Source organism: Thunnus albacares, chromosome 15, assembly GCF_914725855.1.
Source record: "Thunnus albacares chromosome 15, fThuAlb1.1, whole genome shotgun sequence".
NCBI lineage: Eukaryota > Metazoa > Chordata > Actinopteri > Scombriformes > Scombridae > Thunnus > Thunnus albacares.
The window spans coordinates 16,284,055-16,348,351 of NC_058120.1; the positions used below are offsets into that span (position 1 = coordinate 16,284,055).

The 64,297-nt window shown below is 39.0% G+C and overlaps 1 protein-coding gene and 3 long non-coding RNA genes across 16 annotated transcripts; 3 read left to right on the top strand and 1 right to left on the bottom strand.

Annotated features, from left to right (window-relative positions):
* The first annotated feature begins 655 nt into the window (after window positions 1–655).
* On the top strand, window positions 656–23,301 carry ppp2r5ca (protein phosphatase 2, regulatory subunit B', gamma a). 6 transcript variants are annotated; one of them, XM_044374722.1, is made up of 17 exons: window positions 656–750; window positions 846–1,172; window positions 1,274–1,339; window positions 2,558–2,708; window positions 13,304–13,503; window positions 15,882–15,992; window positions 16,221–16,313; window positions 16,431–16,561; window positions 16,681–16,740; window positions 16,962–17,070; window positions 17,415–17,468; window positions 17,651–17,821; window positions 17,905–18,032; window positions 18,610–18,711; window positions 18,863–18,935; window positions 19,750–19,866; window positions 20,439–23,301. In XM_044374722.1, exons 2-17 carry the CDS (start codon window positions 1,146–1,148, stop codon window positions 20,571–20,573), a joined length of 1,728 nt encoding a protein of 575 aa, XP_044230657.1. In that variant the 5' UTR covers window positions 656–750; window positions 846–1,145; the 3' UTR covers window positions 20,574–23,301. The 6 variants fall into 6 exon arrangements, with proteins under 6 accessions (XP_044230657.1, XP_044230659.1, XP_044230661.1 ...); XM_044374726.1 differs by having other exon boundaries at window positions 657–750; window positions 19,785–19,866; window positions 20,439–20,728; XM_044374723.1 differs by having other exon boundaries at window positions 672–750; window positions 1,032–1,172.
* On the bottom strand, window positions 7,004–45,926 carry LOC122998110. 6 transcript variants are annotated; one of them, XR_006407343.1, is made up of 9 exons: window positions 44,992–45,926; window positions 40,901–41,694; window positions 40,208–40,424; window positions 39,995–40,049; window positions 38,859–39,861; window positions 38,452–38,681; window positions 30,303–30,409; window positions 14,968–15,077; window positions 7,004–7,206 (listed from the first exon to the last, which is right to left on the bottom strand). It is a non-coding gene; the product is annotated as an uncharacterized LOC122998110 (long non-coding RNA). The 6 variants fall into 6 exon arrangements; XR_006407344.1 differs by lacking the exon at window positions 7,004–7,206 and adding an exon at window positions 13,508–13,588; XR_006407346.1 differs by lacking the exon at window positions 7,004–7,206 and having other exon boundaries at window positions 14,422–15,077; window positions 38,859–39,386; window positions 39,756–39,861.
* Window positions 30,569–37,889, top strand: LOC122998108. Of its 3 annotated transcripts, none has more exons than XR_006407340.1 (4): window positions 30,569–30,647; window positions 34,732–34,852; window positions 36,307–36,917; window positions 37,086–37,889. It is a non-coding gene; the product is annotated as an uncharacterized LOC122998108 (long non-coding RNA). The 3 variants fall into 3 exon arrangements; XR_006407341.1 differs by lacking the exon at window positions 30,569–30,647 and adding an exon at window positions 34,356–34,481; XR_006407339.1 differs by lacking the exon at window positions 30,569–30,647 and having other exon boundaries at window positions 34,488–34,852.
* A 1,847-nt stretch (window positions 45,927–47,773) lies between the features above and the next one.
* On the top strand, window positions 47,774–55,265 carry LOC122998111. Its single transcript, XR_006407348.1, has 3 exons — window positions 47,774–47,896; window positions 50,984–50,987; window positions 55,255–55,265. It is a non-coding gene; the product is annotated as an uncharacterized LOC122998111 (long non-coding RNA).
* The last annotated feature ends 9,032 nt before the right edge of the window (window positions 55,266–64,297 follow it).

Consider the following 64,297-nt stretch of genomic DNA (forward strand, 5'->3'; position numbering starts at 1 on the left):
TTTCAACTACTTTATATACAGTTAGTACTTAAGTCCAGTGGTTCCCAACCTAGGGGGTGGGCCCCTCCAAAGGGTCACCAGATAAATCTGAGGGGTCGTGATGATTAATGGGAGAGGAAAGAAGGAAAAACAAAGTTCTGATACACAAATCTATTTTCAGTTTTTGGAATTTTTCTCTAATCTTTGTCATTCTCTTGTCTTTCTCATTTTTGGTGAAATATTGGATCATTTGAACATTTATTGAACTGAAACCATGTGAGAAGTTTAGAGGGAAAAATCACTATTTGGTGGAGCTGTTAACAACTCATAGACATCTGAAATGACGTCACAAGCCTAACAGGTTGGAAACCACCAGGTTAATCTTTGCGTTACATTTTAAAAAGCTTGTTATATTATCCATTATATAAAATCTGCACCTGAAAAGTAAATAAAGCTGTCAAATAAATGTAGTGGAGTAGAGAGTACAATATTTCCCTCTGAAATGTAGTAGAGTGGAAGTACAAAGTAGCATCAAATGGAAATACTCAAGTAAAGTACAAAATTGTACTTTGAGTAAATACTTTTCACTAACATCAATATTGGTTGTAAGTCTGTCTAACACCCTCACAATAACGCTGCCTCCTCTTTTTTCCAGGTACAACACTGCCCTCCTGCGGTAATTAGGACATACTACAGCCGGGAAAGGACACACGTCTGTCGCTGCCAGGCTAGAGGCTATCGCAGGCAGCAGAAAGTGCATCCACGGCAGCAGTAAGTTGGACGTTTACATCGAAAATAATCGTTTTCAAATATGAACTTCATCTTTCTTTTTTTTTCTTTTTTTTTCTTTTTTTTTTTTTTTTTAGCAAAGCATGAGTTGTGGTATGCAGCCGCTGCGGACATATTATGACAGCTTGTTGTGGCTCGGACTCAGTCACATGGTGTGTGTGTGTGTGTGTGTGTGTGTGTGTGTGTGTGTGTGTGTGTGTGTGTGTGTGTGTATGTGTGTGTGCGTGCGTGCGTGTATGTGTGTGTGGCGTGTGGATGGTCAGTCGTGAAAGCCACATCAGTGTGTACAGACCGCTACAGGCGTGTTAACCAGACATCTACAGTGTGTGGCCACAGTTTCAACGAGACCTGCCAACATTGGAGATCCCAGTCTCACTATGCCTCATAAGAGCAAAAAAGAAAAGGTAAAGTAGCTTATTTTAGTGGAAGTATTTATTTCATAACAGACAGATCATATAATTTATGTTGCATTTAACTTTTGTTTTACTAATTCATCCCTCTGTAGGAATCCTCCAAAACTGGAAGATCTAAAAAATCTGGAAGTAAAAATGGGCCTGCAGATGACCAAGATGTAAGTATTTTTGAACTTTTCACTGTCCAGAGAGGACTTCACCATTGGCTCTATAAAAAATCATAATACATATAAGAGAGACATTATACACAAGTACATAAAAACATAAACAAAGATGCACTGAATGTGACTACTATGATTATTGTTAGGATACCACAATAAAAATACCATAAAGTAAGGTCAGTGTAAACTACATTATTAAGTTATTATATATATTTTTATTGAAGCTATCTTCACTGTTATGCTGTTTTAGAGAGTGTGTTTATTTTGGATTTATTGATGTTGTTGTTTTTAGTGTTAGTCAGTGACAAGCTTATTAGCCTGGGGATTGAAGTTCACTGGAAACTTCTTTTCAGAAACTGTGATGTTAAGTACAAATGCTTCTCCTGTCCTCTACAGCTCCAACACACATTAAACACATCACATGCACATGCAAGGATATTCCACAAATTTGCATTAATCCTTAAATTTGTTGCGCTACCTTAACTTTAACAATTGCTTTTGCTCATGCTTTCTATGACCAGTTATTGACAAATTCAGTAGAAACATATTATTTATCCATTTGTTTTTAAATTTAATAACCTTTTGTCCTCATGAAATGCAGGCAAAGTTTCTCATGTGACATTACAGCATGATCTTATGACTTTATTCTCTCTGAAAATACTTGCATTCAACCCCTAGTTTTCCCACTTCTGAGTATAATACTAGACATTGTAGCTGCTATTTTTGTCCTCATTATTTCTGACGTACATCAGTGATGTTGAGTATGGCAGTGCACTGAGGTTGGAAGAGGTCTGATTGATTGACTGCTGGACCTGCTGTTTGTCCCTATTGACAGCTTTATCAGCTCCATCTAAGCTCAATTATTCTGTCCACTGAGGTCCATCACAAACTCTGTCAACAGATGTAATAACAGTACACCATTGTCTGTGATCAGGTTCCCGCACTGAGAATCACCTGATCTGATTCGGAAAGGAACTTAACCCTTAACCACAACACCCTCACCCCCTCTCCTCACCTCTCGTCTCCTCTCCTCTCGTCATGTCTCGTCTCCTCTCAACTCGTCTCCTCTCCTCTCGTCTCCTCTCCTCTCCTCTAGACTCCATACTGACACTTGAGTAGAATGATTCCTATACCATTTCCTTTGAGGCAGGAACTACCTTGTCCTACCCTGCTCCAGTAACGGGAGCCCTTCCTCTGCAATTCTTGTTTCTGCAGGGCTCCAATAAGAAAGTGCCTCCCGCAACTCAGCTGATGAGGGTAAAGCAGCCGGGGTCACACTCGGCTGTGAAGAGGGAGAAGAGGTTCAGCACTTCCTCTTTCCCCCTCAATGCTAACAGAGAGCTACAGAAACTACCTGCACTAGCAGGTATGCCTCCCTCAGTGTACAGTGTCTCTATTTGGAGCTTTCTCTCTTTTCTTCTCAGCTTTCTTACTCCGCTTCACTTTCCTCTTCTGTAATACCTCATATACATAGATAGGCTTTTGCTCTTCTCCTGGAAAATGCTAGATGACCTTTATCTAAGATTGCATGTTTGGCCTATATGGATGAAGGGAATCATATTAACAATTCATAGCCTTGGTGGATCCTCATACCCACCTTTTTAACCTTGAGGTCTTTGCACACTACATAATTTATAGCTAAGCAGACTGCCCATCAGCTTTATCTGTAATGCAAATGATGTGCAATCAGCTGCATCTCCAGCCTTACCTGGAAGAAACAGATATTTCCCCTGGAGGGCTCGCTCATGTAAGATAACTCTGACTCAGACTGAATGGACAGGAACGGCCAGTGAATCTGGGCCATCCAATAATACCTTGAAACATAAGGCCAAATCGAATATAAACTTTAACGTCTGACATATTTTTGAGCATTCATGAGCAACACTTCAACCTGTACTGCACTTAGCGGAACATAACATTCTGACTGAATGATATGGATGACTATGATGGGAGAGTCTGACTTGTTTCCGAGTTATTTTAGTAATCACCAATCAGCAAACTATAATTATAGTTAGCAAGCTGGTCCCACTGTCAGTGTTTTAATTTACTGTATTGATTCACTCTATTAGTACATAACACACTGATGCTGATTCTGAGACAAGACAGCAAGGTTGAGGTTTGAACATTTACATCAATCTTTCATGGCTTCTTTGTTTACACACAGCATTACAGGCAGGATCTGGCCTAAGTGGTTTCCTGTAAACTATACCCAGCTATGCTTTGTTCTCATACCTGGATGACACTATGGAGAAACAATAGAGGCGTACAGCCCCAAGAATTTGCATGTTTGAGGGAGACATGGCTACAGTTGGCAATGTGTGACAATTAATAATGAAAAGTTTTTGCTTGTCTGTTTATTTTTTCTTCTTGTATGTTAAAAAAATGTTCTATTTATGTGAGTGTTAGGACAAAGCTCGGAGGGATAAGATAATAATCTCCTTGACCCTTCAGTTGACAGTAGTGACCTGAGGAAACATGCATGAGCAGGCAGAGACTTAAATATAATCACACATTACACTCTTGACAGTTCAAGAACTGCTCTGTGATTTTAGGTCTAACAGCTTGCTCAGACAGCCACATACTCATTACAGGTTAATGACGGACGTAGTATGTTGCAGTTAATATCTTTCTAATCTTTTTTTGTAACATATGTGAACAGCAGCTCATCAGAAAGATCTTTAATCGGGACATTTTGCATGTGCATCCTGGGACTAGTGACATTAAATCTTTATTTTATATAATTTAATCATTTTTAAATTTTCAAAACAGGTTACAGTGTAATATCCATGACACTTGTTATGTTTGTGGAAAGATGGTCTGTTGATATATGATAAAAACCTCAATTAAAAACATATTATCTCATAAAAAAACAACTGTAGTTTAGGGCCAAGTGTAAGAGTCACAGTTATATTCAGTTATAGAACCCTTAGCTTTAGAAACAGGTAGATTTAATGTTCTCCCTGCAGAAGAAATGCTGTGTTTGTTATGTAGTTTAGGCAAGATCATTTTATCTTTTATCGCACATTATATGATAATTTAATGGCTATACGTTGTAATCAAATTACTATCTCTGCTGATTTCTTCTGGCTTGGTGATTATGAAAGACTTGATTTGTGTTTTAGGGAACCTGTTTTGTGGCATAATTTATTTGAAGAGCTTGGGAGAGGAGAGAAATGTCTGCAATGTAATGTTATAAATGACAAATATTGTTTCACCCTTTATCCACAGTATATATGGAGTCCATGTGGGCTTGAAACGTGTGTGTGTACGACACAAATAAGCAATTGCAACTACGCTAGTTCATCAAAATATATAAACAACATCTCACTTAATACCACTGGAATCTCAAATCAGGGTGTAGACAGAAAAAAGGGAAACACAACAATATTTATGACTGGATTTTATGTGTAGTTACAAGAGCCATCCATTTTTACACAGGCTTTAAAGTATCTTTCTCTCTGTATCACTGTGGGTATGTGTGTGTACAAGGGAGAGGAGGAATCATACGTCTATAAATGTTGGTTTAACAGTATAAAGAAATGTTACTAATGTCTTGATTAGGGAGCACATGTAGGACATTTTAGTTCTCTTTTTTGTCTTTAATAACAAGTGATCAAAGCTTATTTGTAACCTGTCGGTGAGGACAAAATTTTGTCAGTAGGTCAACTCTGTATGTCTGGTGGAAGAAGAAGTAAACAGTATTTTATTCCAAGTGTTAGTAAAACATTTAGTGATGGTCTTATGTTACAGCTATCTGTCACAGATGTCACTGCCTGTGCTGCCATCTTCTGGTTGAAAATGGGAAGTGCTGTTGTTTCCTTTGCTGTTGCAGTCATCTTTAAACTTTTTTTTTAATATGATGTCTAGCTTTTTTATGTGATTAACAGTGTTGCATAAGACAGACATTATGTAAAGCATAAGGCTGGTGTTATTTTATATTTTGTCTTGTTGTGAACAAACCCCATGAAATGACCAAAACCAGCAATGTAGACTATTGATCTGTCTCTTCTGTCTCCCCTACCCTGTCTGTGGCACTCAGCCCATTGATTTCTATTGTAGACATGTTTTTTGATTTTTTTTAAAGCTGGTAATTTCCTAAAACAGGTTGGCACTTTTACCAAAGTTTTATTCAAACAGAAGGATGTAGTGCATTTTGTTGAGGACTATTTTCAGCTGCTCATTAATAGGTACGCTAATAAGTACTTGCAGGAGCAGGTTGTTGTATGTGGAACAGACTCAAATTAACTACAAAGCCTGTGTTCATGGAAATAAAGGCGCATGTCTCCTAGTGCAATGTAATAGTTTTAGGACAGTGAAGCTCTACAGCACAGAGGAAAAAATTGCCTTTGGCTACTATGCAAGCAATACTTAGTAGGATCATTTAATTGTTGCTTTTGGTTTTTTCATGGGATTTGTTTACATTAAGGAAAATACAGAATATTGCCAGCCTTATCCTTAACCAGGGATTCTTCTTTTGGTATTTGTTAGCATATAATAATGAACATCTAGAGGGAGTCCAGGGGCATTTTTGAAGCTGTACACACTCCTACTTAGTCTGTTCAACCAGTAAGCAGTAAGTGGCAGCTTTCAGAAAATACCGCCGCCCGTTGTCATGGCTGTGGAATGTAATGGCACCTCTTGGAGAAGCTTTGGCCCCTCAGTGAGATAATGCAAAGAGTGAGAACTGCTTAGTGGTACACTTGGCCTTCCTCTCCTCTCCTCTCCTCTCCTTTCCTTTCCTCTCTCCTTGATGCACCTCTGAGGCAGTCAGACCAGGATGTGGTGCTTATTTAGAAGTAATTTCATGTGCAGGACAACAGTAACATAACATACTTTAGATCCTTTTTGGTGGACTCTTAATTAATTAATCAGAAAACAGAATTCGTAAACTGCACAGTCCCTTTGTTACAAAATAACTGTGAAATTACTGTGAAAATGGAGCTATAAACCCCACTGTTATGAAAAATCTGGTCAGCCTCGCGGTGTAAATGTGGTTTCACTTTGTGTCTAAATCACATGAAATGGGAGAAAGCTACTTCATTATGTAAAGATGAAATGCAGATTATTCATTTTTCAGCATGGAGTATTAGATATGCTGGTGTACAAAGTCGCAAAATAATTATTCAGCGCAGAGTTAGTCACAATTTAGTTGACAATCACTAACTTTTAGGATTTAAAATGTGATGAAGTATGATATTCCTCTTGTATGATACCTAAATTCTTAAATATTTTTTAAACAGATGTTGGAGTCAGTAGATTAACACTTTGAGAGGCAATGAATGCTGCTTGGAGCTGCAGCAGCTTCCTGCGTTGTGTGCCCATGCATTTGATTTTCTGCCCTCTCGCTTTCATTTCCTGTTTACAGCTAATTTTGCTAAGCACACATACATTACTCAGAAGAACATAATGCAGAAAAATCTGCCATTGCTCCGAATAGTATGTGAGTCATTAAACCCGCTTACAGGATACATGTGAAGTCACTGAAGGTGGTGGATTTTGTTTTTCATTGAAAAATACAAAGTGTGCAACTATCTATTGTATGTGTTTTTCATTTCATTTTCTGCATAGTATTAGTGTGAGTAAACAACTGAAAAGGAAATTCTGGCACTGCATTTGATTTCACATTTGTTTTTTTTTTTTAATATTAACTATGACACGACATGTTAGATTGGCATGTTTCTTTCATCTTGTGTTGTGAACAATCTCAACACAGCTTCCACTGAATTTCTTTGACTTCTCTTGCTGGAGAGAGCATTGGAGTTTGAGTCCTGTCCTCAGCCCCTCGTGTGGTTTCTTCTTGTCTCCTTCTGTTCGTCATTGAATCCAAAGATTTGAGGCCCCCTCTGACCCTCTGCTCCACATCCCTTTGATAAAGAACCAAGCAGAGATGACAGGAGGAAACAATGAAAGACTTTGAAGATTCAGCCAGGGCATCTCTCTAGGCACACTCAGAGTAAGTTATTTCCAGCTGCTTATTCTAAATCAGATTATGCTGAAAACCCTGCTAATGGTTAAACTGTGGAATAGACTTAAGTCAATCTGATCTAAGATCTGTAGCCTCGCAGAGCGTCACCAGAGACTAGTGAGTGGGGAGGAGGAGCCGGACCAAAATTCCAATGGATGTCCCTCCCCCTTGCATCATCTCAGCCAATCGGCTTCCCCCTCTCTCAGCAGCCTTTGCCCCTATTGCGCCAGAGTGGTCTGAGCTCAGCCAATCAACTGGCTCCTTCACTGCTTACATCACTAACTAGCCAGTTCCCTCCAGCAGCAGAGAGCTTCATTTTCTGATCTGCTTTTGTGCTAAAATGGAGGCTGGCCTCTCGCCCTGAGTGGATCGCCTTCCTGGTTGAGGTTTAGATGTTGACATGCAATAAAGCTGGAGACAGGATGGTTGTGGATGCACCTAATTCCAATGGGCCTTTTCAGCCGGTGGCTCTTATGCACTTCAGAGGTACGTAAGGACAAATTATTCTTCCTGTATTGTCCTAGGGAATTAAGGGAGAGAGAGAGGGAGAGAGAGAGAGAGAGCTGTATGTTGCTGTGCTCCTGTTCCCCTCCACTGGTTACTGCTTGGTTAGTCAGCATTCATACGTTTGAGAGGAAGATCATTGTTTCTGCAGATTGGGAAGCAGCTCTATTGTATTTGAAAGGGAACTGAGCAATGGTTATTTATAAGGCTTGTGTGCATTGCTGTGAGACACGGGAGCTACATAAAAATCTGGTTTTACTAGCTAGCTGCTCTCTCTGCCCATCCCCCCGCCAACCTAGTGATGTCAAAGGAAGTGAGGTCATAGCCTAGGGAAGGGTCTTCTCCTCAGTTTTTCATGTGTTTGACTGTAATTTAGTGTATATTTATTTGTGCATACTGTTATTCATTGTAATCCTTGAGGAAAAGCTTAAGAGACATCAAATATTGTCTTTTTTTTAACCTCCTCCTTGCTGTGCTCAACTGTTCTACCCGGCACAGCATTTTTGTCACAGTCTAGTTCATCTGGGCACAAAGTGGTGTGTAAGCTGTAGACAGCCACTGCTCTGCAGCAGGCAGCAGACCCCTTCTTCCACCTCCCCACCCTGTTGCCCACATGTGAGCGACATGCTAAGGCACCTTCAGGAGACGACTAACAAGACGTTTCTCAAAACCTTAGATATAAATATATACACCGTTCACAAGGGCATATCTTTCTCAACAAAGCAGTCAATATGACCAGAGCCATCTTTGTCAGAGCAGAGCAGCAATGTTTTCGGATTACAACATCGGGCTCTGCCTCTTAATGTGTGTACAATGTACTCAGTCATGTTTGAAAGGCCCAGCCTGTTACCACTGTACTCCGTTGCAGCCCAGCGTTAGATGAAGCCTCGGGCAATTATTGATTACACTCTATTGAGCCACACAAGCGACTGCCTTGAATGACAACTCAGTGTTGGGGAACAATCAGACTCTCTCTGCCTCTTTCTCTTTCCTCTCTTTGTGTGTCTCTATCATTACGACCCAGTTCATAATAAAAAAATATATATATATTTATATATATAATTATATAATGAAGCTTCAGATCTCACTGTGTCCTCAGTATGTTTTAGGTGCATTCTTGCCTGTGTTTAGAGCTGCTTACATGTAACCAGAAGTCTTTGGGAGACAAAATGTGTCACCAAAGATGCATTTTAAGTGTGAGCATGGGCCTCTGATTCTGTCTGTGTCCTTTAGATGCAAGACATGAGCTTAATAACAAGCACCGCAAAGCATTTCTCGCCATTATTACTCACACGGGAGCCTCCAGCTATGAATGTTTCTCAAGTGTGGTAATGATGCATACAATTTGAAAACAACACAGATTATGATTCAGGAACTGTACTCTACAGTACTGTGTATATCCTGGATGCATTCACAGGTGTTGCTTACAGTCCAACACTGTTTTTTGTTTTTTTTTTCTTTACAGAATGTGGCCAAACTAGTTACAGTTTCTCATATGCCATTAAAACTGAAACACACTGTCCCTCCACATAACTATAAATAGTATCAGTCGATGTTTACATTGATCATAACATTCTGTCAATACAGCAGATTGCCAAACCAGTCCTAACTCCAGACTAGCAGCTGCTCATCTGACCCATTTACAGAGGAAAAAGTAGATACTGTGGTTCCAATGTGACTCCAGTTATTTATTATTTTCGTTTTTAACATTGGGCATTAAGATAAATCTTTCTCTGTTCTCCAGAAGAGACGATACTTGTGTGTGTGCGCGCGCATGCTTGTTCATTTCCTAAGGCGTCGATGAGTTACATTAATAGAAGTCACATTGTGGTTAACATCAATTTTGGGATCACAACACTGGGCCTTTATCTGTTACACAACAACCCGCTGGGTATTTTAGGACTGTACAGAAACTTTATAACACAGGCAGACAGACTTATGTAATAGGAGCAACGCAAGTCTGACACGGTCAGGGGTGCAAGGCATGGCAACACATTCCAGTGCAGCTTCACGTCCCACTGCAACCAGCACAAATTAGAAAATGTGTTAAACCTTACGCCAAGGAGAGCGATAGTTCACTGAAAGAGTTTGGTGTTGAAAGATGATTTAAATGAACATCTAATCAATCAATCTAATCTTTCTTCTGACTGTTTCTGTCTCTTCCAGTCTTCTGGGTTTACACTGGTGCACCTCAGTTGACCCGGGGTGTTTCTCTGCGTGCTCTGTCGGCTTCGGAAAACAATTCTCAGCTGTTTTGAGTTTTTAGACTACATAATATAATGATAAATGTCTTGGATGACAATCTCTCTCTTATGTGTTTTTAATCAGGAGCGCTGGCACTTGTAGTGTTTTTATGTTGTGACAGCGCTGTTGGCCGCCAAATCTTTATGGAAATGGCCAATAATGGCGGCTCACACTTACCCTCTCTCCCTTGGAATTCCCAACCTCTCACTGTCATCAAGATAAATTGGCCGACTTGAAACTGACACTGCAGAAGTGTGTGAGTGTGTGCGTGTCCCAGCCAAGCCTCCATTATGTCTGAATAGGATATCTCTCTTCTTACCTAGAATCTGCCTATTTTGCAAGAATGTCGTGTGTGTGTGTGTGTGTGTGTGTGTGTGTGTGTGTGTGTGTGTGCGCGCTCTCCTCTAGTCTATCCCATGGCCTTTGTCACACTTTGTGGACATTCACAGAAATTAGGGCATGAGCGAATAGGACCAGCCGCCTATTATTTCCCTAACATTGTCTGTTTTTTCCTTACTGCACACCTGCACGACTGAATTGGTTGATGTATTTGCGTCCAGTTTTTTATTTGTTCATTATTTTCATTCTGATAACACAAGGCAGAAGGCAGCAACATAACGCAACGACTTTATACAGCTTTATATACTTTTTTTTAAAAATTCATACAGCATGTTAGTGATGCTTTGTTTTTCCTTAATAAATTGTCTATTATTTTTGCTTTTTCCACATTTGAATTATGCCACATTCATAAAACACTTTGTCTTACAGCCTGATTTGGTTATCTCAGTAATCAGAATCGTACTGCCCAAAGGTTACAGCAGTCATGGAAGTGGAATGGGATTCCTTTAATTTTTTTCCCCTTTGACGTATATGTCACATAAATATCTGATCTAATTCGGTTCACCCATGGCGTCAACGTCCTCATCATGTGTAGACAGGCTCCGGGCCTCAGTGCCAGCACATTGTTAATGCCACACCCTATACTGAGATTAGTAATTACAGGGTATAGGAAACACAGCTTTTGCTGCACTGGTATGATTTGTTGAGGTTTAACACCGTAGATGGTGGATATGCTGCTGTACATGTTTTTCATGTAAGGATGTGAATTTGCTTACTGCATGACCTCACGTCCTTCTATTGTAACTATGAATATCCATCCTATTCTTTATATAGAGGAGAATTACATTTCAAACGTTACCTGTTCATAGGAGGCGGTTCTGGTTACATAAATACAGCAAAATCTAAATAAAAGACTGCTGTTGGCGTCATCTATATGCATGTGTGTAGGCAGTGATTGCTAGAAAATCTGACCCTCATCATACACAGGACTCACCAAGAGAGACACTAATGAAAGCCTGAACATCTAAATAACCACATTTAAGTCTGTTTTATTGGTGCATTGTAAATCACGAGCGAGAGCATCTTGATCTGACAGACCTCTTATCTATGACGCACGCAGCTGCTTTTGTCAGTTAAATTAACCCACACGTGAATTTAGTGAAGGAATATTTTGACTGATTAGGAATTTGCCTAACTTATTACAGCCCCAGCAGAGAATCAAATGCTGGTCAGTCAGTCAGTGATGGTAGAAGCAATTCTACCTGAAGGTTATCAAAAGTTTCATAAAGGTGTAGAGCTTTTCAGATAATCTTTAAAAAACATGTCTGTTCTTTTATCGAGGATTACCTAATCTGTAATATTATATGTGTAAAGGGAGGGAGAGGCTACTGTGAAATGCATTTTTAATAATGAATGTTAAAGCATGCTTTCTGTGATTTTCTGTCACGTATATACCGTTATGTCAGATGTCACATCTATGTTAAAAATAGCCAAAGTTGCAAAACTCCAGGTGAATGTATGTAAAATGCTCACTGCAAGTCACAAGCTCAGTCCTGCTCTGAACATTTACAAAGTTACTTCTACTTCCCTTATGAACTGACACCAGATTGTTTGTGCGTTCCCACAAACCGTCCTTTGATAGCCTTTGTTGCTAAGGTTGTTCTACATTCTGTTCGCGTTGTCCACTCGCATATTTCAGACTAGGTTTTGGCTCGAACAGATATATTTGAGAAGTTGACATTTTGAGTAAAGAATGTGAAAAGTGAAAAGTGAAATTCTCCTGTTATTGTTTGTTTACGTAGTGTCAGGAGCCGGCAGAAGCTGGCCAATCAGAACAGGGTGGGCTCATCAGGAAGGGGGGAGCTTAAACAGGCCTAAAACAGCCTGTTTCAGACAGGCTGAACTGAGGGGCTGCATAAAGGGCCAGTATAAGATAAATAAGGAGTTTTTTGAACTGTAAATCATGCCAAGATGTACCAGTTGAGCCCCAGAATAAAAATATAGACCTGGAAATGCGCTATCTCATGTTTTTTAGATGTCACAGATGTTTATGTCCTGATTTAATTTCTATTAAATGTAAGTGTGCCATAACAGCCATTTCCAGTGAAGTTAAGGGACATATGTACAATTCTCCTCAAATACGACTGGCAAAGACAACACTCAACATCACAAGAGAAAGAGAAACAAGCTACATCAAAGTTGTGTGACATAACTACATAATTATGGTGTCACTATGTGTTATTACTGCAACACAAGAGCAGGTAGGAATTCAGAGTAACCGAAACAGTTGTGTCCTCTTTGTGTTGTCATGTGTGAAGTGTTGACTCTGGCAAAAGCTGTTTGTTTACAAGCCTGTGCTCGTGAGTGCTCGGGTGGAAATGAGGCGAAACAGGAAGTCCTCAAACCGCCATGGACAAATATAATGACAGACTTAAATAGCTAGGCTTCCTTTAAAAATATACTTTTTTTTTTCTCAGGGTGCGTGTGTGTGTCAAATAGCTAGACTGTGACCGTTCACCTAGTTCCCAAATCCCTCATCCTCCTCTCCTTCTCCATGCTGTCGTTTCTCCTCCACTCCGCTTTGTTGTTATCCTCCCCCTGGGCTCTAACTATCTCAGCCTTTCTCTCAATGCACTTTAGTCGTCGTGACTCATTTTGCCAGTCTTCATCACTCTCTTGATGCCTTGTATCTCTTTTTCTATTGCATTGCTGTTTTAACTGTCATCCTTGACAGTTAAACCGCCCCCATCCTTTCTCTTGTGACCCCCTCGCTCTTTATTTGATCACCACTATGTAGCCTTGTTCCGCCCTCAACCACCTTTAAGTTGTCCCTGGACTCTCTTATCTCCTTTTCTTCCCTTCACCCAACTCATCTCACTTTGTCCCTCTCTTTCTCTCTCCTTCCTCAGATGTGGCCCCCGCAGAGCAGGAGAAGCTCTTCATCCAGAAGCTACGGCAGTGCTGCGTTCTTTTCGACTTCCTGTCTGACCCGCTGAGTGACCTGAAATGGAAGGAGGTGAAGCGGGCGGCGCTGAGCGAAATGGTGGAGTACATCACCCACAACAGGAATGTCATCACAGAGCCCATCTACCCGGAGGTGGTGCACATGGTCAGTGGGAGCTGGAGGGGTTAAGTTTGCGGTTAAAGCTGGAGATGAGGGTGAAACTTGGGCCGAGAATAGGGGCAGGCTGTAGCTGCGAGACAGAGGTGGTAGGAGGGGAAAAGACAAAGAGAGTTGAGCATGTATTATGGGATTGAGCAGTTAGTTGCTGTCCTAGCTAGTGTTTGTGATCAGGTTTTGATGGGTTTATTTGCTCACAGCAGAAGAAGTGGCCATTCTTGAGTGTTAACGTGGCCTTTTTAAAAAAGCTGTTCGGCAATAAGTAATTTTGCTGATGTCATTCAAGTTATTTGTCAAGAATTAAGAGCATAGAGGGGAAAAACATATGAGAGATTTTCCTTCAGTTAGTGAGACCACTCTCCCATTCAAGTGAACTACTACTGTATCTCAGCAACCATTTGATTCAAGATTCCTTTGTTACATCCCATTATACAAGCATAAGAGTGTAAAATTCTTGGGTTTCAGCTCCTTGACATTGCAGCAACAATGGCAATAAAATAACAATAGAAATAGCAGCAAAAACAGCACTAAAAAAATACTGGGTTGCCATGACATTTTGTACATCCAGTACATTCACAGTTCCCAGACAAATTATCCCTTTGGCAATCCCCTGACTTTTCCTCTACCACCGAAATGTCTTGACAACTATTGAACAGATGCTGTGAAATTTTGTACATGGACATTCATGACAAACTTAACTTTTCATCGTGTCCAGTATTTTGGTTTGACTAAATACTTGTAAAACTAAATTTCCACCAGTCTCAACTGTACTTTGTGTTAATTAGCATGTGTTGTCAGCATGCTAGCACACTAAGAACATGGTAAACATTTTACTTGCAATACATTGTGAGCATGTTAGCTTGCTGACTTTAGCATTTAGCTCAAAACACCACTGTGTCTCACAGTACAGCCTTACAGAGCTGCTAGCACGGCTCTATAGTCTCATTTCTTCACTGCATTGCCAATTGATTCAACATACAAACTGTTAATGAATGCTTTTATATTTTTAGTTGGACTTTCCAAGGAAGGGCTTTCCCCTTGCACAAGGGATGTACTGCATTTTACATTTTCAGCAGTAACAACAGTGCGTTGTTTGGAATTAATAGAAAAATTACTTTGATTTACAGCCTCTAGACTTCACTAACAGAGCATTCAAGCAAAACGAGATTATCACGACGACAGATGTCCTGTTTACCATCTCATCCCAATCTTAAACGTGCAGAGATACAGAAGTGGAACATAATGAAAACACTATAGTCTGAGTAAGATACTCTTCCTTCCCAAGTCGCCACTAATACTGAGCTATTTTTTCATCAGCAAAGCCAACAGCAGAATTGCTATAATCATGGTTATGACATTTCCATTTACGGTTTCCATTGTTGAGTTAATGCGCAGTCATCTTCACAGCCTGTTCTGGGTTGAAGTGCAGCACAGCCCGTACGGGCTATCTACCTTGTAGCCTGTCTTTTACAAACAAGGCTCCCAGTGTTTTAGTAGGCCACCTGCACTGTCCCATGATCTGCCTGGCAGGGAACAGCAACCCACAGGGGAGTCAGTTGACACTGTGAGAGACCAGAAACACAACACACTTGGATTATTGTGGGCCAAACCCTTGGAGGCCAGTTACAAGGACAAAGTTAACATTAACCTAAAAAGGAAACATATTTTAGAATACCTAAGATAGGACATTATAAAAGTTACATTTATTCTGGACTGTGGTGCCAAGCTTCTCTAAGAAAATAAAATAATTTGAATAAAAGAAATCATTAATCCTTCCTCCTCATGTAACAGCAGGCCCAGGAACTGAATAAATTAGCTGCACTCCTCATAAAATACCAGCATTTATAATTAGCCTTTAAGCAAACTTTACACATGCACTTCCATCTACTGTATAGCTGCATCTGCCTGGCAAAGACATGTCACACAAGGAGGCTGTTGCTGTTGTGGATCACAAGGGTTTTTCTAAATCAGTGTGCATAATGTGAGCAAAGTGGAATGAAATGAAACAGAGTTATTGATTTCTTTTGTCATCTGTCTTACTTAAAATGCTATCCTGTACAAAATTAAAGGGTAACCTCTTGATGTGGTTTCACTGTTGGTTTAACCTTTTGTCATGATGGTAAACATTTATTCACAAGTGGGGAAACTTCACCTTGACAGGAAGTCAGAAGTCTTGCTGTATGTTTGCTGCAAATCTGTTGTAGCCTCTTCTGGCAGTTTTTTTCAAATCTATATTAGATGTTTCAGTAACTTAAAGTCAAAGTTCAGGCTGAGGCCAAACCAAGCAACAAAAGGAAGTTGGTTTAAATAACGTGCCGTCCAGTGGAATAAACATTCACAGTATCATTTTCACTTCTCTTTTGCAGTTTGCAGTGAATATGTTCAGAACATTGCCTCCATCGTCCAACCCCACTGGAGCGGAGTTTGATCCAGAAGAGGATGAGCCAACACTTGAAGCTGCATGGCCACACCTCCAGGTTGCTATTTTTAATCTTTAATCATCTGCAAAACCACTAAAAAAAATAACAACAGAAGTGCATACAACAGCATGTCTGTATCAGCTTGAAAACTCTGTATTTGGTGTTGGAGAGTTTGTGAATGACCTGAACATTGAGCAACACTAAACATCACTTTATCCTAATTTTCCTTGAATTCCTTACCAGCATTTATCCCTTTTTGTTTTTTTTCGTTTGCCTCTGTTGCAGCTCGTCTATGAATTTTTCCTTAGGTTTTTAGAATCGCCCGACTTTCAGCCTAACATAGCGAAGAAATACATTGACCAGAAATTTGTTATGCAGGTAAGAAAAGAAAATTTATTTTTTTCATTCTGAAAGGTCAAAAGACAAAATTACAAGACACAACCTGCGTTGTGACTTGCATTAATATTGTAACATGTCATATTTCTTGCATTGAAGCTCCTAGAACTATTTGACAGTGAAGATCCCAGAGAGAGAGACTTCCTTAAAACTACCCTCCACAGGATCTATGGAAAGTTTCTGGGGCTGAGAGCGTACATCAGAAAACAGATCAATAACATTTTCTATAGGTCAGTGCTCTTTTACCACCGTTCTGAATACCTTTTGGTTTCACTTTAAACCAGTTCCTTAAGACAGATGGTCAGCATATTGTATTGCCACTAAAACAAGTCTCTGTTTGTTCTTACAGGTTTATCTACGAGACAGAGCACCATAATGGTATAGCTGAACTACTGGAAATACTTGGAAGGTATGGTGCTTAGTTAAAGATACAAGGTTTAGTGAATGCAGCTGTAATGTCCTTGTAGCTTTTATAATCTTTAATTTCTACTAATCGACATATCATTTCACAAAAGTATAAACCACAAAACTTAACATTTCATTTTTGTCCTAAATGTGTAAAAAATCCATTACCAGCTATTGAATTCCAGACATTTTTCAGATGTTCTAATAGTTTGTTTTATTTCACAGCATAATCAATGGATTTGCCTTACCACTAAAAGAAGAGCACAAGATTTTCCTGTTGAAGGTTTTATTGCCTCTGCACAAAGTCAAATCACTCAGTGTCTACCATCCACAGGTAAAGTGTGTGTATATTATATTATTGTATACTTAAATTAAAATAATTTTGAACTGAGTAGCTGTGTGGAACACAAAATATAACACATAAATTATTAAATAGTTACTTTTTTAAAAAAAAGTATTTAAATATTCTTGTCCAAACCTGCTTTAAGTGCAACCCCTCCTCTTTAATGAGAGCAGCAGGTCAATCTGCAGGTTTTGTCAAAAACTGGTGTTACATGTTCCAGCTAGTCTGCCCCTCAGGCATCCCACATCCCCCGCTGTGTTAACTTTAATTTGTTCATGTGTAAATTCAAATCCTTTTGACAGTTTAATGATTGTATTTGTTTATGCTTTTTGCAGCTGGCCTACTGCGTGGTGCAGTTTTTGGAAAAGGACAGCACTCTAACTGAGCCGGTATGTCAAATAAAAACATGGGAGACTAATTTCCATTTCTTTGCATAATAATACTTGTTTAAACTCCTTATGAGGCTGGAATGAATTTACATTTTGAAGTTTGCTTCGTTTTACAAGGTTATAAGTTGGTATCCTCATTGATAACTTATTCTACATTATCATTATCTTCACCGTCACAACAGGTGGTAATGGCTCTTCTAAAGTACTGGCCAAAGACTCACAGTCCCAAGGAAGTGATGTTCCTCAACGAGCTGGAGGAGATTCTGGATGTCATCGAGCCCTCTGAGTTCGTTAAGGTGCAGGAGCCTCTCTTCAGACAGCTGGCCAAGTGTGTGTCCAGCCCGCACTTCCAGGTAACTGACGGGTGATCAGTGTTACCTTCATTACTCAGGGAATAAGCTATGACTGAGCTGACTGAGGTGTATGTTTTATGTAGGTGGCAGAGAGAGCTCTGTACTACTGGAACAACGAGTACATCATGAGTCTGATCAGCGACAACGCAGCAAAGATTCTGCCGATTATGTTCCCCGCTCTGTATCGCAACTCAAAGACCCACTGGAACAAGTGAGATACTAAAGTGTTACACCTCCACACAGGATGTACTAATATCCTTAAATGTTCTGTATTTCACCCCGCATGTAACACCAGTCTGACAAAATGCCTAACAAAATAGCTCACATAGTGATCTCTGGAGTGTGCGTGTAGATGTTTGAGTCACAGAACGTACTCTTCCTGCACGTCACTTAAGCCCTTCAGTAGACATAATTATTATAAAGAATATTAAAAGTCTGTGTATAATAACTTGTTATGAGGCCCATGTTTATACACGATTTTTTTTTAAAAATGCTGCTTTTAGTGCACAGTGCAAGATTGGATAGAAAATAAAGGTCACAACCAGTAGTTCATATCTTTATATTTTCATAATCAGTTTATATTTTCATGTCAGTTAGAAACTTGAAAGTATTTGCCAAGTGTCAAGCATTTTTTTTTTAAATTTATTATCCATCTCTGATATTAATTTAGGTTTGTTGCTGGGGGCAAAACTGGCCTTTATTTTAATGTTGCTTGTGTCTGTAAAGATTTGACTCTTGACCGACTTCTGCTTTTGTGTGTGTTTGTGTGTGTGTGTGTGTGTTCACAGGACCATCCACGGCCTCATTTACAACGCTCTGAAGCTTTTCATGGAGATGAATCAGAAGCTCTTTGATGATTGCACACAGCAGTTCAGGGCCGAGAAAAACAAGTAGGCACCACACAGACTCTTCTCCCACTCAATTAATCTTTTTTTAAAAAAAAAAAGTCTGAGTGATGCACAATTTCCATCAGCCTTCACATTGAAGCTGAATGAGTGTTGGACACATGAATGACACAAGGTTTGGTGCTTTGCTCAACAGAGAGAAGGCAAAGTCAAAAGAACGCGAAGAGGCTTGGATTAAGATCGAGAACCTCGCCAAATCAAATCCACAGGTGAGTAGTGTGTGTAGTCGTTTAAACACATCTGTTTTCCCCTTACTACTAAAGTGTGCGTGTGTTTATGTGTGTGTGTGTGGAGGCCTTTATGTGTATTTGTCATGCCCTTTCCATCTTATCCTGTTCTGGTTTGCTTATACTCTTACCCATTCATACTCAAACTAAGTTGTGTTTTCAAAATTAGACACTGCTGGTAAAGATGGAAAGATCTTGATGAGTGCTCTAAAAATGTGCTTACTTGTGGTGAATGGTGTCTGTAAAGGAACGGGATCTCCAGAGGTCTTTGATTCATTTAAAGAGTAACTACACCCAGGTTAAAAATCCTGCTTCTGAAATTAATGCTCTGTCCCCTCGCCAGAAGGGATTTTAGCATAGCACTGTATCACAATATTACATAATTGTTTTGTATGGTCAAATCGGCAAAAGACTACACTTAAAAAACCAACAAACTTAAATTTTTAACCCAAAAAGATCAGTGCAATCATGTTAATGTGTCATAAAAGAGTTTAGTTGCTCTTTAATTCATAATATAGTGTCTCCAACACCTGGTGATCTCTTTATCATTTGGCATCAAAGTGGCTATTTCATAATCCACACAACTTCCAATAAATTTTCAATTGGTGTTGAACATGTTTCCAAATCACCCCAACTAAAGCATATTAAACTGATAACAGCAGTAGATCAGAGTGCTTGTTGTAATTCCCACAGAGCCTCTTGATTCATTCTTCTTTGCATGCGACTGAAAGTCTTTTCTCCATCCTTTTGTGTTTTTTTTGTTTTTTGTTTTTGTTTCCCTTTCTTTTCAACATAGTTCTCTATGTATGTTGATTCCTCTGACCTCAATAGTCCTGTAGCAATGGAGACGGATGTTCCTTTGATAGAAGATGTTCAGAGGTTAAAAAAGACAGTTGAGGAGGGCGCGACTCAGGTAAACCTGACTTCTCTCTGTCTCTATCCATCTTTCCTCTTATAATCATTCTATATAGTCATATATTTGCCTGTTAGCTTGCAACTTCTGCTAATTGAAACAGTAATTATTATCACTGTATTATTTCTGTTAAAGTCTTTGTTTTAGTGTATTTTTTTCTGACGATTATAGCCTTCTAGTCCAAAAAACAATGCAGGAACAAATCTGTTTGTGGACTGAACACTGGAATCAAAAGCTTTCTTATTTTTTGTGCTTGCCTTCTTTTGCATGTTGTCTAAGTAGTGCAGGACATGTGATGTTCTGTATTTAATTTAAGGTTGTTGTTTTGCACCAGTTTTGATGTATTTGTCAAGGTATGGCTGGCTCAGTACGCCATGCTTTAACTCGGTTAGTCTTGGTTTTCCTCTGTACATTGATATAGAATTTGATGTATGTAATTGAATTGTGTTGTGCCTCTGTCACAAAGATATGATCAGAACAGGGACTATGTGACATGATGACAAAACATGATGGCATGTAATGTTATAATTAAGCCTTACATTCTCCTTTTGTCTCTCCTCGCCATCTGACAGTTGCAGCATGACCAGCGGAAAGAGCGGCCTATGGTGCGACGCAAATCTGAGTTGCCTCAGGATATCTACACCACAAAAGCCTTGGAGTCCCACCGCAGAGCTGAAGACATGTTGACCACCCACGATGGACTCTAGGTCCCACGACCTGCCGGCTCTTGGTTCAACTGCCCCTCCTACCCTCAACAGCCATGGACATCCTTTTAGCCCTGGCGCCAGAATTAAACTGGTGACCCATGTTGGGCTCTCCATCCTTCTTCCCACCATCCGTTTACCCAGAATCCTTAGTTCTTCTCCATTCCTGCTGCCCTGACCTTATCATCAGTGCAGCACACTGGGCTTATGACCAGTGCAGAAGCCCTGTATTCACCTCCCTAAGATTTCTGCTTTCTCAGGTTATTTTTTTTTTTTTTTTTTTTTGAGAGGGGCGGGAGTGTGTTTGTGTGTCTTTTAGCCTTTGCCACATTCAGTGTGTTCTCCCATTATTTTCTGCATCAGTTCTTCTCAGCCTCCTTTTTCCTTCCATCCCCTCATGCGCTCACTGTAAATGTGGAACCCGGGACTAAGGACGCCACAGCGCTGGTTCCTTCATTCCTTCTTGCATACATGTTCACAAAGGATTGGGACATGGAAACATAGGCACTGACTGACTCACTGTCTAAGGATCCTCTTTTGGTCTCTGCTTGGTTTTCTTTTCTGTCAAAGGGAACAAAAACAGAACCTGTTGGTCAAACGAAAGACAAGACTTTCCTGTCATCTGTTGTATGTATTTTCTTTTTTTTCCCTTTTTTTTTTTTTTTTTTTTTTTTGCTCAATCTAACGGACATCTTGTCAGTGCCAAGACTGTTGTGTTCTTCTATGTTTATTTGTTTCATGGGTATGTATCTGTGACTTTAACAGGGACACTTGCCTTTTGTTTTTGCTGACTGGTGTTTGAAAGATTTGTTGTTTTTTTTCGTTTAGCACACTTAAGACCAAACTGAGGCCTGTCCTTAGCCTTGCAATGTCCAGGAAGACAGCGAGGAAAGGGGAAGTTGTCCTGTGGACATCTGTCACTTTCCGTTTTATTGTTTTGTGCCATATGCCGCTCTTTTATATGCTTGCTTCCTTACGTTCACTGGCAATATTTGAAAACCAGACCATAGTGATGCCTAGAAAGTTCAAACAATGGTACTTACTGTATTTGAGTTTAGCAGATGATGGAAGAACCTGAATGAAAGTTGTTGCAGTAGCAATATCCTGAGATGTATAAAAGAGTTGTGAGTCCTCAGTTGCACATAAAAGCTGCATATTGAATAGAGAGAGGTCAGCACAGCTGTGGGATGTTCAAGGTGAGTGGTGGGTTTTATATATACTGTATATATACAGTATATACTGTATAATGAATAGGGATGGTTGTCTTTGTAAAGGATCTTTTTTTTTTTACTATGTTCAATGGAAGAGACAGATCTGTACTGTCACACAGCTCCACTTACTGTTTGGTTTTAGAAGCCGTTGCTAAGTTAGGACTTGCTCATTATGTTGCTTTTTTAAGAGCTTGAAGGTGGTATTGTATGCTATAAAGATCTTGAATCATAAGTAATTAAAAATAGAATTAATTTATTATTAAACATAAGCTAGTAACCTCAGTAGCTATTAATGAATGGACATCAAATGACAAATGATTAATACACAAAATTACTTGATGAGAACTACCAAAAACAAATATCACTTCTTCAAACTTTAAAGGTGTTGCTACCATTCCTGATTTCAGTTGTGTGGTTTGCAGATTGTGTGTGTTCATGATAGGTTGGAAAAATATCTTCCAGTCAGTACCATTGTTTAAACTGAGGAGGTCTGCTAGAGTTCTTCATATTTGATGTGCTGTATTTCTTTGTCTTGTCCCTGGAGGTTAGTAGCGTGGATGTCAGGTTTCGGAGGGGTTTTTTCCCTGGCCATTCAGAATGCCCAACGCTGAAACAGACTGGTATCAAATGGCCACAAAAATGCCAGATGCTGAAAATAAACTGACATTGTGACTTGGCTTGTTAATTGTATTAATACTGTATTTGCTTGAATGCAAAAAGATGTAAATTAAAACTACCATGTTAAACATGTACCTTTTACCCTGGAGGAATGCCATTCACCAAACTGATTTATTTCTGTTGTCGAGGTCATTGCATTTAGAAAACAGTCCTGCTTGTTTGGAAAGATGTTTTATGGATTTTTTGAGTTTGAGTCAGAGCTGTTTGAGGTTTATTTTAGTGCTGATAAACAAGTCATCCATGATAACGAGAGATGATTTAAAAAATTATTTGGTGGCTTGTTCTCATTCTGCAGGATCTTTGCAGATCTTTTCATTTTAACATATTATTTCCAAAAACATGATAACTTAAAGTGTCCTTTTGTATGTGACCTGTACTATATGATTCATTTAATATTGTATATATGATTTACCTTGTTTCATGTAGTGTTATATATCTAGATTAATTTTGTACAAATTGTCCCTCCTGTACAGAATAAAACATCAATAGCAAGTGAAAGAAGTCGATCTGGCACATACCGTCTTATTTTCCCTTTTTGTGCTGTTCTTTCAGCAACACAAGGATTTAGAAAATGAATATTTTTAATGTTGAAATCTGCAAAGTTTCCTCCCTCCTCTAAATAACTGACACATGTTCATGCCTGTTGTGTGCTCCTATCACTGTCTTAAGTGGTGTACAACTATAAAGAATGGATAAAGAGATTATTTGTATATTTTCAACTATGCATCCATCTTGGCTTTACTTTACTGAAAGGGCACACATCATAAGTTACTCAGTACATGTGTACCACAGTATAAATACTACAGTCCATTTTCTGAAACAAGAATAAAAAGAGGCTCGTATTAGCTATGAGGGTATTTTATAACAAACAGAAGTTGCAGCTGTCAGAATGGTGTGACAGTTGGGTCATATTTGTCTTTTAAATATGTCTAATGCACTTTTGGTAGTATTAAGTAGCCACTTTGGCAGTGTGCTGTTTTGAACACAAGGGGGAGCCAGATATCTGGGACTGGACGTAAAGTAACAATCCATTTGGATCTGCAGATAATCTCAATTATCTGATTAATGAATGCAACAACAAAAAGCAACAACAAAATTATCACCTTTATCTCAACCTATAGCTAAACTGTACATGATAATCTGCCCTCACATACACATACAAAAGGATAATAAACTAAGCTCAAATGTGGAATACTGCAATGAAAATTTTGCAATTCCAGAAACTACAATGAAACTAATGGTAGAGTGATATTTCATAGCTAAATGGACATTTTCTATCAGAAATAACCTGTTCACATCATAATTGATATCTACATGATGTATTCATCTGTAACTCAAACCAACTTTTTCCATCTATTTCAACAGATGACTCCTGTGATGTACAATAGTACCAAAAATGTAAAAAGGTATTACATCCCAGAGACATTTTGTTCTTTTTTTTTGTAACTTATGTCTCGCGTCAGCTTTCTCTTTATTCATGAGCCTTTCCTTCTCTTTATTGTTGCCTTTATTCTTATCAAATAAGCAATAACAACAAGATATTCAAGACAAAAGGACAGCTGGGTATATCTACACAACACTGAGGATTACATTCACTGCTAACAAAGAGAACACTGTGTTCTTGGTCAAAGTAATAATTGTGACAGTATCTGTTAGAAGGGGCCTCAGGTATCACCTCCACCTACAAGAAGGTGTAAACATGCGATAAAGTGTTCCCATTAAGTCTCCAGAAAGTTTGAATTTGGTTCTTGAGTGCAAGAATTGATACTGAAAGTGCACAAATACAACTTGGAACTGTGCTATAAAAGAAAACAACATAATGTTGCACATTGACATTCAGTGACATTGTTTAATTAGTTTACAATTTGTGGTATTTTTTGAGGCTCAGTTTTTTTTTAAATACGTAACAAAATAAATAAAATCTAACATTCAAGTCAAGTATATTCCAGACAGTTCCTTTAAATGCATCTTTTTCTTATTTTTAGGGAAGTAAATAATTATAAAGTAAACTCTTGCATACACACTCTTAACCTTTGCAGGAAGAGTGCTATTCAATTTTTATCATTAATGGAGTTCCAAAAAATATTACACTTCATCATTCTTCTGCGTCACATTTGAGAGAGTGATGTGAGTGTGCAAAGCTCCTGCTTTTTATTACAACACGTGCCTTATGGATTATTTCCTGTTCAAGTAATTAGAGTGTGTTTGTTTTGATGTTGTTGGATTTGTTTTTCTGTAACAGTTGGCTGTAGTAGCTTATATCCCGGTGCGGAGGGAGAGTATTAAATCTTGATGTTACACAGGGCGAAGGTGAAGTCGTGAGACACAAAGGATTGATGAGCGGAAGGCCAATTGTAAACAAGTGTGTTTTCGGAAGAGGATGACCAGATATTTGTTGTTTCCCTGAGACATTTCCGCAAGATCTGTTGTTTTGTTCTGAGCTGACAGTGTTGATGGAAATAACGCTGGAATACACAGTTGGCCTGAGGTCCAAATGTTGTATTCACTTATCCTTTACTTCATGAAAAGAGGGTAAGACAAGACAGTCCTCCTGTCAGTTGTTTAGAAGTGCACCACTGCATTTGTTGGCATCAATTGTCTGCAAATTTAGTAGTGAATTACTCATAATTTGCCCCATATGATGGATGCATATCTTTGATCAGAATATTTTGATCTGATGAGTGAATATTCAGAAGCAAGAACAGTAAACATCAGCCTACATTTGCACACAATCAAAATATCGAAAGAGAGTTAAGGAAAGTCATGACTTGATTATCCACATAGTAACATCACTCTTTATTGACTTCTTACTTCAGCTAAGAAATATCTCTACAATTGAGTAATTTTCCTTCACTAAATAAATTTTTTATGCCTTTGTCTCATTTTGCATGGACTATTGAAATTTTCTCTATCCTTGACTCAAACACAAAGCTTCAGCTTTTTTGCAGCTTGTTCAGTGTGATGCAGCCAGACTCATAACTGTGACTAAAGGAAAAGATAAAATTGTGCCACATTACACTGACATTTTGTCCATTTTGAAAGCGATTTACAGATTTTATTGAATTCTTTTAAAGCATTACATGGTCTGACTCTGGCATTTATTTCTAAACTCCTGTTTGCCCATGTGAATTTTTAAAAATGAGGTCATACCTCAAATTGCACTTTTATCTTTCTTCAGGTTTTGGCTCATAAAGCAAACGTTAACTTGCCAGTTTACTGTAGTAACCCCTTTAGTTTTTGGAGCCTGTTAGTTGAAATCATCATCAGGAGTCTTCGTTTGATCACAGACGTAGTAGCAGAATCTGGAGGGAAGCTCACAGCTGTATGAGGAAGAAAGAATGACAGCCGCTGGAGTTTACAAGTTGTCTTTTAAAGTTAAACGTCTCTCTTCTCATTCATGCCACAATGTATGAAAATGTTTTCTATATTTACCATCTCAGGTGAATACAGGGTTTGTGACAGTTTTGTTCTGCACCTAACATGCACACAGAACCCAAAACCAGTACTAAAAAAGGCAACAAACATGTTATTATCAACACCAAATTTTACTACCATTCGTCCAATGACAAAGCTAAATTCTTCTTTGAGCCCTCCACTTTGTGTTAGATTTCAAAGTTCACCTATAAAAAAACACTCGTCTGACTGTGGTAATGACAACTCCATGGTCATTCATTTTTGGTAAAGTTATTAATCCTGTCCTGTCCCTTATATATCCTGCCTACAACAGTTCCCATGTTGTTAGGGTTACCATCATTCTGTGGTGAGTCCTGACATCTGAAGAGTTAATACGATCACATGTATCTCCACACTTCAAAGTTTTTTCTTTTCTGAGCTCTACTATTCATTCCAGCAGTGCTGCAGGCCTGAGGAGTACTTAATGTGCTTCCTTCTCAGTGAGTTTAAACTACTGACCATCCATTGTCAGTCAATAATCACATGAATATCACTGATAAAAGACTATATATCTAAAAGATGGATGAATAAAAGCTAATGCACAATAACTGTTTCCCATGTTCCACAAGCAAAGGACTGAAAAATTAAAGAAGGAAGGAAATATAACATAAATAAATTGATGATTATTTTTTGATTCTAATTGTATTGTTTTTAAGTACAGGAGTGCAAATATTGAAAGCTGTATGCATATTCTGTATCTATATAGAGTATTTATGTATGGAAATACATGTTAGAGCATAAAAACATCCCACTGTTGCATGCAGTCCTGCTCTGAGTCCCGTAAGACTTCAGTCAAGAAGTTGAAGCTTTATACAAAACAGCAAGATTACAGATCCAGATAAGATGGTTGTTGTTAGTACCATAAACTGAAATAAAAGCTAGTATTGAAGGCAACAACAGTATTTCTCTGATGCTCCTCAGCAGCCTTGTGCGGAATCAGACGAGGTCACGCAGATGCCGGTCTGCTCTAAGTAGAACGCTTTAATGTGCTGTGACCTCAGTAATAATTAAAAGATTTAAAAAAGAAGATTATCAAAGCAATTTCTACCTCACTATCTTTCCACATATTAACCGTGACCTGAGGTAAACCAGTGGCCAGTGTGTCACACTGTTTACGTATTGAGTGTCTTTTTTTTTTTTGTACTTTTTTAGCGGGATCATTGATAAGACTGTATCACTGCAGGTCTCCAACATCATATTAATGCTCCTATAGGCTGACTTTTGACAGTTGCTAACATATACTACCGTGACTATCATTAGATATGTGCTGTACTTGGATATCTGCTAGTGTGACTGTTGGTGTTCACTTTTCAACAAATTTCAACAAATAGCAATCCAGACAAAAACTGAAGACAAGGTAAAAGGTAAAAAGTTGTAGAGCATATTGCTATTTGTACATATTAATGGGCTAGAAAGGTAACCTTCATGAAATACAAAAAAAATGCTGGTACACTATTGTGCATCCTCAACGAATTTAACATTGCACCAACTGTTTATGTTGTATGTGTAGTGTGTTTGAGAAATAAATGAGATAACGCAATTAATTCTTACTGATCCAGGTCAGAGATCAGCCGGCTCTCTCAAATCCCAGGGCATGTCCTGGGCTTGTGTATCGCAGTGTATCGTTGCCAAGCTGTCCTCACCTGCCCTACCTGACTCACAGGTGGCTCAGAGCCAAGACTGACAGACTGCTGGAAGGGAAACCTGCCACCATCTGGAACATCACAGGCTGCCAGTAGCAGCCTCGGCCAGCTCATAGACAAAATGTTACATCCCTTCGCTATTGTGTGTGGACCTGTACACTGCGAGCGTCTTTCCAGGAGGAGATAAAAGCTTGGGCCTGCAGCAAAATAGCATCTGCAACCTTTCTAACACATTAAAAGAATAAAAATATTGAACATAAAGATTTATGGTAGAAGTCAGAGGATTCATTATTCATCAGAACTACAGTACAGTCAGTACAACAAGTACACAAGGAGCCACATATTCAGCTGTCATTTCAACAGTGATCTATCTTTTGAGGTTAATCCATTTTGCTCAGAACAAGGATTTATTATCATCAAAAACTGAAATTCCTTAACTCCTGACCTTTTAAGTCTCGTTTCTAATGTGTGGCATTTTACGCCTGTGTACCCGTTATTTTGTCTGGAAGCACAGTTGTAGGTGCAACTCTTCTGATTAGTGCATGTGTATTTGAGGGAGTATTATGCAAATAACGACAAGAGATAAGTGAGACTATAATTACACAGTTCACTGGACTGACTTTAAATTTTACACCTGTGCATGGTATAAAAATTAAAGGTATGTCTGTGGTGAAGACAAATATGTAAATTAATCTTTACTCTACTAGAATCAAGACTGTACAATGAATTGTACAAAACTCTTGTTGAGAGTGTTTTAACTTTTCATTTTCCCACCTGGCATGGTCACTTAAAGTGTAGATCTAAGAATAAACTTTCTAGGATTGTCCTAATAGCCAGCAGAATTGTTGGCAAACACTAAAAGTCCTTGATTAAACTTTTTATGGAAAGGACGAAGAAGAAACCAAAGAGTATCCAGGCAGATAGTTCCCATCCTCTATTCAGACAGTTTGAGCCTTTGAGCTCCGGGAGGTGCTAAAGAGTTGCCCCTGACTGCTAAAAATGCATTTAAGAAGTCCTTCATCCTAAGTGCCATCAGTATTCTTAACTCTGCAAAGTGACTGATGAGAATTAAGCCACAGACATGACATGAAATGTTCTTAATGTGTAACATGACCTTGTCTCTGTGTTTGTTCTGCTGACTGCTTTGCTATCTCTTTCTTGCAATAATTTATATATCTATATTCTATTCTATTCTATTTGGGAGATTAACAATAACACACCAATAAATAACTAAAAATGATTCAGGAAAATTAAGAAATAATTATAAATGAACACAATATCTGACTATTTTGACAGCAGACACAGGATGGAGAGCTGTGGTTAAGATTTTTCTCTCTCAAGCAACAGGTGATGACTCATGTATATTTTGTGTCTTTTATGTGTATTATTGTCTCATTCAGTCTCTTTTTCAAAATTAACATTAACATTATCATAATGCCTACAAAGACACACACACACACACACCCACATATATATATATATATATATATATATATATATATACACTTAAATATGTTTAAAACAGTTCACGGCTTAAAGCTGTTGATGGTTTTGAGGAAGAGTTGCATACATAAGGATTTTTAAGGGGTTTTTTTTGACTGCAATTACTTGACCACACTATTTTTATATGACAGATCACAGTAAATTAACTAACTGTCAACTGTCAACAGACCTTTTTCAAAACAGACATTTGGACTTGTCATAGTAAGAAAAGCACAGGTGTTACTCATAACATTAACAATGGCTCTGTTCTATTCAAGAGTCCCAGTAAGACATGACAGTGACAGTGAGCCAGCAGGCACAATACCAGGACCCTGAAACTGAAGCAGCTGAATGGAATTCAGCCATCGTTAAATTTATTACTAACACCTGAACTTTTCCTTCTGTGACATGTCAAAATGTCATCTGTGACAAAACCGGACTGCCTGGATCATTTCCTCCTAGCTTCCTCTTGAACTAGGTTGAGGTACTTTCGTATCCATCTTTATTTGTATATTTCAAAACCATCATTATGATTTTTATTTATTATTATTCTGGATTCTGAAGAGAGATATTGATATATGATTGGATATATGAATTCAATTCACAAATGTTAATTGAAGCAGGTATTATGTTGTTTCTATTGTGCTCATTCATTTAAACGTCCATAGACAGACAATAAATGTATGATAGGATCAGAACAGCTTTAAAACAAGCCTTGTAATAAATACATATTATGATAGAGGATGGTTTTTGAATTGACAGGGATCTTGATAAGTTTCCCAACCGAAGTAGAAAAGCATCTTTGTATTTAGCTTTGTGGATTGTTATTATTGAGTAATGAATAAAGGAGTATACTGTTCATCTCTGGACTCTGCTGTCATTTCTTGAATGTGTAGTAATATATTTGAGTAGGACATGAGTCTGCCTGGAAGACATTTCGAGGTCTTGACAGTGATTGGCAGAGACTCTAATAAAAGCTGAAATGCAATTTCCTTTGCTGACTTGTCATAAAAAATGTGGTATTTCTAACTGCATGAAGACAGCATATTGAAATATTTAAACCTGCCTTTAACTTCTAATACAAAACATTTAATTAACTGTCAAATAGGAAAAATATACATTCTAACTGAATCTGGATATGCTTCTGCACTATTTGGATATGCTCTAGTTTCACTTACAGCTCTCAACACAATCAAAACCCCAACATTTTGGAAAATACTATCTTCTTTTCCACTCAAAAAAATGTGCTGCGGTATTTTACTCACCTCAACAACCCTGACGAAATGCAGCCAGGTGTTTGAGGTCTCCATGTTGAAGTCCTTCCTTGATCCTACAGGGGGGGGTGTTACTCTGCAGGGACTGGACCATGAGCCTGGGACAAAGGGGAGATGAGCAATGGAGAAGAGGGCAGCTGAGGTGAGTGGTGGGGTGGCTGCCACAGCTTAAAGCCTCACCGCAGCCCCAGCAGGGTAATCTAATCAGCTGTTTCAGAGGCTCTCTTGGCGCTGACGAGCTCTGCGTCTCTCTCTCTCTCTCACTCTGTGAAAATGAAGAAGAGCTCACTCTTCATTTTCAAACGATATGTGCTCCTTCTTATTATCCTCAATTAGGTATGTAGAGGTTTGAGAACAGCTGATAAACATGGCCTGTTTTTCCCTGCAGGAAAAGATGGTTTAGTGTATTTTGTTTGCGGTTGATTTTAATCTTTGTTTGTGGGTGAAAATGCCGTTCCAATGAGGTATTCATATTGATTGGGAGAACGTCATAAAAACTCTTCTACATACCTGAGATGATGTCATTGTACTGCTGTTTAGAAATACAACATTTCCCCTTGATGATATAAACCACTTATGCTGTACATATGTAGTGAGATGTGAATGCTATTTGTGTACTGCATTAAGTTGTATTTCCTTCCACTTCAATTTAATATGATCCCACATGTGTACAAAGCTTTAATCATGAGTGGGATGCTGATGTTAGTAAGACAAGAGCTTTTTCTGTGATTTTTGGGCAATATCTTTGATTACTGGCAGGGTTTTCTCATAAAAAGTCTTTCAATTAGTAACAGTTGGAAGAATTTAGTATAAATGGAAAGACACACATGAGGATTGAAGCTACAGTACATGCAATATGTCAGTTACACAGCTGCCCAGCGCTTATTGTTTACATTATAATCTCTTATCAAAAGAGGAGTAATGGTTTGTAGGATAAACTGAAGTAAAAACTAAATACAGCTATGGAACAGGAAATCCACAAACAATGATACACACAAGGAAGTGAGCTAAAGAGCAGATAATGCAATTAAGAAAAGGCAATTAAATAGCTCATTCTCAAACATTTAACATAAATATGCTCTCCATCAAAACTGCATTTGTCAAAATGAGTAATGACAGTATACAAAAGTGTGAGTCACCTGGAACTAAATATATCCCCTAATGAGAACGGAAAGGATTGTGATTGTGTTGGACAAACAACATGTGCTCAGCTATTGACATCTTGATGGTTGACGAATTAATCAAATTAAAGGTTCAACCGATGCTGACAGCAGAACAGACACTGCTAAATCAACAGGTGCAACATCTCAGTGGGAATCTTTTACATGACTGAGATGTCTTCCGTTCATAGAGACCCTGTTTACACTTGGTTTTAAAATGTGTCTTGGGCGATCGGATCACAAGTGGATAGCACTAAATACAAGTGTGACGACCATCAATGCCCCCTTTACAGCACAAACTAAAATGCGTTTTGGGTGATCAGATTGCAATCAGCTAGTGCTTGACCACATGAAAGTACAGGTGTAAATGCACCCAAGACGCATTATGGATTGACTGTGATCCAGTCAGCCAAACCATCTCTGGAAGTGCTCAGGGACGCATTGTGTAAGTGTAAATGTATTTGTATTGTCAACCCATATACAACAACTTCATGGGTGGAAAAATGTAATCACGCTTGACTGTTCCAAACCAGTGAGGTAGCAGCCATTAGCCTGTTAGCACACTCAGCTTCTAGCAAGAAAGCAGCAAGAAAGCTATGGATATTCAAAACTCTCATAGATTGAGTCAAGACGAGACCAAGTGTCAGCTGTCAGTTTGGTTTGATGGAAGTATACAAGCGAAACTTGGCAATTGAAAAAAAAAAAGTCCAAACAATAGCGTAGCTTTATGGATGGCTACTTTTTAAAAATTTGTTTTGTTTTTTTGGACCCCGCGCAAACGAGAGGAGGATGTGATGTTCGGTTGTTTGAGCTGGACAGAGCGATTGGATGTCAATCGGATCTGAATGTGGAAACTGGAGACACATATTAATATCAAGTGTAAATGTAATCAGGTTAAATCATATATAAATACAATATGGATATGAGACATATTTTAATGCAAGGTGTAAAGGGACTATAAGACATATTGTGATCCGATCACTCAAACCACTTGCCAAGGTGGTGTGGGACGCGTTTGACCACATGTCTTGTAGTGCAAACGCTAATGCATCCTGATGCATGTCAATGTCAAATAATAACATTTATCATACAGTTCTTTCTGTAAATATAAATGTAACGTCTATGATAAATATAACACTCTAAATTGGGCCATTTTGCATAATGAGTACTTTTACTTTTGATACTTTAAATAGGCTACATTTTGCTGACAATATGTATACAATATGTTTTACTTAAATAAGATTTTGAATGCAGGACTTTTACTTGTAATTGATTGTTTTTTTGTTGAGGTTTTGCTTTTACTCAGTGGTGGAAGACGTATTCAGACCCTTTACTTAAGTAAAAGTATGAATTCAGCAATGTAAAAATACTCAATTACAAGTAAAAGTCCTGCATGAAAAGTCCTACTTTAGTAAAAATGTTAAGTTGAGCAGTATGCTCTTTAGTAGTCTTAGTTCTTTCTTTCCTTTTGGCTGGCTGGTAGTGGATGAGACATCAATTAACCCGGTGGCCCAGGTGTGGTAAGGCTTCTGGGTAGCCGTGTCCAGAAGTGATTTTGGCGATGAACAACCGTGAACGACCGTGAGAGTGAGAGACCCAACACCAGAGCAACTTTTGTCTTTGGCCTTGAGAACTGAAAGCCGACTACCTCCAGCTTTGTTTAGTTTTGGACCAGCCACCACCAACAAACAAACTACTGACGCTGTCTGGGCTGGCTGCTCGTGGGGAGCTCTCAATTGGAGCTAACCGCTGTTGTTGACTGGAAGTAAGCCCCACACAACCCACTGCCAGCCAGCCTTCTCTTCCAAACACACACAGTATGTTAGGGAATGAACTTGCCCTAGACACGCCAGGAACCGAACTGCCAGTCAGTCTTGTAACAGAAGTACAAAGTAGCGGCAAAATGCTTTACACATTAGTATTAAAGTAAAAGTACTCGTTTGGTTCCCCTGACTGATATATTATTATATATGACATCATTAGATTATTAATACTGAAGCATCAGTGTGTAAGCAGAATGTTACTGTTGTAGCTGCTGGAAGTGGAGCTAGTTTGAACTACTTCATATACAGTTAGCTAGTTTAGTCCAGTGGTTCCTAACCTAGGGGTCGGGCCCCTCCAAAGGGTCAACAGATAAATCTGAAGGGTCGTGAGATGATTAATGGGAGAGGAAAGAAGAAAAAACAAAGTTCTGATACACAAATCTGTTTTCAGTTTTTGGACTTTTCTCTAATCTTTGGTTTTTGTGAAATATTTGGTCATTTGAACATTTATTGAAATGAAACCATGTGAGAAGTTTAGAGGGAAAAATTACTATTTGGGGGAGCTGTTAACAACTCAGACATCTGGAATGTGACTCTGACTACACGCTGCTTTTTGTAACATGTCAAAAGCCAAAAAGGTTGAAAACCACTGGTTTAATGTTCCAAAATGTGTTGTATTTTAAAAGCTTGTCATATTATCTATTGTCTAAAATCTTAATCTGAAAAGTAATTAGTGTCAAATAAATGTAGTTGAATAGAAAGTACAATATTTCCCTGTAATGTAGTGGATTGGAAGTATAAAGTAGCATAAAATGGAAATATTCAAGTTAAGTACAAGTACCTCAGATGTACTTAGTTACTTTCCACCACTGCTTTTACTTAAAGGTGCAGTGTGTAGTATATAGTGGCATCTAGTAGAACAGTCTTGGCAAAATGGAATATATACATAAGTAAGTTTTAGTGTATAATCACCTGAAAATAAGAATCATTGTGTTTTCATTACATTAGAATGAGCCCTTTTTATCTACATGGGGAGCGGGTCCTCTTCCACGGAGCCCGCCATGTTTCTACAGCAGCCCAGAATGGACAAAGCAATCATTGGCTATAGAGAGGGCCTTTCACGTTTTTTGTGGCCACCGTAGGTTCTCCTACACGTTTGGAAGGGTAGGGGGAGGGGGAGTGGTATTTAGTTGGTTGCAATCTGCAACCTCACTGCTAGATGCCACTAAATCCTACCTACTGGTCCTGTAAGTAAAAGATCTGAATACTTCTTCCATGCTGACTTTCTGCTAGCTAGCTGTCACATACTTCTCAATATGGTGGGCAATTTGAACTGCCACCGCTCTGTCAATTCTTTAGCGTGGACTCTGTCCACTCATAGCTCACCTGTCAACTGTTTGTTAATGCAGCTTCAGTAGCTAACGTTACTGTTTTGTGGCGGTAATATTCGCGTTGGTGCTCTCCTGCTCCCGTTTTTATGTCTCACTTCCTTCATAGTTTCTCACATGGGTTGTCAACCTCAAACTCCACTTCAAGCAGGAGTTTTCCTGTCAGCGGCTTAGCTCTTCCTGCATCCGCGGAGGTGCCAGGGATCGCTGCTTCACTTCAACCAAGCTAGGTGAGTCTTGTTAGTTTTGCTTAGATGTGTGTTGTTGTGAGGAGATGTCTTGGCTGTCTTCAGTCAGACTTTGTTGTTGTTTTTGCTCAACAATATCAGTTAGCTATGAGGCTGCTGGCTCATTTATTTGTTATGGTATTGTGAATTAGCTAGTGTCTCTTGGTGTTTGAGCTTATTTTTCTGTTGGCTGTTTTTCCTTGGCGCAATTAATGATACTTTCATGCTGCTAATTAGCTTAGTTGTGATATTTCACTTTTGTACTGTTAAGGACTGAATTGGCACTCTTCTCCTCAGGTCTGTTGCTGTTGTTTTGGCTCTGTAGACTTAGGTTTGGTTATGTAAAATGCTTCAGGAATGTAAACATGACTGGTATCTTGCTCAGCCCATACATATTTCTCATATTTGTTTTATGGTTTGATTTGTTTGATTTATTTTCCTTGAAGTAATCACCTTCGCACATTTTCCAAACACCATGCTCAGTTATGCACTAGAGAAATGTTTCACTCAAAACAGTGGGTTCATGATCAGCTTACTTTACTGTTCTTAATGTCACATTACATCTGTGTTGCCACTACACTCAGCGGCAATCCTGCCAATGCCAACCTTAATCCTATTATCAGCACTCCCCAGTATTTGCTATGTATGCTCATGTGAGGCCAGAGCCTAGATGTCAAATATCAACTCTATATAAACTGACTAATCTAATCATCAATCATATCAGTTATTAGAACCCAAACCTACTCTACTGTATACGGTAAACAAATTTCCATGTATAATTACCAAATGGGTGGCTCAAAAAGTCAAACGTTGTGTCATGCAGGTCTCTGTTATTTTGTACAATGATTTCTATCATTTATTCCAGAAATAGAGCTTTGGGAGGTGTTTCCGCTTGTTGTTGTGCTCCTAAGAGACACCTGGGTGTTCCTGAGGACGAGTCCATAAGAGAGCATTAGGGAGAAGAGTGTAGCACACTGTTGTCATCGCTAACCATATCCAACTCCCTCATGTCTCATTCACATGTAAAAAAACACCTAACATTATCATATAGAATGTAAACAACAAACACGGTTGTTATTATTAGTACTCACAGCTGTCAAAGCTAGCATATTAGTATTGGGAAATCGAGTTTGATGCAGTAACTTATTGCTGGCTAGCTAACAACAGTTGGCTGCAGTAAGGTTAGATATCAAGCAAAGCTAAAAACATCAACAAGGTTAGCAGTAGTACACAGCCAAAGTTTGTTTTGAGTGTTTATTTTAAACGTTCAGTGCATTTCTTCCATAATGTCTGCAGACAAAACAGCTGCAGTACTTACCTAGCTACCTGGTGATTTTTTTCTGTTACCATCAGTGACACATTGACAAACCTGAATTTTGTATTTTACTCATAACATGTCATCTGTTGTGTGCTGTGTTTGCTGTGCAATTTACCTGGTTGTCTGCTTTGTTTTGCAGGTAATCATCAGCAGGTTATTTAATTCTGGGCTGCAGCACAGCTCAGCCTCTGGCTGACTCTCTGGCATTTGGCCGCTGCGCCAGCTCTCACTCTTCCCCACCGACGCCTTTTCGATTTGGTTATGTTGCTTTAGTTCTTTTGCTTTTTTGCACCGTACAACACCCACACACACATCTTCCACTCATGCACACTACACTACTGATTATACTGACATCCAAGCCCCATATTGTAAATATTTAGTTAATTTGTTTAATTTGATTTAATAAATTATATTTTGTTAAACATTGACATGGTGTGTTTCCCTTTTGTTGTGGCCACTTGAGCCAGGTCATAACAATACGTTGTTTTGCATGTTAGAGCTTCCACAATGAGAGCATTGTTGGCTCTGATTATGAGTACACTCCAGAGCCAAGCACATCATCTGGTCAAAGAGGACAGGCTTGGGGTCGAGGATGAAGCAGAGGAGGTTTTGTGAGAGGGAGGGCAACCAGCAGGGTCCGAGGAAGTGGAGGCAGAGGACGGGGAGATCGGAGTGCGACAGGCCAAGGAGCAGATGTTCTTGGACAAGATAATATATAATATATAACCTCAAAGGATTACAGATGAGCAGGTATCTATAGTAGCACATTACTTTTGATATTTTTCTGACATCAACACCACCAATAACTACAACTCTGTTGACCTGGCATGCACTGTGGACACACAAGTCCTCTTAGAGGACAATAAAGCTCTGTTCAATGAAAATATCTAATCATGTTGATGATCTATTGCTTTACAGGCCAGAATTTGAGGACTGAGCTTGGAACAAATCACATCAAGTGTTGGAGCTCTGCCTGACACGTGACCCAAGCCTGATCTTTGATATTCTCCACTTCAGCAGATGCTCCTCCACCGGGCCCTCCTGTTACAGGTCAACCCATTTGGTGTGTCTGCCAGAAGTGCAGAGAAATGCCCACAGATGTGGAAAGAAAGTGCTGTGGGCAACATCATGACTCCTGTGTTTCCAAGCTGCCACATATGGAAACCTATATTTTGCAGGAGGGGGTCCTGCACCTTGCCAGATGGATCTGGAATGATATCAGGGCAGTGGCTGATCTTCCAGACACAGGGGAGAGTAACGGACAGTTCTGTTATGCAGCATACAGATAATTTGTCGTGTGACAATATGGAGCACTGGGGCAGGGTCATAGAGCAGTTACACCCAGCTGCTATGGCTAGAAAAAACATGACCGTTATCCAGATCCTCATGCAAAATACAATACCAATATTTACATTGAGTGGTTGAACATATGTATATTACAGATTTTATTTGTTTTCCTTTTTCTATCCCCAGGAGGGTGTAGACAATAATACAAAGTAGATTTTAATTATTTTTTGTTCTGCACAACCTGGTATCACTTGTTTGAATAAAATCTTAAAAGTGATAAATGCCTTTTCTTTACACGTATAGTATAAACAGTCAGTCAGTGTTGACAAACAGGTCAGGCTGTGCATTTGACATCATATGGGTGCTGTGGCAATCTTCTACTGTTTTGGCTGTGATTGTCCTTTAGAAAGAGTATTACAATCACATATCTGACAGTAATTACTGCATTTCAAAGAAACCCACATTACTTTCAAAGAATAAGACTACTACAACTTTGGCTGCATTTTATGCAGTGACAAACATTCACAACAGTTTTCAAAGTCATACCTATTGTGGGAGCCAAGTATTATTTGGCCATATTTAAAATTGGCCTGAAATAGGTGTAGGCCTGTGTTATATTAAATTTGCGTATTCATTTTGCCATTTACAGTCATTTGATAGTTAGCAGCCCTAGCTATTTTAGAGTTAGCGAGTTTCAGTTTCAGAGTCATTTGCATAGTTTCACAATCAGTGATTTCTTGCAATATCTGTATTTGGCAACAAAGCCACACATTTCATATGCTTGTGCCATGACTTTACTTAGATAACTATTGTAGATCATAAGTAGTTCTGAGGTTCAGAATCTGTAAAACAGACCTGAAAATGGTATGTGGAACCTGGCATAAATGTCTACACTTTGGCATTCTTTACAACAGAGCCATATGGATTTTAAACTAGCTTTTGCACACAAGTATGTTGCCACTTCATGCTCAAGCTACAGTATCGTAAGCCAACTCACCTAGCCCTCTGCTGACTTGCATCTGCAATAGCTCCTGGGTGGCTGGGGCAGGGACACCTCAGAACACATCAGGCCTCCTGACTCTGCTCCATGGCATCCCCTCAGTAGCAAACAACCTTTGCTGCAGGATAGCGTTTGGGAGGTCTGCGATGTAGCTGTTGTCCTTCTCCACCTTCAGTGTGTACAGGCTCTACTTCTCGGACTTCTTGTTGTACAACGTTCTTATTACCCTACATTGCACAATAGTTTGCATTTCCACATAAAAACCCATCAACACATTAAATAAGTACCTTGCATTTTGTTCTTGTACATAAACAGAAAAATGTAGCTGTATTTGTCATACTATTGACTCAGCACCTATAAGTTTATTGACTAAAACGCATAGGTATACTTATAATACAACATACTGAATTGAGCCATCAGCTTTTTTCTTGGCTGGTCTGTGAATGTGATGATTGTAGTCCAGGCCAGCCGCCATGGTCTAAGCTGCATATACAGGTGGGGAGAGGTTGAAGCGCTTGCTTGCCCACATAAGTATGTGATTGTGGAAGGACTCCAATCCTGCAGTTGACTTGAGAGCACAGTGGAAACAATATACAATTGATTTCTGTTCTGCTTACATGATTCAAGGCATAGCAACATCAAATCAAAATTGCAGTGAAATATTTACATAGGGGAAAACAGTACGTGGAACATAGACCTATGTAGTGAGTTTAACATAGACCTATGCTGATATATACATTAAAAGCAGATGCTTGTGGACGTCCTTTAGCCAGTGTGCATCAAGAATAAGTTCTTTCAGTCTCCAGTGTGCCCTTCTGAGTCCACTCCTTTTCTCTGATTTCCACCAAGGGGCCATAGCGACAGGCACCAAGGGCCCACACATGCTCTCCTGTGACGTGGTGCAGGACTCCAATCCACATGTCCTGTGAATTCTGAGGGCAGCAAGAAATCAAACCCAGTTTGCACAAATCACAGGTGAACACGATCACGAGTCAGCAAAAGGGTCCAACCCGTTGGCCAAGGTCTACCAAGCATTTTCATTTGAGGTTTTTAAAGTAATATTTTGTCCAAAGCATTATTTTATATGAAACCTTTTGGTACGACTAGTCACATAAATACAGCATTTGACACTGAGGCGTACACTAAAGGCCTAGTACATCAGTAATTACATTACTCTATAAATCATAGTGAGGGATGAGGGACTGACTGAATTCAAATAAAAGCTTCAATAATCTTTTTGGCTTGGTGTCTAAATATCAACACTGAAGAGAAACATTACAAAAGATAAATTTCTGTAATACTTCATAACTCTTCATAGTTATCTGCAGTCTCACAGCAAAGCCAGAAGTGGTTGCAGATGTCTTTATTCCACATCTGTAGAATGGAGCGCCCCTTTTGCTGCCCTGCCTGGACATTGAACAAAATTCATTTTGATGGAACGTCAAGTAGGTTTATGACAAGAGGGTTGATGTATCTATCTATCTATCTATCTATCTATCATGAACTTATTGCATGAATTTTTCTATCCAAGTTTTTGGACCTTTGCCAGATGTCCAGGGTGTGGTGGACTTCACTGTCTTTGCATTTCCATTTGTCTGGATGACAAAAACAAATCATGGAACACATAATATGCTATGTAATAATCCAAAACAATCTCAAGAATAATGTAAGTGATGAATGTGGTCTGGGACTTGATGCAGAAAGTTGGATTGCTGCACCAACCCCTAAAGAAAACTACAATAAATCCACTTACTGAAGAGTGCTGATATTTGGGTATGAGCATCTGTGCAAATTTTGACAGAGCGTCTCAAAAGGTACGCATGAGGCCCTCCTTCTCCATGACAAGAAGTTCCTCAGTGTCTTTTGCTTGTCAGTGCTGACCATGGAGATGATCTATTTGGACTCATTGTCCATGGCAGTGTATGTGCAATATTGCACACAGAACACAGGACTGTGTATCTGAGCATCTCCTTTGAATAGAAATGAGAAAAGAAAGCAAAAAGGGTAACTACACTTTTCAGTAATGAGCTAAATATGTCATTTTATGCTACTCCAACTGGATGAAACAACACTGAGGTCACTGTAGCGCTTCATATCACAAATAAAAACCTCATTGAAAGTACTGTCAACATCTCTTCAAAAATCATACACAAAAGCCAAAGTAGCCTGGCATCAGTTCACAATCAACTGAGTCTGAATGAAGCCTACCCTCAATAAACAAAGTATTGACATTTTGTGCACATTTTGTTGCATTTGATTTCTACTTTTACCCTAGGGTTTTATGTCTGTACTGAACTTTTTTTTGTAGATTTGTTGTGTTTGGTCTTTGTATCACCATGCATCTGCGCTGCTAATACTGTCAAATAAAACAACAAAATACAGTTCTATTATATGGTGTATAGTTTGTGTGTGTGTGTGTGTGTGTGTGTGTGTATGTCAAACTCACCCAGGGTAACAACAGGCCCTTTAAGTCTGATTTATGGTTGGTTGCTCAACACTTTTGATAAGTGACGTATTTTTGCCAGAAAAAAGTGTCGCTGTGTCACTTTCCTTTCATGTCGCACACCTAGAGAATTTTATTATGTCGTGGACACCGTATATTTTGTCACACAATGTGACTGAGTAGTGTTACTAATGTCACCATGGAGAATGTAGTTTTCACTGAATTTCCTTATTGATATTTTGGTCTGTAACTTTATAATAACTTACAACGTCCTTGTTTAAGCAGTCAGGATGATATAACGTAACTAAACCAACTGACTGGAGGATGGTGCGTGGTTACCATGGAGATGACCTGACACCTTTTTCCTGAGCATAAATTGAAAATGCTTATCAAAAGTGTTGAGCGATATTCCATAAATCAGCCTTTGGTCTGAAGCTGGGTGATGATTTCAGCTCTCTTTTCATTCCGGAAGTCCTTTATAGTGTCCACACAGTAGGAGTCCTGGATCCTGAAGAAAGAAAACCTCTCCACCATGCCCATATTCATGAATTTGAATAGGAATGATATATCTCTGCATAGTTGTTGCCAGAGAGCAGTATGTTACATCATGTTACATCACCACATGTTGCTGAGGTAATGCAAGGGCCAAGACTTTATTTCAAATTTGTACTTTGGAAATGGAAAACAAAAAAATGTCACTACAATTACCATACCTTGCATCCAATTACTGAATAGCTGTCTCCTAAGTGCTGTTGTTGTCCAATTCCTCAACTCCAGCTACTGAGAAGTCATCATCTCTGCAAAAATGATAAGAATTACAGAATAACATCTGAATCTGTGAGCAGGACATAAAATTGTTCTTCATTCTCTCAAGGAAACAACACAGGACTGTTGCTACATAGAAATAGAAGTCTTGTGTTGGGCAGTTGATGGGAAGCAGGTTTGATGGGTGGAAAGTAATTATTTGAGAGGGTTGATTGGTGCAGCAGTTATGGACAGTGTTTCCCATATTCTTCTGTGGCCAGCTGACAAAGTCAATCACGAATCAAAGTAATTTCAAAAATATTTTACTAATGGCAGAGATGGTCTCAATAGTGGCACAGCTGATGAAAATTTGCTATTTTTTTCTAATGTATCTCTGCCAAGGAGCATGTATGTAAAACAAACAAGCTAGACATGAAAGAAAGATGCATATATATATATATGAATATTGCCCATCAAAGAGAACAGTGGTCTAAGCCATGTTCCTATCCGCATCAAGTTACACTCAGCAGTTGGAGAGAGACTCCAAAAAAATGGTGGAAACAGTGGGAGGTGGTGGTCTCTGCTTCGAAGGTGTGGAAGTTGATGAATCCATAACTACAAAAACACACCAATAGGCTACATCACCACATTTGTAAAACATCCTGTTCAAAGCCCATATAGACTAAGATAAATACCATCAAATAACACTTGCTCACAACTACAAAGCAGACACTGGCGAACATTTACACAGATTAGATACCAGGTAGGAAACATAGCTATATAGTCTATTAGTTTACACCTACAGCATAGCTAATGTTAACGTTGGGCTAATATATATAAGGAAGCAACATAAGTAACTAACTACGTTAGCTACATAATTCAGGAAAATAACAAATTCCCCCCCAAAACAAAACAAACCAGATAATTACTTGTCCAACAGAAATACAGCAATCATGGCGTTACTTTTCAGGCCCTTCAACTCCGTCAGTTCTCGCTATTGTTGAAGTCATATTGACTCTGGTTTGACCTCATGCTTTATCCAACCTCTTTTTGGTCACAGCCTTTTCTACTTCTGTCTTTCTTTTTTGTTTTGTTCAGCAGTGCAAGTCTGTTGTAGGTATAGGTGTAACTGGAAATTTTGGCTGCATTTTTTCTGCCGTTCCTGTGCGACTAGCTTGCAGCTTTAGCAATATGTCTGCCTAGCCTTGTGTGAGACTTCGGTCATGTGCAATGAGTGCATGGGCAGAATGCGCAGGTAGGCAGGTAGGTAGGTAGGTAGATAGACAGGAAGGTAGGCCATCCAATAATATCGTGTGGGCCAAATGAAATGACTGGATGGGCTTACGACAGCCACTGATACCGGATAATTTTCTTCTTATTTTTGGTCAGAGCATTTGATTTATTGATTGCTGTTGGGATGTAAAGAGAATTTCAACAAATATAACAAAAAATGCTTCTAAAATAAATTACCTTCCCAAGCTTTAAGACTCTGAGATGAGTTTTTAATTATATTATATTGACAGTTTAGTTTGGTTTTATTATAATGACTAAATCCTCAACAGAGATGCATGAAATGTACTGTGTAACGACTTCTGCAAAACATGAAATAAATAAGACAAAGAGCACAGCTCCAAAACAGACTTTTTCAAACCTGTCCTGAGATAATTAGAACCTGGAGTAAGTAATTTCAACACTTTCTGCAGCATTCTCCCACTTCTTAAATAAAAGCGTTGCCGAGCTGAAATTAGGATTGAACTAATGTCACTGTTGTCTTCTTTGATCTACTGTCTATCTTTGCCAGACATCACTAGAGTCCCTTACTGCGAACACTCGGCAGGATAGATCTTTGCATTTAAAGAACAATCTGATAGATTTTAAAATTTACAACAGTGCTGAAATGATTAGTTGATTATTCCTGTGGTTTGCCTCCCATTGTTTTGGGCCCTGCAGCATTAGCTACCGGGCTGCGAGAAAACATGAGTCAATATGATTCGGCAATAAATAATGAATAATAATTTTGTAAGCTGAGAAATATGGTTTGAAATTTGAGTAATCACATTAACAGCTACAGATACAGTAAAGTTCAACAACAACATAGGAGTGCATATATTGTATTTTGTAAATGCATAACAACATCATAGTGCATTGTACTGTATCAAGACACATAGGCCCAAGGCATTTCTACATTCAAATGGCAATAGCCTATGCACCATGTTCAGAAATCAGTCAAGGTGAGTAATATACAGACATTTAGAATTCCACTCATTTATCTAACAGACAACATCCTCTCAAGTGCACACAACTGTGCCAACAAAAACAAAACATGAGTGCATGGGATGATATTGAGAGGAATTATAACAATATATCAGTGCATTGTATTTTATCGAGGCAAATTATTTCTATATTGATATTTCGAGAGAGAGGTGAAGTCAGGTTGTCAGTGGAATACACATACAGTGGTGCAGATGCTGGGCAGTGAGGTATGCGCCATTCTTAGTTTTAATGGCAGTCATGTGTGAGAATGACGATTCGCATGTGTAAGTTGAGCCAAACATTGTGAGGATAAAAAGCGCAAGATCCCTTGAATGAGGGAATTTCTAGTGGCTGACTTCATGTGTCCAGAACTTTTCAGAACCTGCCAGCTGGAATGACTGTCGCAGGTCATCTGATGACTGAATGTCAATGAGTTCGAGTTGTAAAGACGCCTCATTCAATGACGTTACCAGCTCCTTTGCTTTCAATGCAAACTCTCCCTCAACATTCACACAGAGAGGGTCCTTCACAAATCTCATCACTTCAGTGGGGATACTGAAATTGTCAAACCTAGTGGCAAAGTTGGTTTTCAGTGAGTCTATAAATCCCGTCATCACCTCAGTGATTTATAGGCATGCTTGCGATTTGCGCAATGTGGGGAAGTGGAGCATTTTGCCTGGACATAGATCAGCAGAAAAAAGTGTGAGCTTTCTTTGAAATGCATGAAGTCTCTCCACAAGTTGCGTGACTGTTTTATCTCTGCCCTGCAGCTCCATGTTGAGTCGGTTCAAGTGATGGAAAACATCGCTCAGAAAGCAAACAGCAGCGGAAAACTCACCATTTTCCATTAGACAGAAAAGTGTGGGCTTTTTTCTGCTTTGAATTACGGAGAAAAGCCAGGATCTCCTCTCTCTGTTCACAAAATCGTTTGAATGCGTTTCCTTTGCTAAGCCATCATGTCATGTGGATGAGCAAATCATTATATTGAGCTGACATGCCTGACAACAACTGGTGGAAAAGGCAGCACTGTAAGCTGGAGGTATGACAAATAAAGTTAATAATTGCAATGACAGAGTCAATGGTCTTTTTTAACTCACCACTTAGTTTGGCACACAAGAGGCTTTGGTAGATAAGGCAATGTGGTGATCTCAGCTGTGGAGCCACAACTGCCAATCCCCTCCAACCATCACGGGCACACCATCCGTTACCAGCATGTTAATACGTTCCAAATCCAACTTGTTCTCCTCAAAGAATGAGACAGCTTAATTTGATATTATCTCATCAGTCGTGTGTCCGTCCAAAGGAATTAGTCCAAGAACATCCTCCCGAAAGCATTTGCCATCAAAGAATCTAACATAGAGGCACAGCTGTGCTACATCGCTGTTGTCAGTTTATTCATCACCTCTGCCTTCCTCAGTTTGTCCAAAAGAGTCTTGAAGATTTCCGATGCAAGTGCCTCTACTCTCCTTGTGGTTGAAATTATATATAATAATGGAATTTTCTTGATCAAATCAATCAAGCTGTTGCAGGTTTTCTCATCTGTAACCACCCCTTGATTGATGCAAGCATACACTCTACACACTTTTTTGGCCTAATATCCATGCTACTCGTAGTGATGCTGATGTAGCTCTCTCTTCCTCTGTAAAAGCCCAAAATAGGTAGTGATGTCTTTGCTCATAACATGAGGTTAGCCCCTGAAGTTAGCATGGCTTGCCTGAAAATGCCTTCTCAAGTTATATTCTTTACACGGATGCATTTGTTGCAGAGTAAACACATGGGCCTCGCTCAGAGAGATATAAACAAATACTTCTATGTCCGTTCATTGTTGAATTGCCTGTTTTCTGAGTCAATTGTAAAGTAGAAAGAGACATTTTGCCTAACTAACCAGGCTAACATGCTAGCAAGAACAGGACCACAGGCGCCAAGAAGAGCACATGGGGAGCAGAGAGTGGAGAGCGGAGAGCGGAGCATGTGTCAGCCGGGATGACTTTTTTTTACGTTGTTTGGTCCAGAACAAACAGGGATAATTGTGACTCAGTGAGGTAGGACAAACAGTGTGGGAAATAATTGTGACATAGGATCATACAAATATGATAAACGTTGGTTATTTTATATTTTTTAAAGAGGCCATATTATGACCCTTTTCCACAAGTTAACACAGTACCCTGGGGTCTTAATAAAATGTATCTGACCTGCATTGGTCAAAATACCACAACGATCAATAAACGGAGAGACTGAGGATAAATCCACGTAATCCCAGAGGTTTAAAAAACAAACTCCTCCCACCGGTAAACTGCTCCGGATAAGAGCAGAATTGGGTGTTTATTCCTCCAGAAGACAGCAGGAGCAACAGTGACTGACTCAGCTCTGCTCCCCGGCTGGCTCTCTCTTACAGAATTCACCAGGGCTCAGCAGCCATCTGTCAGCAAGCAGAGGCTCTGTCCCCCAGTCCAGCCCCATGACACAGGCAAATTTTTCGCTCTTAGCTTAGCTTTGCCCCATGTGATGTAAGAAGGGGCATCAAATCTGAATGGATTGCCCACACCAAACTGACTGGGTGGTCTTATTTCACAGTTTGTGTGTTAGTAGGCACACCAGAGACCCAAATACATATGCACAAGCACTGAAAAAGTGAGTTTTTCATAATATGGCCCCTTTAACCAGGCTAATTAAACATTTCTTTAAAGCAGACGCATCTCCAGGGCCGCCAGTTGAATAGCCCTGTATTAGAGCTTGAGAAGTAAGGAGCTATACAAGGCCTAACGTGTGTTACAGTTTCAAAATGTGTGATGGGCATTTTTAACTACTTTATACACTAACTGGCAGACAGTTTCACAAAAAGACCCAGTTCTGACCTCTCACATGAACAAGACATTTTGGCTTTCAGGATGGATTGTTTTTTTACAGCATTTATTACACCAACCCTCATACTGCATTCATAGTGGTTTAGATCATATATATATGTATACATGTATATATGACATATATATGTCCATTCTAATGATGAGCTGAATGGTGACTGAACTTTTCTGTGCCATCTGCAAACCTAACACTTTATTTATGCTTGATTTACTGCCTGGAAGAGTGAACTGTTTGGAGAAACAGGGAGGAGAACTCATGAAATGTCCACTTTGAAACAGCTTTACAGCGTCAATATTTAGATTAGTTTCATTGATGTTTGTCGTTTAACATACTAGACACAGGCTGAATGTTATATGAATCATTATGGTATATAGTATGTGGAATGTTGTAATGGTGGTGTTTACTGAATATGTCCTTGTATGGAAACGTTCTTGTAATCATATAACTAAAGAACATCGCCTCACAGAAAAGAAGACTAAGTAGATTGTGAGGCACTTTGCTGCATAGTACAGCAATATAGAAGAAAAGCCTTTTAAAAACAATCATAGACGAAAAGATGCATTTGTGAACATATGTGTCACGGGCTCTCAACACTAATTTTCTTAAATGTATAAGATCAAACATGTTTTGTTAATGCTTTGATTTTTACCATCAAATTTAACTGCAAAATGGACTGAAATGATATGGGGCATGTTGCAAACCACACTCCACTCAGCCACGTCAGGACTCATTACATTTTATGGGTCTATAGATAAGCATGTTTCAATTAACTATTCCAGCAACAAAATCAATACTAACAACAATAAAGGTATAAAGGTTTGAGATAAGGATGCACAAATCTGATCAATCAGATCAGTATTGGTGCTGATACCGACTTGATTAAGTGGATCAAGTATTGTATTTATAATATTGTATTAAATACAGTTTATTCATCAATATCATTATAAAATTTTGTGTTTCTGCTATGAGTCCCGACCATAGACTGTATATAAAGTCACAGCTGTCAATAATTATGACACACCCCCTTTTTATATCGTCAAATAACAAATTAAAAACAAACATATCAGAAAAAGGAGCACTTGAACAATCATCAGCGTGATAATAACTACTTAAAATGACAGACACCATATTTGGGGAAAAGTTGTTTGACATGTACTTTGATTTTTTAGTTTGGCCCATGTCCAATCCACTAATATGGAGGGGCGGAACTTATGACCTACACTGCAGTCAGCCACCAGGAGGCGATTGGGATGTTTTGGCTTCACTTTTAGGGAGCTGTCATGTCGTCCATCTTTATATACAGTCTAAGGTCCCAACGGGCAGCTGACTCGCTGGGTTTTTAGTGCCATCACAAAGCCTGCCCTCATGTTATCCTACGTGAAAATGCTGTAAATTAGCTCCATGCAGGTGCACAGATTTAAATTTTGGAAAAAGAGAGCACTGTTATCACAGCAGGAATAAGTGTCTGCAGATACTTTGAGTTGAGTTATCAGAATCCGTACAATGTGAGGAAAAAAATGGTTGCATCTCTAGTTTGAGATGCTAGCACGCAGAATTGTGCAGTGCAATTTTGACCGGAAAGGATATAAAATTTTTATTCTGAGAAATTATTTATTTTTATTTATATTTATTTGTGCGTCAGTTGCTGTGATTGACATCAAAGGCTCCAGTCTTATCCCCAACACTAATTCTGACCTTCATCGTGGGAATAGTGTTATATTATTAAAATGCTGGTGAAGCTTTCTGCATGCATTTAATCAATTTGATGACAACAAATCAAAGTAGCTTTTATCAAAGAGAAATTATAAACATAGCTATATCTTTTCTATTATCTAATCTGTTTAGATAATAAAAAAGAAGTAGAACATTTTCTGTAGATGAACACACTGACTAACACTGACTAATGATTATCTGGCTTGCACTCCTCCCACAGGCAAGCTGTTTTTCCTGACATTTCCTCTTTTATTGCATTCATGTCTCTCGCTGATCTCCCCATATGGTTTACATGTTTGAGTTACTGCACATGTTCTGTTCTCGGCCCCTCTAACATCTCCTTCGTTACTTTCCAATGTGAGATAAAACAGAATGTTGTAGGAGAATGGATTTGAAAATTACTAATGGCCACCGATCAGAACTGTTAAAATCTGTGATCATATAGAAGCCTGCAAACTTTACAAGGCAACTATGTGCCAAACATACAGATGTGCATTGTTAATTCATACTGCTTTAAGAATATTGCTTTAATGTGGGAAGTTAATGGCTTGAGCTTTAATTATCAAGTTAATGAGCAGGAAAGATGTTCATACTGACACCTCAGTAATGACCATGTTTGTCAAATTATATACATCCACATCCTACATGGCGTGACATACTGAGAAATTTAAGTTAATATGAGGATGTGGGCTGATCTGTGTCTTTTATTAGGTGCAAAAGGGTACCATTTACTTTTATGAGCCAAATATCCTGGAGATTTGAGTCAGATTTGAGGCTAATTATGGGAAGAATGGAAAAGTTCATCCATCACCAACCATCTTTATTTTTAGTCTTGTGTGTAGTTATTAAAAGTTTACATCTTTGAGGAAAACTCTTCAGGCAGTACAGATGAAACTCCCACATCCATAATAAGAGAGATCATAATCTCCATTGTTTATACATTGTAGTCTTGCCCCAACGCAAACAGGTACATGCGTTAGCTGTTCTGTCTTCTTAACTATGACTGGCAGTTCACACTCGCTCAGAGAACGTTTGCATGTAACAGACAAACAAGCCTCTTGGGTGGTATAGAGACTGCAAGAATTCATGAGAGTATTCTCTCTACAGCATAGCATGTAGCTCGTCATTGTTGGTCTGTGTGTTAATGTCAAAGTGGTGAGCACATTTGGCAGTAAACTCCTAATAAAATTCAGCATGTTCTTAGAAAGCTGTTGAATATGACGCTGCGAGCAAAAACCTGTATACTCATTGTGGCTCCAGGTGTGCTTGTTTAATGTCCACACCATCATCATTACCATTATTGATACCTTATGTATAAATGTGCAAATTGGATAAGGATGAAAACAGTGATTATACCAAAAGCCGCACTTTATACAGTACTTATATGTTGTATCAACTCTGCTGCAATTTGTTTAACTGTGACGGTTGTAAATATACTGTATAGGTATGTTTTTAATCATGCAAGCTTAATGGCTCTATGGATGGCAGTACAGGTTTGTTTGGTTGGTCTGCCCACCACTGTAGTCGAGACTGAGATATCTTGACAGCTATTGGATGGACTGGCATTCAATTTTGTACAGACATGCATGTTCCCTAGATGTTAAATCCTACTGACTTTGGTGAGTAGTGTAACTGCAATCTCTTGACATGCATGAGAGAGAATTGTGTCCGTGTGAGGCCTTAGCTTTTGGAGTTAGACAAATAAATGGGTTTCATCCAAAACCTGTCTTTTGGTACAAAATTCCCCCTTTGTGTAACTATTTCTCTGCAGCTTCTCAGTGCAGAAATACTGCCTGGGGGAAAACAAAGAGGGAATTCTGTGCTAAAAAGACCATATCTTTGGAAGATCCCACTTGATTTGATAAACGCAAACTACTGAGGCCTCAAATGAACTTTAGATAATGGAAGCATGTTAGGAAAGGATCTTTTTAAGCAAGAAGAAGCAAGAACATCCTGGGTTAGTTTGCTGGCTGTTTCCTTACACATATTTTTGATTCAGAGATACACAGGGATTAGTTGTTAGCTGTTCCAGATTCATTCCTAATTTGTTCCTTGGTAATTAATTTAGATTTTGTGTGCTATATTGTTGTCTTACCAATGGAACAGGATTAACTCAAATTTGTAACTCTTAGCATTAATGATGGGCCATCTAGTATTGCAGTGGAAAGTTCTTTCACCTTGTTGTTGTTGTTATATAGTGAAAATGACATCCATGGAGGCAAATGTACTATATACCGAAATCTTGACATTATTGGCACTGTCAGCTTGTGTGATCCAACAAATCAACATTTCCAACCATGGTAATTGTACAAGTTTTCACAACACTCCAACATACTCCAACAGTCTGTTCTTATAAATCTATGCCAGATATCCAATTTAAATACTTTTAGACAAGTTAATTTTGATATTTGATAGGGCTTCAAGTGACTGTCACAACCAGGATGAAAAAAATGAAAATCTTTTTCAAAGTCTTCATTATCTGAGACATGCATGGCTATCCGTAAATGCTGGAAGATGTGTTGTGCTTCAGAATTCAAATTAAGTTCACAGCAGCAAAGCTGCCTCTCTATGCAATGGAGCCATCACCAGAACAGCAGGGGTATTGAACAGACATTCACTCTAATTATAAATCAACCTCTTGCTGCTCAGCCTGCTCAGATTGCTCACACTGCTCTCTCTGCCTCTGCCTCTCTCTCTCTCTCTCTCTCTCTCTCTCTCTCCCTCTCTCTCTTTCTGTCTCTCCCACGTCTACCCGCAGCCAAATACTTTGGTTCATCCAAGGTAAATCTGCACTGGGTAAACAATCACCACCATAGGGGATGCACTTTAGACCAGGATTCTAAAAAGTTCTTTGCAACGAACAAGTGTTCTCCTGTCTGAAAATGGACACTTTACCTACCGTTTAATAAATGTATGCTTTGAAGTGAAATCATAGCAACATATGCACATCTAAGCAACTGTATCTCAGTATATATATATTACTTAAGTATACAAGACCAAAAGTCTTGGAGGCAGCCTCATGAGGCTTTAATGCCCAGAACACACCAGAAAGCCTAACAAGCAAGGCTGGAGAGACACTTTACTATCCTTAGAGATTTTAATGCCATATTTACCAATATGTTAAGTTTATAATGTGATGTTTCAGAGGAGAGAACATCATAGGCTCAGCTTGTGAGGCTCAGCTCTTTCATTATTCTAAATAGTACTTGGTCAGCTGTAACTGCCTTAAGTGTGGCTATGGTATTCATGAGAAAACTCTATTTGAATGACCCACATGTGGTATTCAGAACGTTTTAGGACATAGCTCTGAGTTTCAGTGTCACAGACACCTACTGGAATGTGGTCATAAGTTTTAGAGAAATTATGAACTGTAGCTTTGCACACATGGAAAATGTGTTGGTGACACTGGATGAAAACTCAGGATATCACCAAATTGCAACCCCTTTGGGGATCATGAATGTTTGTAACAAAAATAATTCACTCTGGATCAAACTGTCAGGCGATGAAGACCAACCGCCCCAGTGACCAACATTGTCATCTCTAGAGCCACACTGTTTTTACTAAATATGTGCATAGAACATTTTGGATAAAAGAATAATCCCTGCTTGTCTGAACATGGATTTCCACTTTTTTCTCACAGTTTGTATTTGTAGAGCCTTACCACTGACTCATTTTCATTTCATCTTGTGCAGTTGGGCATTATGTCAAGTTCTAAGTGATTCCTGCTAATGCATGGTGACGCCTTCTCCTCTGACCTGAAGGTGCAGATCCGTAACCAGGTCACCATACCTCAGCGATTATGCCTGTCATGGCTGATGCCAATGTGCAATGAAATCTGCCCAACATCTTGAGTGAATCTGTGCTTAATTACAACAAACATCACCTGGTTCTTATTTGGAAAAATAAAGGGAATGTTGGCCCTAAAAACATTTTCTAACTAATTTCTATGTGCTATTAGGCTTGGCTGTCACTTCTTGTGATTCTTTGATGAAGAGTTGTTTTTTGATATCTTTTCACAGTTGTAAAAAGATCTCATCCCTTTTCAAGTCAAATTAGCTATACTGTGGATAGAAAAGTCACATTAGCCAGTGACACAGTTAAACCCAGGGAGTCTGTGTAACCTGATATGACCCTTGAAACTGGAGCTCTAGTAAACAAGCTTGCCTAAACAATTAAGTCAAAACCAAACCACCAACACCTAACCAACCACTCTCAAATGTGTGATATGTCATTTAACATATCTCGCAATGCTTGAGGAAGAATTGGCTTGCACGTGCAGACACTGTAACCTTCCCCTTTGGCTTCCCAGTTGTCCAAACCACACCCCGAGGTGAAATGAGTCCAGAGGAGTGTGGGGGGCCCTGCATTGTGGTGGCTAAGCTTAGGAAGGATTTAAACACTACTACTTAGCGGCTCTTAACCTCACTGACCCTTCTGGGACTAACACAAATCCTGTTGTGCTAGAGAATTACATTAAGCCCTCGCTTTGAACCCTGGCCTCAGTAAGCACATGGACTGGAGCAGTTACGGTAGATTTTTCATCTCTCTGCTCACTGTCTTGGCAGGTTAGCTATGAGCTTTGTGTTTTGATATGACAGCTAGATCACACCACGATGCCACATGTGCTGCGGGGGTTGGTTTGGGATTAATTGGTGGAGATGGGCCACACAAAAAAAAAAAAAAAAAAAACTGGTGACAATACAGCTTTTCAGGTCAGCATTTACTGCCAGTAATTAGTCACTGAAAAGCAAACCCTAGAGAAGACAAATTATTAAAAGTGGAAAAAACTGTAGATCATTGACTGTGTATTGTTGCTTCATTGTCTGCCTTATTTTTGTATTCCCTGAATTTCTGTCTCTAACGACTTACAATATAAACTGTCAACCTCAATATCTTTACTGTGAGTCATCCAAACGCCCTGATCTCACCTCATTCTGCCCCTGCTGAAACAAAGTGGGGCCTGTGCTGGAACGGTTTTGTTTTGATTTGCTTCTTTCCCCCTTTCTCTTTCGATTGCCTCAAAAATTATCAGGCCCATTTGGTGAATAGTTTCAGTTTCTCTCCCACTAAAACTGATTGGCGAGATGGTAGTGCTATAACAAGCAACATGGCAGCAAATAAATTTCAAACCATAGCACAGAATCAGTGTGTTTTCCTCTGATTCCTTAACTCAAAGCCAGTACATGACACAAACAGGTTTTAATTTCTTTTTGCACAGTTGTTTTTAATTTCCTACAAAACCTTGCTATTTGCTATTTTGCCCACAAATTGACCAAATCACAATTAAATCTTACAAACAACTCAACTCAGCTCTATTTATAAAGCATTTTACACACAACACAGTTGATACAAACTGCTTTATAGCACGCAGAAAGAAAAACAGAACAAGGAAAGAAAACAAACACTAAAGAGAAAAAAATAAGAGGAGAGTTAAAAGAAGAGTTAAGGAGACATTATTATAGAGAGCAATAATGATAATAAAACCACATGATGCACATAGAGACATGCACCTACACAGACTTCAGAAGAAATACCTGGTTGGTTAGGCAAAGAAAAAGACCAACATGAAGTGCATTTTAGTGTAAATTGACTCATGAAAACCTCAATAGAACAGCAGAGAGGGAGGAAGAGAATAGCTATAGAGGAGGCCCCATCCTGTAGGTTTTTGAACAGACAGGAGTTTTCAGTCAGAAGATCTCAGGTCTTCGACAATGTGACATGGGGACATGAATTCTGTAATGTAAGCAGGGGCAAGACCATTTAACACTTTGTAGACAACAGGATTTTGAATTTAACTATAGGGAGTGTGAGTAATGTGATCCCTTTTTTGACTTTCTTAATTCTTTTGCTGCAGCATTCTGAACTAGTTGAAGATGGGGTAAAGAGGACAAAGTGATACTAAAATAAAAAAAAGTTGCAGGTGGGTGGATATGAAGACATGGATGACTTTCTCCAGGTCAGAGGTGCAGAGAATTGATCCGAGTTTGGAGACAGTGAATGAAACTTGATTTAATTCCCTGATTGATTTGTTTGTAGAACTTAAATGCTGTAATCAAAAGACTCCAAGGTTTTTTTTGCAGGTGGGATTTCACAAAGGGGAGTGCCAAGATGAGGAGAACTCATGCTTAGATGTTGTAGTTAAATGCAATATGATTTATTATCATTGAGCTGGAGAATGTTTGCAGCCATTCAGGATTTTATGTCCTGAAAGTGACAGGTAATTAGGGTCAATTAGCTTGTTGTAGTTATTAGGCTCTAGCGGGAGGTAGATCTGTGTATCATCTGCATAACAGGGGAAAAAAATGGTTATGTTTTTGAATGATGTGACCTAATGGGAGCATATAGATGGAGAAGAGGATTGAACCAAGTATAGAACCTTTGGGGATCCCACAGGAGATAGAGGCTGAGGTTGAAGAGGACTTACCAATTGAGACTGTAAGTGCATTTCCATCCACCTGTTTTTATGTGCATTTTGAGTTTTTGCACATTACTAGTGGAAATGCTGGAATTTGAATAAAAGTCAAAATATTGCAAAAGAAGTTTTTACACTTGGCTGAAGCAGAAAAATTAGATCTGAGCAGACCAATTAGGAGATTGTAATGTTCCTCAAATCCATACATACATGTATGAATTTCATATACATTCAACAAACATAAATGCTATGATTTTCATCACGTTTTCCACATGGTCTTCCATTACTTGAGGTTGGAGTAGCATTCTTTTAAATACAGTACATCATTTTGTTGCACCCTCTTCTGCAAAGATTTAATGGCACCCAACTGGAGAGTTGGTGTGTTTTTTTTGTTTTTTTTTAAAATGCACCAATTCATAAGATTCTTATAACAGGAGCAAATGGAAACGTGCATTGATTCAGAGTCTTTTTTGTGCAACATTTGGATGGAAACTTGGCTAATGAATTACCTTTAAGGCAGAATTGGAAACCCCCGCCCCCGCACTTATAGCTAAAAGCAAGAGAGTAGAGCAGTTACTTGAAGCAGCAGCAAGAAAGAGGTAATTTGTTACTCCCAGTAATACAGATTCAGTACTGTGAAGAGCCCTGAAACCAGATGGGAATTTTCAAAAATGCAGTTTTGAGCCAGGTAAGACAACAGCTGGTTAAAAAAGACATTTTCAAGGATTTCAAAAAGAAGTTAGTTTGGAAATTGGTCTGTAACTGTTAAGGACTGAAGAATCTAGGGGGGGTTTTTTTAATAGTGGCTGGACAACTGCATGTTTGATAGATGACGGAACATGGCCAGCTACCAAGGAGCTATTGATGTTTGAGAGAACAGTGGGGCCATGACACTTGCATACTAGTAGACTCTAGTCTTACTAGTGGTAAAAATGACAATCACGTTGCCGTTTGACCGGTCAGATTTAAAAAGGTGCTTTTTTCCCCCCATCACCAAGTTTCACACAATATGACTTTGACTGAGTTTCAGAGAAATTTGATCATTTTGACAGTTAGTTATTCAGTTAAACATGATTAACAGGTAAGTCACAGCACAGCTGATGTTCAAACAGTAAAACTGGGGAAGGTGGGACATCAACAGGCCAACATTGGAACAACACTTGCTGTCAGATTTGAAGTCATGGATCTTGACTTTAACTCATCTACGTAACAACTGCATACTTAATTTATTCAATCACACTTGTGGTACAGTCGATCTGTTTCCTAGTAGCTATTAGAGGAATGGCAACACTCCACTTGCAGTCTGCTAAACTGTACAGGTAAATGATGATATAATCTTTTTTTCAAAACACAGGTTACTAAGTACAAGTTTAATCAACAAACAAAAGACATTAACTGGACCAGAATTAAATGAGTAAATCAAATGCCAGTACAAACAATTCCAATTAAGGAAGATAAAAGAAATAAAGAGACAGTTCAAGTATAATCAAGTAAGATAAGTCTAGTAAACTCTGATTTAAGTTACGTTGTAAGAGGAGAATTACATGATTCTGACTCAGCCAATCTTATTTTCTCTGGCAGGTGTTTCACAACTTTAGCTACTCATGGGTTGTATGGGATTAAAAGAACAGAAATATGGCAAGGAGTGAGGCCAAAAAGATAAGGTAATCAATAAACAATTCTAAAACATACCACACAGTCTAAGGAGGCTAAAAAAAAAAGGGGGTGAATTGGTCACATGTTGTAGCCAACTACAGATCATGTAATCTTAATCCTGATTTTACCCTGACCACAACCCCCGACATGACTCTTCTTCTAACAATGATTCCAACCCAAAGATTAATCATATGTAACAGAGGCAAAGTAATGAAGCTAGTGGGCCTCAAGGTTGAACAGGAATCCCCAGGAAAACTAAATAAAGGTTGACAAGGGTTCCCCACACATAGTGGTAACAAAATAATATGTGGATTTTGACTCTGGATGGGCAATTTATTGATCATAAGTCATAAGAAAAAAAAAATCAGGTTTAGGGCAATTTGTTCATTATAACATGATAAAAGCACAAACAGTCCTTAAAACAAGAACAAAATGTTAATGCCAACAGACGCTAGAGGAAAAGATAAAATCTGTCAGTTGTAAAACACTTAAGAATCTGTATGAGCCAGACATATAGGGGGTTACCGAAGTGCTACCAGGATGCCCGGACACCATTACACACACAAAATTGCACCGTCACCTAAACACAACAAAACCACACAATAGAGACCAAGTTGACAGTGTTCATACCACCACATTCAGTGACGAGGAGCGGGGCACCAACAGTACCCTGTTTGTCTGGTAGTAACACTAGTAAAAAGGGGAAAAAAGTAAGAGGGCTGAGTTCAAATCATGCAAAAAACCTCATGAAAAAAACCTGCAAAAACATTAGCAAACCCCAGCAGTTGGCACCAACATTTCCATGGCCCATCCACCCAGGTCTAGTATGAATCCATGTACAAAATCAAGGCACAGATAGCAGCACAGTAGCACACAGGTAAAACAGCAGTGGCTGTGACAACCTTGGAATGACAAAAATTTGAAAGCCAGTTGGTACATATAGTAGGCCTACAAAGCTTACTAAATAACTTACAGGTTACTGCATTGTTTATCTCAAACAACCTTCAAAACCTTCAAAATAGATTATCCAGCCTACAGGGCTTGGGCAACAGGTTGCTAAAAGTGCCTGTAGTAGAAAGGTAAAACTTATTAATAAAAATCTTTTTAAAAAGTGTTCACCAAGGTTACAACAAGGTCCGCTTTAAACATACCTTCCAGGTATCCAGGATTAGCCTGTTCCCTATCCACACTGGACAAAATGCATCAAGAGTGAAATCCTGAGTGCTACCTATATATATCACCTCTTAATGAGACAATTATAGTCTCCAGGTGTGTGCGTGCCAGTGAGAGAGGCAGAGGGTGGAGCTTCCATTGAGAGGGAAACCTGAGATGGTGGCATTACTAGGCTGAAAGTCTACCTATGACACATAGCCTAGACATTCAATATCTACAAACTGCTTTTCACACATTCACAAGTAGACTTACACCAGAAATCTAGTAGATTGTCAGTGAAACATTACAGCAGCGTTCTGGATCTTTTCTGTCTGCGTATCGACATATGAAGCAACTCCAACATTAAAAACACAAAGAGCAAATGAATGACAACCACATAATCCAGTTGTCAGTTGCATAACTAATGTAAAGGAATGATTTTATATTTTTATAGAGCTGAAATTATAGAATTGAAATCGAATCTAGCTAAAAGAATAAGGCGTACATGCTTCATGCCAATAAGGTTGTGTTTTTAAAGCTTTCAAGGATCTGAGCTGAGTCAGTTCTCATATGGAAATGTAGAAGAATGAATGTAATTTCAGCAACTCCATGGCAAATGAAATAAACATGTTGAACTGTAACAAACATCTTTAGAGCAGACTTGGCTCTGAAACAACATTATGTCAGAAGTAGTGTTATTTCAGCTGAACTTGAGTGAGTCAACGTGTTATCAACCATTCTTTGATGCTTCCAGTAAAAGTATCTTGACTGGTCCCAAGCCTCAACTGGAAATGCATCATGTCTTCTACAATGTAAGTTGAGCCCTGGCTGATGCAACAGCAAATCACAAAAGCATGCCCATTTTTCAACAAACCCTCGCTGTCTCCTGACAAATCCTGGCAATTTTCTCCAGACTGTAAAAACGATTAGTCATGAGTAAGCCGTTTATGTGAAATTTACTGTTAGTAATTCAAAAACTAGAAGAAAGAGACCTATGTCACACAAACTTTGAATGCGAAAGAAAGATGCCCATTCAGCTCTTTCAGTACCAAATGATAGCAAATGTCTATGTAAACGTTTCTATCAAGTAGGTCAGTGTATTCTTGGCTCACGCTAGCTGTTGCAAATGAATTTGCATAGTTCTTTATTTGTTCTTCCTCTCATTTGACAGCATCTAATTCTTACTATAAAGCTTTAAAAACACATTCACGCAAGCAATTGCAGCGGCGTGCATTTGGCAGCCTTTTTGTTTTCTAAACACACGTCACACATGAAAACCTGAACATTTTTGGGTGAAAGGCTAATGTGGAAATCAACCATGGGCTCTCATTCACACAAGCTCTTTGCCGGTTATTTCAAGGACAAGCTGTTGGGCTGACATTCAAATGTTGTTGGTTTTTTTGGCAAGAGAAAGCTGTTTTAGGTTAACAACCCCCCAGATTCTCGGAGAGGTCCATACTGTAGGCTATAGAAAGAGGGCCTCACTGCATAGTTTACGGAAACCTCAGGGAACAGTTCACCGTAAACGCAAGAGACATAACACAGAACATAAGCTGGAACATAGAAGAACAATTTTCTCTGTCAGTTTGCATCAAGTTTCAACATTTGTGAGGACATTAATTAAAATGTTTTGTTCTTTTTTTGAGCGTCATCATCGATAAACAAAAAATATGAACCAAAACATATATTTGTTTGGAAAAGAGCAAGGTCTAACATAAGCCAGTTAACAAATACGCTGGCCCTCACACATGCAGAGCACGTAGGAGCCCTCCACATATGTTCTGCTTCTCATTATGCTCACTTACATGCTTCGCATTATGTTCCGGCCATCCTTCCCCCAGGCCTATAGCCTTTTAGCCATTTATGTGTCAACAGAATTACCACAGAGAAGCTTCCCTGTCTGGTCTCCGTCTTTAGCCCTTTGTTCTGCTCTGATGTGTAACTCCATATGTGATTCGTCCATGGTCTTTGATGAGTCCTAAAGGTCCCCCTATGGTGCCTACATATTTATTGTAAACCTTAAATTCATAAGACTGAATAGTCAAAAAAGTTTAAGATTGGATTTTTGGCTTGTGGTGTATCTTTGCATATAAATAATAGTGATGGGATGCATTTTGTACGGTTGAAATTCACCCTTCTCTCCTGTCTGCTGCCTTCCAAAAACCTGTGGCTAATCTCAAGGCAGTGAGTGTACGAGGCTGTCCTCATCTGAACTTTGGGTGGATGAAACGGCAAATACTCAGCTGAGTTCTGCTGCTGCGCAGGCTCTCTCTCTCTCTCTCTCTCTCTCTCTCTCTGTCTCTCTCTCTCTCTCTCTCTCTCTCTCTCTCTCTCCCTGCTCAGCATTAGCTTGCTTTCCTCCATGGCCTCCCGCCTGCTCACAGCATGTCAACAAGTAAGATCTGAGATGCAACTGTGTCAAGTTGGACTCATATCAGGTCTAAATATGTGAGCGGAATGTCATTAGGAATTCACAGCAGAGGAAGCAGGGACAGAGCAGCAGACAGAGACACCGAGGTTCACAGCCAATCAACACAAGAGACACACATGTATGCAGATGCACACACACAGACATACACCCACGTTTTATAAACAATAGGCAAATCTATCCGGTCATCTCACTCCTAATGAAAAGTGCACTGATGACATGGATGTAAAAAGGGGCTTTATTTCCGTGGCAACCAGTGTAACGGAAGGAGCAGGAAAACCAAAAATACTGCATTGCGTCATAGCGTTAAATCCCAGCGACTTGTGTTTGCATGGCCACAGCTTCGTTCTGTCTTCACACTACTCCTGAATAACGTCCAAAACAATAATGATACTGATCACAAAAGTGATTTAGCCTGCGGCTTCATAAGCCCACAAGCAAAATTAAAATAATCTGTCCCTCGAGTGCAAAAGGCCATAGTCACACATTATAGCACAGGATGTTGATGCTTCTCATCAGTGATTTGTAGCCTTTGCTGTGTAATTCTTGAGGAACAAACTGATGGAGGTCCAGATGTTCTTTATGTATGAGAGGCCAAGAATAGTGTGTCTCCACCATCTGTCCATGAAGGAGAGTTTGATTAAAAACATGCTGCATTTATCAACAACTTTACACATCATGGAGTTGGCTAGGTTAGTGTCTGTTGTTTGGATAGATTAATGACATTTGGGGTGGATTTTCCAAGATGTGATTACAGGACAGTTGCTTGCTACAAGAGTTTCTCTCAACCATTATGATTCATCAATTTAGTCCTTATGACAAGTGCCATGTTGGCCAATAGCAATGTAGGTGGGCAATGTTTTAGGGCTGCAACTACAATTATTTTTATTATCAGTTAATCTGCAGGTTATTTTCTTGATTAATCCTTTTGTCTATAAAATGTCTTATAATGAGTCCAAGGTTACATCTTTAAATGTCTTGTTTTGTCCAAACAACAGTCCAAACCCCAAAGATATTATGTTTACTATCATATATGACCAAAAAAAGCAGAAAATCATCACATTTTAGGAACTAAAAGCAACACTTTATTTTGGCATATTTGCTTAAAAAATGATCAAAATGATTATTCGATTATCAGAATAGTTGCAGATTAATTTTCTATTGATCAACTAATCATTAGTCGACTAATCATTGTAGCTCTACAATGTTTTAATAATCAGCATTTTTGAATACTCATTTGTAAAAGGAATTCTATGTAAAAGACTGTGCAGTGTCATTGAAATAGCTGAATGTTATAAATACTAAACTCACTTGTAAGGCACATGTGGAACACCTGACAAGCAAACTGAAGGTCAAAAATGTATCTTTTTTAAACAAATCATGCTAGTTGGAAGACGATTCTGCACTCTACAACTATGTCTGCACTTGATTATGGTGATATTGTGTATATGTATATACAGTATATGCACGCCTATCCCACCTAGAAGCTTTTATCACCGGTGATAAATCGCTCACTCACTGTTGAGTCTGGGATGGTCCACCTCAACCAACAGGTGGGAGCTGCGTTGTCTGTTATATCTACAAGACTCTACAGCAAAATCTGCCGCATGACCTCTGCTCTCTGGTCATATAAAAAATACAGTGCTTACAATGTCAGGTCACAAGACATTTTAACATTAACTGTAAAACATGTTCTAACTGAGCTTGGAAGAACTGGTTTCAAATATTATTCTTCCTACAGATGGAATGAGCTTGAAATTAAAATCACTCATTTCACTTGAAGATTTTAAAAGACTATACTCAAGTATTTGAAATTCCAGTCGTAATTCTCTTTACTTTTAAATGTAAATCTAATGACTCATGCGTTTGTGTGAATTTTCTGCTTTAACTGTATATTCTTTCTTCTACACAGGTCTCTCTTGAAATAGGGACCATAATCTCAGTGAGACTACCTGTTTACATAACAGATTAAATAAAAACAAAATACATACGTTTTTTTTACACTCAAACACTGTTCAGGTCATGGTAGCTGTCACTTAAGTGAATGCAAATAATGTATAAAGAAAACTCATTAAAAGCATCTCCTAGATTCAAATGTATTCATGTCTGCATTCAAGTTTTACATTTGTTTGTTTAGTTTTTTGTTTATTCTATACACCTATATAACTGACACATATAATGAACATTTATGAATAATCATCATTTAGCATCATTACTGACAGGTTTAGTGCTACATTGTAATGTTTGCTATTTTTTCCATTGTTGAAATTACTATATAGTTCATAATTTTCACACTCAAATCACATTAGATCTCACAAAAATGTGGGTACTCAAATAAAATGGCAGACACTAAATAGAATAAAATATACAGAAATAGACAGTAAATGGTGCACTAGATGGGAAATAGGGAATGAATTTGGACACAGCCCTGTTAGTCAAAACAGCATTGCCCAAAAGCAGACTAAATGTGATATGATTGTTGCTGGACTTATGTTAAACTTATAATGAATAAGGCACCATAACATACATGTTCCCCAAAACCTAGAGAAATATGGCAGCTATAATGTCCAGAGCAGGCTCACATTTTGTCCTCCACTGCCAGTACACAGCGGTGTGTAGATACTCAGCTGCAATCAACCCGATTCAGCGGCTGTCTGGGAAACCTGGGGGGCCAATTGACATGACACTGTATAGCCTGTATTTGCTTTCCATGTGAGACAGAAAGGCTCAGTTTTTATGGTTTCTTTTGTTGGAGGCAACAGAAACGATGAAAGGTAATTTGTTGCCACAACAGTGTTTGCAGCTGCGAGTCCTTCACGATTGATAAATAATGTAATTTGTGAGTGGTTAAAAAAAAAACCCAACTTCGGAATAAGTTATGACATATCTACTTTCTTTGTTATAAATGAAACACATTTTATGGATTGCATTAAATTACACCTGGCTGACTGGCTGAGATCTGATCACAGTGTGAGCCAGACCACCTCTGGAGGTCTGGCAGGCGGGATCACAGTCTGATCACACTTCAGATTTAGATTTTCTAATGGCATTTTAATACCAGGTGTAAATGTGATCAAGCCAGGTTTTTCTTTCTCCTTTTCATCTGGGGTTTAATTCACTCTGTCAGTGCTTAGTAGTTTGTTTTGTCAGTGTGCTAATGACCCCATATGGTTAACACTTTATACTTGTTCTTGAAAACCTGACATAGAAGTATATCTGTTTCATTTTTCTGGTTCTTCTCATGGTAACATAAATGAAATAATCAATGTGATTTGGACAAAATGGCAGGTTTAGCTGTAGAGCTGCAATGACGAGTCGATCCACAGAAAATTAATCACCAACTATTTTGATAATCAATTAATCATTTTATAAGAAAAATGCCCAAAATCTCTCGTTCAAACTTTTTAAATGTGAATATGTTCTCGTTTCTGAAGTCCTCTAACGATAGTAACTGAATGTCTTTGGGTTGTGGGCTGTTATTTGGGACAAAACAAGAGATTTTAGGTTGCATCATTGGGCTTTGTGGAATGGTGATTGAAATTTTTCACCATTTGTAGCCCTGTTTAGCTGTGTTGGGCCTCAAACCATGAGGTCACACAGAGAAGGCCCACATGTAACCTGTGAGGCCTGACCACGAGGTGCTTTTTCCTTTGTTTCCCCGGAGACAAAGTAATAGCGCCAAAATGCTGCTTACAGACAATGGGAGTCCATTGCAAACTCCATTTCCAAGGATGCTTTGCGATTTTCACACCTCCGCAGGGAACAGTCAACATACAGTCTCTCATTGGCGGAGACGCTCCTGCACAGCGGTCCTGATGACGCAGCCATGACATCACCACCCTTTAAAAACTGAGCATACCCTGAAACACGCGCCTTTCCCATGTCGCTGAGCAAGGGGTAACTGCTGTTCCTCTGTGAGTCAGCTTGACTAAAGGGGGTACCCCACGCACGTGTTTTCCCCTCATCGAAGATTCCCCTCGCCGGATGAGACGAGACTTCGCCCGTGTTCACCCAAACACATTCCTGGATCCAAGAGAGACTGCTGCTGCAACCAGCGCCCTCAAATTCCCTCGAGAAGGAAGAAACAGAGTTTCTTCAGGAAGACGTGGAACTTCTCTGCCCCACTCTTCTTCACCGAGTCAACTGCTGTTTTCTCCGCCACGCCGCCGAGAATCAGCCA

Bases quoted from the DNA above. Each gene is read 5' to 3' on its own strand.
- ppp2r5ca (XM_044374722.1), top strand. From the start codon at position 1,146: ATGCCTCATAAGAGCAAAAAAGAAAAG. The intron at 18,936-19,749 runs GTGAGTAGTGTG...TTTTCAACATAG, and splicing joins TCGCCAAATCAAATCCACAG to TTCTCTATGTATGTTGATTC. The intron at 19,867-20,438 runs GTAAACCTGACT...GCCATCTGACAG, and splicing joins TTGAGGAGGGCGCGACTCAG to TTGCAGCATGACCAGCGGAA.